The following is a 72,089-nucleotide window of genomic DNA, read 5'->3' as shown; positions in this document are numbered from 1 at the left end:
ATTATGAGATCCATAAATGATGGTGAAACATTGTGTCTTGATGACTATGCAATTTTACCTGTCATGATAACTTAGTATCTCATAATGTCTATAAACATGAAGTATATATAATATAAATACATATGAATTACTTTTTTATCGTAATTTTTAAATTTTATTCTCATATTTGTGACTTTGTATCACAATTGATTTGCTTGATATTACTTAAAAGCTTTAAAGGGGTCATGAACAGAGAAACCACAATTCTGATTCTACATCACTGGATACAACTATGAGATAAATAAGTCATAACTGAGAAAAAGAGTTGAAATTGAATTAAAAATCAAAACTATGAGATAAAAAGTCAAAATTAAAATGAGTGTCTCATAATTTCAACTTTCTATCTCATAAGTATTACTATTTATCTCATAATTTTGACCTTTTATCTCATGTTTATAACTGTCTATTATAATTATGATTGGCTAAAGTTGATTGTGTGATATTACAAAAAAAGTTAAATTGAGGTACAAAGACATAATTATAACAAAGTCAAAATGACCACAAGAGTCAAACTTATGAGATCAGAGAGATAAAAAGTTACTATTATGACGGATATAATTATAAGTCATTATTGAGATAAAGTGTTGAAACTGACTTTAAACTAAATCAAACTATGACAGTCAAAATTATCATGATATTTAAATAAAAAAGTAAACTATAATCAAACAGAACGTGTCAATTTCAACGATCATGACGACTATCTCATAACTTCATCTTTCTATCTCATAATTATGATTGGCTAAAATTGTCTGTGATATTACTAAAACATTAAATTGAAGTACAAAGTCATGATTATAACAAAGTCAAAATGATCACAAATGTCTAATTTATGAGAAATCAGAGAGATAAATAGTTACAATTATGACAGATATAATTATGATATAGTCAAAATTATGAAATGTCACAATTGAGATAAAGTGTGAAAGTGTAGATAAAAGAATGAAAGATAAAAGAAAGTGTCATAATCAGGAATTGTCAAGTCCGGCTGTCATCAAGACTATCTCATAATTTCATCTTTCTATCTGTATACCTCATAATTATGAGGGGCTAATAAGAGCGGTGTAATATGTGTCCTGAAGCCCCCTAACAACACATTTAAGAGGTTGTCCTGATCCGGTTTAGACTGAAATCCCCGAGCCAGCATTCACAGGAAAGTTAAGATCCTCAGATCTCCATTCATGTGGAGCTTTAACTGCACAGCGGGAAGCGTTTCCTCTGATTAACCCTTCCCTTTCTGTCCATGATTCTACAAACACCCGTCAGAGCTGATGATGCAGCACTCAAACAGGCACATCAGCACAGAAACAGCTTCTCTACTCTCCAGATGTGATCCTCCGCCGTCTCATCCGCTCCTACGTCACAGGATCTTTGAAAATAAATCAAACCACACCATTTGAAGGATTTAAGCTTTGGTGCAACTTCTGGTTCTCCACAGTATTGTCTTGTAAGCTGAAACATGTCACCATTATTGAGACCTTAAATTTGGGTTTATGAAATAAATCAAATGCAAACCAAATGCTCAAAATGTTAACTTCTGAACTGGTGGTGGTGGATAAACATAATCAGAAAAACTGTAAATTAAAACCCGGCCATAATTATTCATGACTGTTTGTCACATTCTCACATTGCCTTATTAAAACGACAAAACATTTGCATGCTTTCCGATTCAGTCAAGCCTCGTTTGATTTATGTAATAACTATTTGAGTATGATCATAAATTTCTAATTTAAGTATAAAAACATGATCTGATTTTAACACTCAAGCAGTCATGACTTGACTGAGTTCATGAAATGCAAAATTAAAATGAATAAATTCAGTCCCATCTGTATTGGAACTTGATAACTTGAAGCAGCTTGTGCATTTTTCTTATTTGAGGCCATAATAATGAGCATTTCAACAACTAGCAGAGACTTCTGGGTTGGAAGGAGCATCGAAGCCTTGAAAACAGCTCCATATCATCTGAAGATGGAAATCAACCTAATAAACATTACAAAGATGAAGCCGAAAGAGTTTGAAAATCCTTTGTGTTACGCCATTTTAATATGCATTTCTCAAAAACTGAGCATTTTGTGAATGAAGAGAATCAAACAGTGATCGCTCTGGATTGTTTAACAGCAAAAAAACATTATGGACATGTAAACAACAAATCTTCCGTTAAGCGTAAATAAAACAAGAACAAAACTCCTTGTAGGATTTTCATAAAAACATATTCAAGGTGTAGACGTCATGGCGTCGTGAGAAGAATGAATTTCACTGTGTTTAAACAGAACCGCTAGAAAAAAAGACAATTATATTATTGTTTCTGTCTTTTATTTCAACATTTAAACTGCTACAAGCCTGTTTAAAGGCACAGTTCTCCCAGAATTGTTTTCATCCTCAGTTCATCAGAGATCAGGATGAGTTTGTTTCTTCATCAGGTTTGTAGAAATGTAGCACTGCATCAGTGTCTCATCAATGGATGCTCTGCAGTGAATGGGTGCCGTCAGAATGAGAGTCTGATAAAAACATCACAATAATCCACAGCACTCCAGTCCATCAGTGAACATCTGGAGAAGACAAAACCTGAAACACATCCAGCATTAAGATGATTTTAACTCAAACACATAGAGTCTATAATCCAGAATAACACTTCCTCCAGTGAAGACGTGTTCTGGTCTGAATCAGGAGAGAAATCTGCACAGATCAAGCAGCGTTTTAACAGATCTGTGAGAGACAACAGCAGATGCACTTGTTCACTGGAGGAAGTGTTATTATGGATTATAGACATGATTTTCTGTCAAAGTAAAAAACCGTTTCATGATATCAGGACGACTGGAAATGTGATACAGATTTTATAAAATAGTTCAATAATCAAAAAGTTAAATTTAAGACAATATTATATGTCTTGCTCAATTTTGCAAACAAAAAAGTCCCAAGCAAAGCCACAGCAGAACAAATCTGAATCGAGTGAGTAAGTGATTCAGTGAATCATTCAGAAAGATTCAGTTCATTTCTGAATCAATCATCCGTTTGAAGGAATCGTTTGGATGTATGACTCATTTAGACAGCAATTTGTCGCCACCTGCTGGTGAGTTTAGTTTCATATTTATTGTAGAATTTAATTTTGGTAATACTTTAATTTAGAGACCAATTTTCACTAACATCATTAATAAATGAAGTGAAAATAAATATATATTTTTTTATCTTATCCTTAAATTTTTTAAATAATTGTTACTATTTTAAGGTGTGCTTGTTACATGTACTTACTGTTATAATAACATCAATACATAAATAATTACTGCATGAATACTAACCATACAGTAATACATGTACTCAGTATACAAGTGAGTTGTTTGTTGAAGGATGTTTGATATTAAGATGCCACTAATATAGAGCAGAAGCCCATCTTTATCTGGATCATCAACAAACGGCATTTCCATCGTTTCACGAGAACAGCGGATGTTTAGAGGTGCATCTCAATCATGCGACAGGACATGACTCGTCCATTATTCCTCACCTGTTTTTTGCTCAAATGTGTGTTTATGGGTCAGTCTGAGATCCTTTTTCAGCACAAGCAGAGTTCAGAGCTGTACTTGGTGCCAAAGACTTCTTGTGACTGGGTTATAGTGCGAATATATTTATATTTTTCAACTCAGAATTTCAGAATATTCACTTCTGATGGTGATCATGGGCCTCTTTATGATACGATTTGAATTTCCAGATGTTTCATGCATTTTGTTGAAAAGAACTTTACATTCTTGTGCAAATGTAATGTGCTGTAAATGTGCTCTACATATTATGCGTGAATAGTTTTGTGCATGTCATTCAGGAGACGTGCGTGCATTTAAAAGGCTACATTTACATTCTCTGCAGAAATGCAATATAACAATATATTATATTTACAACACTTTCAAGAAGAAGTGTTTTGAAGTTTGGCATCAGTAAAAAACTATATACATTTATTCTGCAGGGACACATTAAAGCAGTGTTTCCTAACCTAAGTTGCTCAGTGTTTCTCAGGGTCACCCACTTTTATTATTATTTATTTAATTTTCTTTATGAAAAGGCACTTTTTTATTTCACATCTTTTGGACTGAAGGAATGTTGATTGCAAAGACAGGGCTTAAATGATCAAAGACAGTTTTTAATATAACTGCGACTGGAGGTAATATACACACAGGATGCCCCGGGGCGAGTAAAACAGCCTCATTTACATTTTTGGGTGAATTAACCCTTTAAGGTTGACTTGGGAATTTTGCCAAAACTATTAAAACATTAATTGCATAATTTTGTTTTTCAGAAAGAAAGTGTTGTGTTTAATAACAAAGTAAAGTAAAATATCAAAAGGTTTATTATTATTATTATTATTATTTTAATCTGCCATGTCCATTTTAAAATTACAAATAAAAAAATTATTTATTTTTTTTACTATTTTTTACATTTTTTTAATTTTCTATGTAGCCTAGATATCCTTTGAGTTTTTTTGTTTTGTTTTGTTTTGACACTCGCTTTTCTTGTTGGAGATTTTTCTCTAATGCACTTACAAATTATTATTCAATTTTATTTTATTTTTTTATTGTTTTTACACAGCCATAGGTGCATTTTTTATTATTTGTGTTGATGTTTACTCTGTGTTCTGGAAGCTTGTGACAGCAAAACAAATTGCTTGTATGTGCATATTGTGCAAATATACTTGGCTTTTCCTGACTATATTTTCTTTTAATTTATTATGCAATTGTATATATATATATATATATATATATATATATATATATATATGAGAAAATAGAATACAAATAGATTAGAAAGGTAGATTTTTTTAAAGAATAGAATTATAATAGTGAGTGCTAAGGTTAGAGGGTCAAATAAAGAAACTTTAAATCGCTTTTTACTGCACTGTAAAGAAATCAACAAATAGCCTACAGCTCACGTAGAATAAAGACGTGCTAAGTATACTGAAGATCAGAGGACAAGTGGTCTACTCTTTCACGCAAACTTTCACGAGTTTTGATCGGAGTTTGAGTCTCCTCTGGGGGAGGGGCTCTGGCGCAGGGCAGTCACGTGGTCAGAGCGCGCACGCGCGGTGTGCGTCAGTAATGTGAACTCGTCGGAAACATCAGTGAGAGGAAAGGTAACGTTAGACTAGCGACAGATAACGAGCTGAGACAGTGATATACAACAAAACCAGCACGGAGGAACATAGAAAGCTCAACTACCAGTCTCGCTGATGTTGTTTTATTCTTTCAGACTGGATTTAGAAGAGTTCGGGATAAAGCTAGCCGCTGTAAGTTACCGTTAGCTCGTCGAACAAAGCCAGAACGCGATTCTCCGGCCAGATAACTTCACCCCAGACGTCCTCAGTCTGGAGGTCTGGTAAGTGTTTTCGCGGGAGTCTTCTCTTAACTGCGCGTGCTGCTGATCGATCACACAGCATGTAAGGTTAGCTCTGTGTTTAGTCACGTGACCAGATGATCAGAGACCGGGAGAGGATCTTGAAGACGTCTCGAGATGTGTCCTGTGTTTGATTGACAGTCATGGGAGGCTGCGTGGGGCGCGAGCGCGAGGAGTCACGTGGACGCGCATCGAGGAAGCGCGGAGGTGAGGCTCGTGCGTGTATTGCTGCTGTGTGGTTTTCTTCAAAACACGCAGTGTACTGACTTAACAACAGACACAACACAAACTAAAACACCAGGACATTATTTATGAACTTACACATGCTAAGCATGGAGGGGTTTAAGATATACATCAATCTAACATGAAATAATGATTGTTTTGCAGTGAGACTGTGCTTTTTATGTTTATTTTATTAGCAATTAATAAACACCGTTTTTATACAGTCTATGATAAATTCATGCATATTCCAAAACTAAGGAGTGTCATGGTTCTGCACACGCATGCACATTATTCTTTACTCTTGTACTATGGTTTTCAATGGTGAAATGTAATTGGTTGGTTACCATAGGTGCTATGTACTAAGAAAACGCTATACCACATTGCACTGCTTTAAAATGTTAGTTTTTTACAACCTTTCTCAAAAGAATGTATGCATGTAGGAGCTTGCAGTCTGTGTGATCTCAGAGCGTGTTTCTGCATGTTTACTGATGGGACTGTTCTTCTGTGTTTCATCAGCTGTAGTGTAAATGATCTGGGATAGAGACCAGCAGTGAGGTGTGTGTGTGTGTGTGTGTGTGTGTGGGGTCACCTGTGCTTCAGCAGGAGATCAGAGCTGCTGTGACCGTGCATCTCTCTCTCAGTGCTGTCTGTCTGTCTTCACAATCACATAATAGGCATTAGTTCTTATGTCAAATATCAGCCCTAAACAATGAGAAATACATCTGCTACAGTTGTGCACACATATGATAACGAAAACTGCAATATTATAAAAATTTGTTATTATTATTATTACCAGTACAAAAAATTGGAAGTTCAAAACTGTATTATTATTTAAAGTTTTTCACTTAGCTTAATAAGATGAAATGTATAAGTGTTAATCAGTCTGACCACACTATCATTATTGTAATTATTATTACCAAAGCAAAAAAACATATTATTATTATTGTTGTTGTTGTGACACAAATTTTCAAAATGTTCTTACATAAAATATTCATAATACATATATAAAAGTGTTGGCCTTTAAGTGTTTTTAACTTTTTAATCACAATGTCAAATATTGTCACTTGGTGTAAATCTGTTCATTTGTAAATCTGATAACAAGACGAAATAATTATTATATTAGTAGTGACACGGATTCTGAGAAGTTTAAATATTTACAAATATATTTTATTTTAATTATTATTGATTTAAAACGTTTGTACTTCTCAAACTTTGCGTAATGATATTCATAGTTTATATATTAGTCTGATTGGTGTGTGTCAGAATCTGATTATTATTATTATTATTATATTGGTAGTATAACTATAGTTTTTAAAATCTTTTAAAATAATTATTTAAATGTATTATCATTCCTGTGTGGTACCCAAACCTTGTTTAAGAACGATGTATAATATTCATAGCTTGTACTGAGTTGTGAGTGTTTTCTTCTGAAGTGAATCAGTTCGTAAGAGTCGTTTGTTGTGAATCGCGTCTCGTGTTCCTGTAACTCAGATCCTGTGTGAGAGGAACCAGACACTTGAATCCAGCTCAAGACCTCCAGATTATACCAGCTGTTTAAGATTATACAACGCACTCTGTCTTCGGGATTAACCCTATAAATCCTTCAGTATCATATCACACACATCCAACAAACAAACAATATTGCATCCGAAATCATCTTATAATCACAAATTAGTATTTTTTGTTTCCTCTGAATAAAACGGAGCTGTTTGTTTCTTCACGTTGTCACTGGAACAAACCCTGATGCATCACACAAGACTCAAAACACATGCAGACTTCATCTAAACTCTAGTGTTCATGTTATTTCTGGCTCCGCTGTACTGAATACTGAAGTGCTCTGGGTGGAGCGCTGTAAATCACACCTGTGTCCTGATGATGATGACTTCTTCTCACAGCTCTCTGCTATAAATAATGTGTTTGGATGAAAGCACGGAGTCATCTGTATCTCTCCATCAGTGTGGACTTCCTGTTTCTGCACAGGTTTATCACCGAGGGTCATGAGAAGTTTTAAACTGTTGTTAAATCTTCGAAGCATTACTATCAGAGATGTGTGTGTACAGGTGCAGTGACTGAACTCTAATGCCAGAGACGCTGTTGTCTTCAGTGGAGATGCTAGTTTTGATGAACTGTGAATGTATTGTGTGTGTGTGTGTGTGTGTGTCATCAACACTTGAACTGAAGGACTAGTTAACAGCCTGATGCAGACAGCGAGTGTGTGTAGTAATCTCAGTAATGTGGTGGTGATCTCTGATTGTTGACCGCAGGGTCAGGAGCTGCTGCTGATGGAGGGAGGCTGTTAGTTTTTGGGGAGGGCAGTATTTGCAGACAAACAGTCCTGAATACACAACCTTTGCTCAGTCGTGGGAATATGAGCGAGCGGAGCTCACTTCTGCTTTTATTGAGCTTGAGCTTACTGTACTATCAGAAAAACATCTTTTATATGCATACTAATAACACAGTCTTTTATCTTGTGCTTAATTTTATGAGTAGTTAGGTCCAATTAATTATATTTAATAATAATAATAAGATCAAACTACTGTATATGTAAAATTTATTGTGTGTGTGTGTGTGTGATGTTTCTTTTCTTATACTCGCTGAGGCTGTTTATTAGATTAAAAGTACAGCAAAAAAAAAATAATAATAATAATTTTTAGTACAGCTAAACCATTTAGGGCCTTATAGGTAAGTAATGATAATTTGTAACTGATACAGAACTTAATAGGTAGCCAGTGCAGAGACTGTAAAATTGGGGTAATATGATTATATTTTCTTGACCTCGTAAGGACTCTAGCTGCTGTATTTTGGACGACCTGTAGCTTGTTTATTGAAGAAGCAGGACAACCACCTAGAAGTGCATTACAATAGTCCAGTCTAGAGGTCATGAATGCATGAACTAGCTTTTCTGCATCAGAAACAGATAACATGTTTCGTAGCTTGGCAATGTTTCTAAGATGGAAGAATGCAGTTTTTGTAACATGGGAAATATGATTTTCAAAAGACAAGTTGCTGTCTAATATAACAATCTACAAGATTCTGTGTAGTGTTAATTTTTCTAAAAAATCCTGTCAAACGTGCACAAACTGACAGTCACCACCATAAGCTATTACTAAATATTGTAGAAACATAATTTTCTGTAAAGTTGCTTTGTAACGATTTGAATTGTAAAAAGCGCTATACAAATAAACTTGAATTGAATAGTGTTTTTTGGTCCAATAATTAATATCTCTGTTTTATCCTAATTTAATCTGAGAAAATTGTGTGTCATCCAATCTTTTACATTTTTAACACACTCTGTTAGCTTAGATAATTGGGAAGTTTCATCTGGTCTCGTTGAGATATATAGCTGAGTATCATCAGCATAAGAGTGGAAACTAATCCTGTATTTTCTAATAATATTACCAAGGGGCAACATGTATATTGAAAATAGAAGAGGACCTAGGACGGATCCTTGTGGCACTCCATATTTTACTGATGATGAATGAGATGACTCCCCATTTAAGTAAATAAAATGTTAGCGATCGGACAGGTAGGATCTAAACCATCTTAGAGCCTGCCCTTGAATACCTGTATAGTTTTGTAATCGATCTATGAGTATGTCATGATCTATGGTGTCGAACGCAGCACTAAGATCAAGTAAAACTAGAAATGAGTTAATAATATTGAGAAGGTAACAGCACTTTCAGTAATTTAGTGGGTACAGGATCTAATAAACATGTTGTTGGTTTAGAAGCAGAGATAACGTAATGTTAATGTGTTAATCCACACTTCGTCTGCAGGTCGTAATGAGCCGCTGAAGAAAGACAAGCCCAAGTGGAAGAGTGATTACCCCATGACAGAGGGCCAGCTCCGCAGTAAGAGAGATGAGTTCTGGGACACGGCTCCAGCGTTCGAGGGCCGGAAGGAGATCTGGGACGCCCTGAAGGCCGCCGCTGTGGCTCTGGAGTGTAACGATCATGAACTGGCTCAGGCTGTGGTGGACGGAGCCAACATCACGTTACCACACGGTGAGCGTCTCTGACCACAACCGCTCTGTGTGTCTGACTTGCCGTCTTTTGAGCAGTTGGAAAAATGGATTGAGCAAAATTTGGTCCATCTGTTGTCCAGTGCAGAATCTCATAGCACACTGATAAAATTACGGAAAATTAGGGGAGCAGCCCACAAAATAAAGGTTAAATAAAAAGCCAACATGAGACCTAATCCATATTTATATGCATACCTCTCAATTGTTACAAATCCAGTTGTATTTAATAACATGAACACAAAAGAGATGATGGCACCCACCAACCCTCTGTCTGTCGCTCTTTATTTCCCATCTCTGATGGTTGTGTGTGCTTTCAATCCCTCCAGGATCCCTGACCGAGTGTTACGACGAACTAGGAAACCGTTACCAGCTCCCGGTGTATTGTCTGGCTCCGCCGGTCAATCTGATCACCGAAAGAAGCGAAGAAGACCTGTCTGAAAACCCCGAGCCCCCTTCCACACAGAAGAAAGAGTTCCAGCTGAAAGTACGGCTCTCCACCAGCAAAGACGTGCGTCTGAACGCCAGCATGAGCGACACCATCGGCCTGCTCAAGAAACAGCTGCAAGCTCAGGAGGACATCGAGCCCATCCACCAGCGCTGGTTCTTCTCCGGGAAGCTCCTCACAGACAAGACCCGGCTGCAAGACACCAAGATCCAGAAGGACTTTGTTATCCAGGTCATCGTGAACCAGCCCACGCCGGACCACTAGGATGGACTAGACCGGGATAGAGGACCAAACCACAGCAGCTGAGAGAACATCGAGCGACTCGATCCTGCTGGAACAAATACACCAAACGCTGACTTGAGCAGAAGTGCCTGCGTGTGTTTGGTAGCGAAGCACACTGATTCGAGTCGCTCTGAAAGCCATCTCTCCCTGTTTAAGATAATCCAACCTGAGCTTCATTTTGCACACTTGAGTACCTTCGAATAGCTGTGCCTTGAAAGAAGAGTAAATGCTGGGTTTATTTCGCTTCGGTCACTTTCACTCGCTTTGTATTTCAGGACTGATGTCTTTGAGCACAACTGTACTTTCTATGCAATCCTAAAACAAACAAAAAAATACCTTTTAATGCTTCTTACACCTCTATCAGTGGCATTACGAGGCTGTTATATTTTGAGAATGCATTGCAACATATTCGTCAGATCTGTATCAGGCCGGCGAAGTCTGTTCATTTCAGTCGTTTGTTTTTCTGCTCCTGATTATATCAGCGAGTGACTCACACCGGTTAGAAACAGCTCATTAACTCAATAACAACTGCTCCTCATTACGCCGTGTTTCTAGTCTCACGCCATTCCTTCTACTTCACTCTCTTTTTTAAGCATTTTTTGTTGTTAAAAGATACGTGGAGATTTAAGGACGAGAGAAATCATATAAATTTATCATTGCAAATTGCTAGTTTCACTGGGCATGCATCTTTCTGCATTCAAGCAATATTCCAGGTTAAATACAAGTACTCTGCATTGTATAGAAAACACGCAACTCCATCATTTTAACATGTATGCACTTTCAGTATAAGTCCATGTGGTGTTTATCTCAGATATTTACAGTATGCAGTAGATTTAAGGGGTTTTTCAGCAGAAAATTAAAATACTGTCATCCTTCCCTGTGCATCACAAAATCTGAAAATGTCTTACACTTTTCTTTTATTGTCTTTACATTGTATTATTGTGGTCCGGTATTATTTAGTTTGACATAAAACGTTGAAATTATGATATAAAAAGTAATGTTAAATAAAATAAAAAAAATTGCAATCAAAATAAAAAGTTGAGATCCTAATTCTGACAATTATTTAACCTTGACAAGTCAAAAATATGACTACTGTTATGATTAATACGATCTCAAAGTCAAAAGTCACAACTTATAACTTCTCAGTTATGGCTCATACATATATAATTTTTTTGTAAGTTTGAATATTTGTCAGAATTACAATTAAGTGAAATTGAGATCTCAATTTTGAATTTTCATAAGTTGCTTTTTGTCTCATACTTTTGTCGTCTTTTCAAAGTTTTCTCATTTTTATTTCATAATAAAAGCCAGTGTGGTCCTTTCATGTACAAAGCATTTCTATAATCACACGGGTCTGGAGCATGAGGGTGAGTAAATGATGAACACTTCGAGTTTTGGGTGAACTGTCCCTTTAACCTGGAACATGCCCAGTTTGTCATCTGTTTGAATGTATGTGTGATGTGTGATTAGGTGTTTCTCGTGACATCAAGTTTCCAGATTTGAGCGAGGAAGCCGTACATGAGGATCTTTTTAGCCCCACAATGTTGGGACAATTTCAGGAGACTCGTTTTGAATTTTTTTCCTTAAAATCCCAGAATATAAGCAGCCATTTCTCTTACCTCAAGCCTGTGTTGTATGGAAGCTGTTTCTGCCACATAAGAAAAAACAGTGTTTTACTGAATCATAATTGTGACGTTATTATGAAATCATGTAAAAATTGAGATTACAAAGTAAAACGCGTAAGAGAAGTGATAACGACAGAATGTTGTAATTGTCATGATTCGTTTAGATTTAGTTTCGACTGTTCTGTTGTAATAATGTCTTTACATTTCAGAATTTTAACATTCATTAGTTTTTTGGATCATTTTGACTCTCATAATGTTTTTATCTCATTATTTACGTATTTCATAATATAGACTTTCTTATAAATTTGAATCTCAATTATTTTTGTCAAAATGTATATATCTCTTAATTATGATTTATCATTATGGTTTACCAAAGGATGATTTTTTTGTTGTTGTTCTTGCAAGGCAGAAATATTACAAACACAAAACACATGAACTTTTCATAAACCCTTTCTTCATAGATAAATATCTGTATATTATTAAGAGACCAAAATAAAATCTGCTTACGGACTATTTTAGAAAAGCTATGTACATTTACAAGGTAATTAGTTTTTTAGATATTTTAATTGTCAATTAAAATGAACAGCTGGGAAAGCAAACATGTGTTTGTCAGTAAACTGTTAATTATTTCAATATGTTCTCCGATCAGCTATTGGTCATGGCTTCCTCTTTAACGAGAAGTGTTTTGTGTGTGTAGAACAAGTTCGTCAGACCATAACTCATAAAACAAATGTTTATGTCATTTATAATGTTAAATTGACCCTTGACCTAGCGTTTATTAGGAACCATACTGTATACAGTATAGTTCTTGGAAATGCACTTTTTTTCATGTCATTATTTTTATTTACAAATATGACATCTCACAAGTTTAATATTAAATTAAATATATAAAACTTATACGCGTAAATGAAGGTCCAATATTTCCATAACTCTGATAATTGAAATAATCTATTATCAGGATAGCGCCATGTTAAAATGTTGTTTGTACTGTTATGGACAGAAGTAGTTTAATAACATTTCAATTGTTTAGCTTTCAAAACAAACCTATTTCTAAAACCGTTTCATATTTCAATAAAAACGAAGTAAATCCATCCTCTCAGCCTCGTTTTGATCCGTGTAAAATTCAAGATGGCGTCTACTATCAGGTCTATGAGTGTTGTGCTCACTATATGGTGTTAAAGGCTCCAGTAATGTGTTTGAGGGCTGCTGGAAGTCTGGAATAAACGAGGTGTTTCTGGAGTCCTGTAGAGAGCTGTCTCACCCGGTTAAATCTGCTGACTCGGGGTTTAGTCTTCCTTGTTTTGTTCCCGACTCTCGATCTGCGATCCCTGGTTGAGAAACATTCCCGCGCTTTGACCTTTTTCCCGCCAACGCGGGAAAATCTGGCGCGCTTTGAACCTCACACGTGTCTTTAGCAGCCACACGATGGCGCTATTTGCAAAGAAATACGCTTGAAATGTGCTGATTTTGTTCTGGCTTCAATGAAGTGGAATATGTTTTAAAATAACTGTACATTTCATCCGTGTATTAGTGTCACACATGTCTTCTGTTGATCTGAGCACACCTGAGTCTTGTGTGATATTGTGTTGTACAGGTAGATTACTGATATTTCCAGATGTTTTTATGATGATGATGTTTGGGATGTGATCTCAGCTGACTGAAGCCTTCAAACTTTTTTGTTTTTTCTTCTGAAATCTATTAATCATTAAATAAACAGAAAAGGTCAGGGATTTATGGTTGTTTTGAGCTAATAAACATATACTTCTATTTGTGTGGGTCATTGACTGTATGGAAAAAAATAGCTAAAAAAAACGTGTTGATTTTTATATATTTTATATATATATATATTTTTTTTTACATATAATAGCTTAATAGCAATAACTGTTTTACTTACACTTTTGTGTGAGTGTACACATCTTTAATCTTTACTTTCTAAAACGTTTAATTATTTAAAAAGTTGTTTTATTTGTTTGTTTACTTTATTTATTTTCCGTCCAATTAGTTAACTGACACATAAACTAACACTGAGCATTTAGTACAGTATTTATTCATCTTTATGTTAGTAACTGATATTTTGTTTCATATTATTTTGTTAGTTTTAGATCAGCTGGAAAAAAAAAGTTTAAATGTAAACAAATACAACTTTTGATTTTAATTATGAATATTACTAAATGTTGAAATTAACATTCATTTTAAAAGTATTTTTCTATTTAACTAACAGTAAAATGTTGGCTTTTTTATTTTATTTTTTATACTTATTATTATTATTATTTACAAATATTAATAATTAATAAATATCATAGATGTGTCCCTGCAGCACACAAGCAGTCTGAAGTCTCTGGGGTGTATTTGTAGAAATAGACAACAACACATCGTATGGGTCAAAATTACAGATTTCTCTTTTATTCCAAAAATCACTAGGATATTCAGTAAAGATCATTTTCCATGAAGATATTTAGTAAATTTCCTACCACAAATATATCAAAACATCCTTTTTGATTAGTAATATGTATTGCTAATAACCTTTGAAAGAAAATGATGGTAAAAAATAATTGACAAATTACAAATCTTTGTCACTGCTTTTTTTTTTTCATAGTTTGACCCATGCACATGTTTCTTTACCCACACAGAGTTCAGCTTCACTGGAAATAACCCTTTCATCACGGTGTGGTTCCTTACATAACTCCAGCTCTCTTTAGGATCCAAATCTGCTTTCCAGGCAGAAAAACACAACAGCTGCGGCCCAAAGAAAGTCCCTAAGATGATGGGAATGATGAGTAATGAATGCCTCAGGAAGACGAAGCGTTTATATCCGGGAGAGATGAGGAAGTGTGCTGTCTCAAACACACATTCATGGCCTGCAGGAAGCCTCCAGTGATGTGGACTCACAGCGAGCCGTGTGTTCTCCTGTCCTGCTCCTCTCTGAAGAGAGCCTTGATCTGGGTTTTATATGACGTCTGAGTGTCAGCTTATTCAGTGCTATTAAGATTTCAACTTTATGGAAATTCAGCTTTTTGATTCTGAAGGGCTTTTTTTGTTGTTGTTGTGGTTTCAGTCAGATGTTGGCTGTGATGTTGGCAGTTTTCACTTCAGTATTGTTGATTTTGCCTCACCGAAGCACATCTGTGATGAAATCATGGCAGCTGGAAGTTGCATAAAACATCAGTTCAACTTGTGCTCCCTTCTGTTCTGCACGTAGACATAAAACAATGCTAAATTCAGATAATAAAAGCATAACAGCTCAAAATTTTGCATACATTTATTTGTGCACTACATGAAATGTTCAGGAAAAAGTCTGGTAACATAATGCACTGTAAAGGTATTCATCATGAAGGTTGTGAATGCATTATGTGAAGGTTTGTTTGTCATGCATAACACTTTCTAAAGGTGTAACAATGAAAATATAAATATTATACTGTACTGGTTTCTATTATTCATGAGATCAGGTGCATTACAAGGGATAGCTATGCATCAAAACTACTTCTATAATGCATTATATTTAAAAGCTTAGTTTAAAAGTAAAGTCCTGGATAAAGCTGCCATGAAAAGAACATGTTTCTTCTTTCTCATCCTTGACACACATCAGATGAACACAGTAAGTTCAGGAGCTCGTCTTTGGCAAATGTTGAGGGAAGAGACTTGCTGAAGCTGAGCTGTTCCTCTTTGGAAACTATGAGCGTCTCCTCCCACACTCTCTAGACGCTCCACATCTGCCTGAAACACCAGCAGCAATGCAGACTCGATTTCACCATCTTAAAAGCTGTCTTCTTCCAGACAAGACTTTCTTTCACAAACGGGCGATTTCTTTCACCGAGCCCCTCCGGGGTTTCATGAATGGATCATGTGTCTGTCCAGGTCCAGTATCAGAGTGTGTTTCCAGCTGGACAGACTGGGAGACTGGACTCAGCACAGGAGGAAGGCCTTGGAGGTCACAGAACACACGAGAGACTCTCACAGGTGAACTTATCTCTCCTTGTCGAAAGATCCAACCAGAACAGAGCTGCTCAAAACCACTGCGATGTGGTTCAGTGGAAGAGAGACGAACGAGAGAAGAAGCATCAGAGAAATCATTAGTTTTCTTACTGAGATTGACACTTGACTTTGATCTTTATTCAGACAAACTGTGTTCAACTTTGATTTCTGCCATATCAAGGTCTTATGAATCATATAAGTCTTTTTTATATTTCTGAGTTTCAAAATAATTTTATGCAGATTTAAATGTATCCATGTTCCAGACCCAGATGTTGAAGGTTTAGATATGCAAATCCATTTAAAAAATGTAAAATAAAATATAATCATTTACAGAGTGAAATGAGTATCAGTTATTTATTATTATTATAACTAACAATTTGTAATTATATATATAAATATATATATATATATATATGAATGTTAATTTTAAGGCGGATACTAATTAGCATATTCATGCTTCTGCATATATAGCCGTATATATGCTAATTAGTCTCCACCTTAAAATTAAAATACATTTTACTTAAAAAAGTGTTTAAAAATTCCATGAGTGTCAATAATATCAAAAATATATTAATCCAAAGGGTGACATAAGTATAATTTATTTCAGTTTCTATTATAATCAATTACCACGCAATTCATTAAATGGTTGTATTATATACTGTATAATATATATTTAATTTTATATGTAATTAAATAATTTACATCTATAATTAAATATAATATTATATTTGTATTAATATATTTATTAAAAAAATAATTATATATGACTTGACCTGACTAAATAATGATTGCTTTCAAACAGGTTTCCTGACCACACCCCCTGTCAGCCATTGGTCAGTGTAACTGTTTTGGCTTGGTCAGGATGCTTAAAGAAACAGTGCAGAGTTTTATACTGCTGTAGAGAGTCGGTGTTCACACTTAATGTCATGTAAAATCAACCAACAAATGATTTACTTCTGGTAGTAAAAAAAAACAATAGACACATTCTAACTGTAAATTTGATAACGCTAACAAACGTGGCTGCTGTGATGTGCCACACAGACTGTGACACACATTTTGTCCCGGATCAGGCTTAGCAGGCGTGTGGGTACAGGACATTGGATGTGTTTAATCTGGATTAGAGAGGTTTGTAAAGCAGACACAAATCTCAAAAGAACATCTGAACCCCTGCACACTGCCAAACACTGATCTCTGACATTTCCTAATGTCTTAAAAGGACTTGAATGTAACCCTGCACCCTCACCTCCTTTAGTATAGGCGGAGCCATTAATATGTTAATTAGTCTCCGCCTCCACCTGATCGCACCAGCTCAGAGCTGCACTTTCACTCAGTTAAAACTAGGGTAGATTATATAGACCACTTTAATTCTTTAATTATTGTTTGCTATTGCATTGCTATTGAAGGCCGTGTAATAACAAGATATCTTACCTGTGTGTTCTTAACAAGAAACAATGAGAGATTCCCCTTTATTCACTCATTAAATATGGTAAAACACCATGACTTCTCTTTATCATACGTGTTTTTAGGAGAAACAGCTAGTGAGTAATATTTTGTAGTTTTTTTTTGTATGATATGATAATTTTGTTCATTTATAAAAGAAAGTATATTAAAGGTAGGGTAGGTGATTTCATCTTTAAAAGCATAAGGTGTGTTCGACATCGGCTGCGGCTGGATGCTACCGATCGGCGAGAGTAGCCGCGTGCAGGTGGGGAGGAGCTGCAAGCGGAGATATGAAGCCGGACACGTTGTGGCTCCCGTAGTTTGCTGCAATTACGTCAGTCATGGCAGATCACGTGGCGATTGCTTACTTGATCGCGTTTAAATGTGTGTATAAGTGGTGTTTTTAAAAAAAAAAAAAAAAAAAAAAAAAGTGGTGTTTTGGAAGGGTGCCTTCCAAAACAAGATACCATATTGGATATATACTTTATCAGTATGACATGGGTGTTTCTGCTTATACAAAATGATAAAAGTAACCTATAAAAAAATTCCCTGGTGGGTATGTGTTTTTCAAGAAGGTTTCAGCAACAAGATTTACAGTGCCCTCCTGCTGAGCTTTTTAACATTTTAAACATAACACCACTGATTTTCATATACAGAAAAGCACAATTCTGTTGGATTTATATTGTGATTTAGACCAACTATTTGAAAGTGAACAGAATGTTGTCAAGTTGTTAAGTTGAAGTTACAGCAAGTTGTTAGCAGTTTGCTAACCACATGCAGGTGAAGTATAAACACAGCAAAATAAACTAGAGAATATGAAGAAACCAAACAAATGGAGGAACATAATGTATTATGTATCATTTGTATAGGAGCATTTATGACCACATTAGATTGTATGCTTTTTAGATTAACATTTTAGTTCTTAAAAATGCTCATTTGAATAGGTTATGCTGCTGAATACTGTAAAAGGTCTGTATAAAAAAGAAAGTCATGCAAAATAAACATACACAAACTTTATATTAACAATAAAGTAAATACAGTAAAACAATATTTAATAAATATGATTTATAAGATGAAGACGACATAAAAACGTATTGAACTGTTTTTAAAGTCCATATGAGAATTTCTGAAACTGAAGCCGACTCGCAATAAACTTGAAACGCACGTCATCGGTGTCATCAGTGAATCCAGCCAATCGTGGATCAGTTGTGTCGTCATCAGAACCTGTGCAGCCGCTCTTCAGAAGCTGCGCGGGCTGAGTTCTCCGGCTACTCTCGAATCGCTCTCGTGGTACTTTGATGGCACACGTCACAGTCACGTGGCGTCAGCGCTGTATCAAGTCGGACAAAATTTCTAACCGGCATGCACTGCTTCAAGTCAGCCGACGATCGGTTTGCGCAAAACTGCATGAAGTCGAACAAGCCTATAATTAGTCTCTAAAGCCACGCCTCCTCCAAACACATCATCGTACACAGACAGAGTTGTTATAGACAACAATAACCAGATTTGAATGCAATGAAGACACAACTATAATTAAGAATCTACCATGTAAAGAGAATCTAAATCTGACTAAAGTCATACTCAAAGTAACCACAAATTGAATCAAGACGTGGAGTATTCTTTTTATTCTAGATTTATTTTATTGTGATGGTCCAGTCTGGTAATGAGTGGGTTTGCCATCCACCAATAAATAAATAAGAAGCAGAAGAAGTGCACGTCTTGTGAAAATACACAGAGACATAAGACACAAGGTCAATGTAAAAGTAAATCAATTACCAGTTGTTTTTTTTTTTTAACATAATGGAGGAATTTGATGGAGTGGTCCTTGGCTTCTTGGCTTTAATTATTTTAAGTTTAAGAGGCCAAACCAGCAGTAATTGTGTTGTAAAGCGCTAATTATTAATCCCAGACTCCTCTCTGTGCAGACACTGGAATGAGATGATTAGAGATAAACCCTAAACACAGAACCACTAGGTCTTTATGTGAGTTTAGATGATTTATTATTAAATGCAGCAACACTCTTCATGTGACTGACACCTCCTTCAATCTTTATATTACTAAAAAACATCCTCTGTTCGGCATTAAAGCCTATTTTCATTCTCTCCAAATAAATCTGCTCACATACTGAAATGCACATGGCTGTATAACATGAACATTATATCTTCACTCTAAACAGCATTGCTCTGAAAATAAATATGAGTTATTCTTGTATACTTATTCTGTATGATTTGTGTGGCATATAAAAGAAGCTATTTAGCAGAATGTCAAGGCTGCCATTTCTCATGATGAAATTTAATTGTGAGTTCATCTATATATAGTGACAATATGTGACAATTATAATAGTTAAACTGTTCAAATATTGAAAATAATTATGTATATACAATATAATATATACATTTATGAAAATATTGCAATACATTACATTATTAGTCATTACATTTAAACCTGCAATGAAAAATAAATATTTAAGTATTTGCAAGTATTTCCCACACATATGAAACCAGAGCTTTTTATAATAATTTTACCTTTTTACCTTTCTATATTAATAAATTTTATATGTATATATATATATATATATATATATATGTGTGTGTGTGTGTGTGTGTGTGTGTGTGTGTGTGTGTGTCAGTGTGCGTATAAACTTTTATGAACATATTAAAATGTGTACACATTTGATGGTTGCACCAAATGACATTTTCACCTTCATTAAATTTTCATGATAAAACAGGAAATGACATCATACAGATGACCCATTTTGACAAGGTTTTATCAGATAATTTGCCCTTTTAATGACAAGCCAACATAATTTGAGAAAATGTCATGTGGTGCAACTTTTTTATGAATTCATAATTCATGATAAACCAGATTTGTCCTTTTCTTTATCTTTATTTTTTTTCTTTACTACTTTTTTCGCTGTTATTAAGCAGGAGTCATTATTCACAGGAAACAGCTGAGACTTGTGTCCAAGTATTTTCATATGTAGACCCCAGACCAGCCAGACATTATGCAAATGTGATAATGAAAGCATTCCTGGTAAAGGCTGTGTGCTGGGTTCATGTCTTGATTACAGTGTTTTCGTATAGTCAGACTGCTCTCCCTGTACTTGTCTTCTGACCGAGACACATCTGTGTCTGTGTGTTTCCATGCAGTCCACGGAGGAACGCAGGAGTTCACATGGGGTTGCAATGTGAGAAGGACTCCGAAAAGCCTGACAATCAGCACATTCTCTTGGTTTGTGAGCAGAGAAGAATGAGTGAGTGTCGGTGGACGTATAAACAGAGCTGAGGGGGTTTACAGCTCGGCCTGCTGCACATGACACAGACGGAGGAAAAATAACAGCCTCTGACATTTGAGATGCTAAATTACAAGAAGCTTTCATCGTTTGTAATTAGTGTCCCTGCAGCACAGAAGCAGTTTGTTTTTTTATATGTAATAAAAATTATATAAATTACAGCTTCACTACGCTGAATAAACAGCTTGTTAGAGGAAACAGCTCATCATTTAATGAATCGACAGACTATCTGCTAATCTTCAACATGTCCCACATTAAACAATACTTTCGGATTCAACTATTTTTTAGAGTTTACCATGAAAAAAAAAAAAAAATGCTGTTTTATAAGAGAAGCTGGGACAGCTGGGATTGAGTTTACAGCAAACTCTGACTGAAGTTCAATGACGTCAGTGCTGTAATGTGATTGGGTTATTAAGGCACACAAGGTCAAAGGTGACCGATACACTTTCTCCAACAGTAAGTGATGCAGACCTCTCATCTCTACATATAATTAGCTGAGGTATAGTATGCGTATTTGGCGTACTGTCTGGGGAATGGCTCCGAGCTTAGGAATGGCCCGAACCTAGAGTACCCCCCCTTCCCCGTCTATTTTTAAAGTGAACTCGAAGTGAGGATATGGGGTGGAGGAGGGATACTGATAAATGTCAATGGATAGAGGTAACTCAGTGATATTTATACTATGGGATTGATTACTTGATTATCTGTATCTGACACGCTCCTCCCGAATCTTGTTAACGAGAACATCATTTCACTAGTTCACGCCTACATATAATTAGCTGAGGTATGGTATGCCTACTGGCTGATAGCCCCTGCTATTCAGTGGGTGAAGGGCCTAATGCTGACCGAGAGGGCCCATGAAGCCTCCGACAGGAGATTGAGACTCAGAATGACGGACGTCTGGGTCCTCTCGGTTTGGCAGATAAAAAGCTTTGGGCTGGCCGACAAGGAGGACTCTGGCGATATCCGAAGGGAGATCCCGACTCACGGCATCGGATGGATGAGACTCGCTTGTGGCCGCCAAGCATAGGCCTGACCGGGAGAACTCTCGCCAGACGTCTGAAGGGAGCGCACGCATCAGACGGGTAAGCCTCGCCAGACAGGGAGAGTGGAAAGGAAAACCAGACTGGGAGGACTCTCGCCGCATCTGATGGGGCATTAAACTCAGAACATCGAATGGGTAAGCTTCGCCAGGTGGGGTTAAAAGATGTGAGGATAGCTGAGAAGGTTTTTTTTTTTTTTTTGAAGGATTTGACGAGAGGTCGAGACTCGTGGCGTCGGACGGTTAAGCCTCGCCTACCGTCAAATGGAAAGGTAAGTTGCGTGGCCGAGAGACTCTTACCGAACGGGTTAAGTCTCGCCGACCGTAGAGTGGAAAGGTAAAGGTTGTCTGTCCAGGAGGCTCTCGCTGGCGTCCGAAGGGAGCACACGCATTGAACGGATAAGCCTCGCTGACCATAGAAAAGGAAAAGGTAAGGTTGTCTCCTGGGAGGCTCTTGCCGGCGTCCGAAGGGAGCACGTGCATCAAACAGGTAAGCCTCTCCGGATATGTGACAGTAAAGATAACATTAAGTGGCCAGGAGGCTCTCGCCAGCATCCAACGGGGACTTCCTGTTCCTGGAAGCAACTGGGTAAGCCTTGCAGGCCATAGGATGGAAAAGGTAAGTTTGTGTGGCCGTGAGGCTCTTGTCGACGTCGAATGGGAGTTCGCTACTCACGGCTCTGAGCACGGAAGTTATCAGTCTAAATGTTCTGCAAAATCAGTCAATGGTGCAAAAAACAATAGCAGATTTAATTTAAAGTCCGATTTAACCCTAATATGGACGTAAACCAACGCCTTAAATATAAGGTATCTAAAAACAGGTAAGTTCATATATTTGTTTTCGGGTATGGTATGAAAAGCCATGAAAGTTTCTGAATGACAGAACCTAATGATGCCATGTAGACAGAAGACAAGTGGTCCAAGAACCGAGCCCTGAGGCACCCCAGTAGTTAGATGTTGAGACTTGGACACCTCACCTCTCCAAGATACTTTGAAGGACCTATCTGATAGGTAAGACTCAAACCACTGAAGTGTTGTTCCTGAGATGCCTTTCGCCAGTAGCATTGATAGGAGGATCTAGTGGTTAACCATGTCAAAAGCAGCGCACAGATCAAGCAGGATAAGTACTGAAGATTTGGATTCTGCTCTTGCCAGTCTTAGAGCTTCAACAACTGAGAACAAGGCCGTCTCAGCTGAATGTCCACTTCTGAAGCCAGATTGGTTGCTGTCAAGGAGATTGTTGTGTGTGAGAAATGTAGAGACTTGGTAGAACACAGCTCGTTCAAGTGTTTTTGCAATGAAAGGAAGAAGGGAAACTGGTCTGTATTTCTCTAAAAGAGATGGGTTAAGGTTGGGTTTCTTAAGTAGTGGAGTTATACGTGCCTGTCTAAATGATGAGGGAAAAACACCAGTGTGGAGGGAAGTGTTGATGATGTGAGTGAGTGCAGGTACAACTGAAGAGAAATGGCTTGAAGGAGATGAGATGGAATTGGATCAAGCGAGCAAGTTGTAGGGTGATTAGAAGGATGAGTTTTGACACTTCTGCCTCAGAGAGTGAAGAGAAGGATGTGAATGAGTGTAAGTTTGCTGGTGATATGAGCTTGACTGATTGTGGTGTGGAAAACTGTGCACTAATGTGTTTAATTTTATTAATGAAAAATGTTGCAAAGTCGTCAGCTATTATGATGAAGCAGGAGGAGGAGGAGGAGGACAAAGGAGCGAGAAAAATGTTTATGGAGCATCGAGAGCTAGATGAACTGTTAATTTTGTTATGGTAGTATGTCCTTTTAACAGTGGAGACATTAGCAGAGAAGGAAGATAGGAGTGACTGATACACATTAAGGTCAGTAGTATTTTTGGACTTGCACCACACCCTTTCAGAAGCTCTAAGCTTAGAACAGTGTTCGCGTAGAACATCAGATAACCAAGGGGCAGAAGGGGTGTTACGGTCTGGCCTGGAAGATAAGGGGCAAACAGTGTCTAAACAAGATGTAAGAGTGGAGCAGAAAGTATCAGTAGCACTGTTAGCATCCAAAGATGCAAACAGTTTAAGGAAAGGAAGTGAAGATGAAACCATTGCAGATAGCCGGGAGGGTGAAAGTGAGCGTAGGTGAAAGATGACGTGGAGGCAGAGTGTGAAAATCAGCATACAGAGGTTTATCATATATTATAAAATAAAACTTTTAATAAAACTTTTATTTGAACCATATTTGTGACCCATTTAGATTTTTGAATTCTCTGACTAACCTTTTTTTGTTAGTTTTTAGTGTGATTTTCAGTAATTGTATTGATTTCCATAAATTTTACGCTCGCCATAAGAAACTAAACAACATTTATATATATATATCGTATCATATAACCAACTCCATATCCTCATTTTTCCTTCATATCCAGTGTTTCAATTTCTTCCATTTAAGAAAAAAAAAAAAAAAAAACCTTGGTTTATCAACATCTTCCCCTTAACCCACTTTTAATTCCCATGGATTATTGTCTAAAAGAACAAGATGGAGACAGGGTTTGTCTTGGAAGGATCCAGAGCTAGATTTAGTGGACTGTGAAGCTGCTCCGAGGGTCAGTGAGAATTTATTGTGTTCATTCACATGCATTGTCTTGCAGTACAAGACCTAAACGATTACCAAACGCCACAAAATCAGCTTTAGGTGCTCAATTCAATCTTAACAACTTAGTCTTGTGAGCTTCTTGACACACAGGTGTTCCAGTAACCAGACAAACACAGTTAAAGCTTTAGAGTCGAGCTTTATTAATACTGTGAAGTCAACTTTATGAGCCTTTCATTAGATGCACCAGTATTGTTGTTAATACACTTACTACATCATAACACAATATAATTGTGATTTATAATTCTGGTATCATCTTTTTTTGTGGAATAGTACAGATCACAATGTTTCAAATGATTTGACAAGCAAATAAAATGACAAAAAATTTAAACAAAAGCACAGACCTATGCATCACACTGCAGCTCTCGCGTCTACGGCTTTGGTTTGGTCCACATTACACCTCCTTTAATAACTGAACACAGTTTATACTTGTTGACTTTCATGACAGAATGGGGAGAACAGGGAAAACTAAATTCATGCACCAATCTTTCTTTAATACAACAAAGTATAAGCAGTGCTACTGTATCATACTTTAATGACATAAGAAAAAAAAAAAAGATCGAAGGCACTGGCTTTATCTAAGGGCAAGTTATTTATTTCTTTCTTTCTTTTTTTATGTTTTATGTTTTTGTTGTTGTTGTTTCATGCACAGTGTCGTGTTTGTAACAGAGGACACCTTGTCATATTCAAGTACCTTCCTTTAGACGTGGGGATAATAAATTAAATGCTGTGAACTGCCCTGCAGTTGCAATATGTTTGATGATGAAACGCAAAGGAAACAAGATGAATATCAACATAAGTACAGTACAGCTGCGGAATACAGAAAACATGACGAGAACTGACCTGACTTTGCATTTAGAGGCTCAACCTTTACAACAAACAAACCTGATCTCATGAAAATAAAAAATACAAAAATTACTCAGAGAAAAGAATTATATAGTTCAGACATTTGCCGTTTAGGAAGCTCCACTTATTCTCATTACTGTAATGCAAAAAATATATATTTGAATGTTATAATAGTCATTTAAAATTATAATTTAGTATTTATACTTCATGGTGATATTTGAATTATATATTAATGAAAGCTTGTTTCTGCCAAGAGTTAAACTTTTTTCATCTTCAATTCGGATTTATACATTATACATTCACTTAAAATATTGTGTTACGATAATGATAATCTAAAAAAACACACTACTGAGAATAACAGTAATAACCAAACATTATTCTTGATGCAATACAGCAATGAGAATTTTGGGCTTAAATGCTCTTAATTGACATGAAAATAATGTCATAATTAAAAATTTTGGTGTGAAATGTGACCTGGATATATTTTGATGACATTCACCCGATCTGTAAAAAGCGGTAACCAGAAATTGTTACCAGAAAAAGTTTAACCCTATGAATTTTTTTTTTTTTTTTTTTTTTGCATAAATGCATGTATTTAGGTTGATTCAGTAATGCTAAACACTATTTTGTGATTTGAACAAAACCATTAAATTTCACTTTTTCAGGTTACCTTTTTTTTTAGTTTCAGTGCTGATAAAAGATCCGGAATAAAATCGAAACCGTTCTTGAATCCCACTTTTGCACCTTCGAGAATCTGTCAGAATTCCAGCAACTGCATGATTAAAGACAAACCCTGCACATCCGCCGTGCCTAATCCAAAAACCATCAATCTAGAGTAAAGACACGGTCCGACCCTGCCTTTACGAGTTAATCACTTGCATTCCTCTCACATTTTGACATGCCATTATATTCCCTCTGTACAGGTTCAGAGCCTCACCTGAGAGAACCTGTGACTCGACGACTGTACAATCTGAACACTCCAGAGGCACTAACAATATAACATAGCATGTAATACTGGTTATTTGAGACATTTTGGCATGATATCAGAAGCTCATAGGATTCATATGTGCTTTAAAACACTGTACATGAACGATTTGTCCAGCCTGATGAAGCTGAAAACACACTCTTAATCTGCGTACGGAAAACTCAGTAGTTGAATTTTTGTCACGACAGTTATTTCTTTTTGCTTTTCTTACAATGTTTTGCTGTCCAGCAACAAATGACACAGCACATCCCAATCGAAGCTGAGCGATAAATAGCGTGTGGCTTTTTTGGTTTCCCAAGTTAAAAAAAAGTACACTTCCATAATGTGCTCTGTGTCCGTGCACTAACTTTGTACTTAATATACTAAAAAATATTCTTTAGTGCTTCTTAAAATAAACTTACGGTGTGTACTCAACTGTGCTATTTTGGGACACCATGAATATGAACCAACATGTGCTTTTAAGATACTATCTTTGCATTAAAAAACATTACACTGCTTATAGTACACTTAACTGCAATAGTGTGTGAAAGATGGTGACTAAATACGGTTTTTAAATACAGAGATAGTATGTTAAAAGTGCATTTTAGTTCATATTTATAGTGCCCATAAATAGAACACTTAGATGGTCTTAAGTTTAAGTACTAAAGATTTTTTTTTTTGTATAAGTTCAAAATGAGTGCGCGAACACTTTAAGCAGGTTATGGAAGTGCAGGTGCTGGTAGGATGGACTGCACTGAGAGCTGGTGCTTCTCTCAGGGTCTCGGCGGGGCTCGGGTCGGCGGGGGACAGGGAGGGATGCGGGCGGGCGGAGGTCCGGGTGGAGGTGCGCTGGGGACGAGCTGGTAGTCTGGAGGAGGTGGAGCTGGGCTCTGAGCTCGAGGAGGAGCTTTGGCAGCCGCTGCTTCCTCTTTGACTCGTTGGAAGTTGATGCATCGACCCTGAGGAGAGAAGAAGAAGCACGTCACATCACTGAACTCATCTGCTGCACGCTCTCCAGCACAGACATCATTCACTCCTTTTTCCTGAATGACCAGCCATGACGCCCAAATCTGAGCTGAACACACATACAGAAGCACACACACACACACACACACACACACACACACTCTCTCTCTCTCTCTCTCTCTCTCTCTCTCTCTTTCTCTCTCACACACACACACACACACACACACACAGATGATCTGTCTGGAGCTCTGTAAAACCACAGATGAAATCACTCAGACTGTAAATGATGCATCATGGAAAGACTCTGAAAGTCCTCTATAACCCCAAACCCTGCTCAAAAATCTCCTGGACACCTTTAAACCAGGGTTTAACATTCACTAAAATGAAACCCATTATTTACTTATTTGTTACTTTAAATAAATGAAATATTAAATATATATTATAGGTGATATTAACTACTATCTTATTGCATTTAAATGTCATTTGGTACAATGCACTTATTAAGTACATACATATTTTTCCATTGTACTTATTTTATGATTATTACTATTATTATTTAATGTAAGTACATATTAGATAACGCCACCTAATATATATTGTGACCAAAAATAAAAGTTTGACTCGATGCAGTTATATTATTGTTATATTTATTATTCTTTTATTATTATATTACACATGAATGGAATATTGAATATAAATGTTTGTATTATTCATATATATATATATATATATATATATATATATATATATATATATATATATATATATATATATATATATATATATATATATATATATATATATATATAAAATGTGACAAATTGTTATATATACATTATGTTACGTATGGAAAGAATACTAAATGTGCAATTAGTTGGATTTTGTGTTAAAAAAGCTGAAAATGTACCTAAATATATAGACACTTAATTATATTAAAAATAAAATCATTGCATTCAAAGATGAAATCAAAACTATTTATCTTCTTATTTTTTTTTTATAATTTTTTGGTATTATTCTGATGCTTAAATATAGTTCAATATGTTATTTTCAAATGAAATACAATGAAATCTAAACTATTTTATCTAAACTAAAAGAGAAAAACATCTCTAGGTTACGTATGTAACCCTAGTTCCTCGAGGGAATAAGACGCTGCATCGAACAATGCTTTGGGGAACGCGCTTAGCGTGAGCGACTCTGAATATCGTGTGTAATCAGTCCAATGGAAGACTCATAGGAAGCGTTGATAGCCTCGACTATCCAACAACTAATAGTCTGCTTAAAGGCAGGAAAACCCCTCTTGGGGGGACCGTAGCATACAAGCAATTGGTCTGTTTTTCTCCACAGGGCAGCTCTGTGGACGTATGAGTCCAGCGCTCATACTGGACACATATAATTTAGCTTCGCTTGGTCGGGCTTCCGAAAGGAAGAAAGACAAAAGGCCTGCAGCACTATAGGTTGTGGTGTGATAGAGGGCACCATAGGAACATATCCCGCTCGAGGGTATATGAACGCTTTGGTCATGCTAGGTGCAAAATCAAGATAAGTAGGGGCCACTTAGCAGGCTTGTAAATCTCCTACTCTCCTCAGAGAGGTAATAGCCAACAGAAAGGCGGTTTTAAGCGTCAGATGTCTGTCTGAAATTTCTTGAATATGTTTAACCTTCAACGTGGAGTAGGTCAACCCTGCAGAGAGCCTAGCCTATAGAAACTCCAGAACTGTACCAACTGGGCAGTTTGCTGGGTCTATCTGGCGGTCTCTGCACTATGAGGTAAAAGGTTTCACCTCAAGGTGTACAGTTTCCTCATTGAGGGAGCTCTGGATTGGAGAAGGGTCTCTCAAAAACCTCGGTTGAGAGACCGGCTGCTAACAGTTGTGTCCCCTCAGGGGCCACACCCACAGCTTCCACAGCTCCGGGCGAGGGTGAATTATCGTACCCTGCGCCTGTGAGAGTAGGTCTGTCCTGATCGGTATCTCCCATGGAGAGCCGTCGAGGAGCGAGACCAGGTCTGCGAACCATACTCGGCCCGACCAGAACGGGGCTACTAATAACAGACGTACCCCGTCCCGGCGTACTCTCGCCAGAACTCCCGGGAGCAGAGCAATAGGGGGAAAGGCGTACAGACGAAGCCTCGGCCAGGTCTGTACCATAGCGTCCAGTCCCAGAGGAGCTGGATGAACTAGAGAGAACCAAATGGGACATTGTGATGTCTCAAGAGTCGCAAAAAGGTCTACTTGAGCTCTGCCAAAAACTCTCCATATCTGCTTCACCACCTCGGCGTGAAGCCTCCATTCCCTGTGCCCCGGCCCCTGCCTCGACAGTATGTCTGCTTCCATATTTAGTTTCCCGGGAATATACACTGCTCTGAGCGAGAGGAGTTTGCTCTGGGACCGCACAGGGATCTGGTGCACCAGCTTGTACAAGGGGCGCGAACGCAGACCTCCCTGGTGGTTGATGTAAGAGACCACCGATGTGTTGTTGGTGTGCACCAACACATGTTGACCCCTTAGGTCTGGGAGGAAATTCTTTAGTGCACGATAAACTGCTAGCATTTCTAGACAATTGATATGCCATGTCAGATGGCGACCGCTCCACAGACCAAGGGCAGGGTGGCCACTCATGACCGCACCCCAATCAGTGAGGAATGCATCCAACGCTAGTGTTACACGGCGACAAGGAGCTCCCAGCACCGGGCCCTGATTCAAGAACCAAGGTTTCTTCCGAATGTCCAAGGCACGTTACCTTGATAGTTCAAAGTGGATTGTCCCTCTGGGAAAATCCCTTGGTCTTGAGCCACCACTCTAGGGGTCTCATGTACAGCAGGCCAAGAGGTATAACGTTGGATGCAGCTGCCATCAGACCCAACAATCTTTGAAATTGTTTGACAGTGAGTGACTGGCCTTCTCTGAATCTCTGATATGACTGATATGAGGATCGACTCGATACGAGCAGGGGACCATCTTGTCTGCATCGCGTTCAAATCCCATACTACGCCTAGATAGGTGGTTCTCTGAACTGGAGAAAGTACACTCTTCTTGGCGTTCAGTCTCAAACCCAGCTCCCCCATGTGCAAGAATGACATCTCGATGCCAAATCTCATAACTGAACGATTTAAGACCCGCAGGTCTATAATCGGATGCAACCCCCCCATCATTCATGGAACTAAATAAATAAAAAAAAACGCTATACAAATAAAAAAAAAACTTGAACTATGAAATACCGGCTGTAAAACCTGGACTCCCTGTCTTGAGGAGGGACCACCTCAATGGCCTCCTTCTCTAATAGGGTTTCACTTCCTGTTCCATAACCAGACCCTGCCTGGGGCCGACTATCTTCAGAATGACCCCGTTGAATATCGGAGGTGCAGAGCCGAACTGAATACGGTAGCCTTTTTCTACTGTGTGCAGGACCCATTGAGATACATTTGGCAGTAGTTTCCACGCCGCTAAATAATCTACTAAGGGAATCAGTTTCTCGAGACTGACCTCTGGTGTAAGAGGCCCTCGCAGGGGCGGCGAGCGTCTCAGCCCCAATACGCGCATGGGTGGAAGAAACTGAGAATGATGCTCGCTGGGGACCACTGCGCCCTGGAACACTGGCAGGGTTGGCAGGTCGGCCCCCAGAGGGCGCTGAGGTGAGACGGGCCTCGTGTAAACTCTACCCCAGCAGAGGCTGCCCTCTGAAACCCTGAGCTTCTGGCATCAGGGCTTCTTGGCCGAGGACTTCTTAGCTTCAATAACTGCCATTAGATCTTGCTTGGGCTTAGAAGATCTCGGCCGAGAGCGTTGCTGGGACTCTGCTTTTGGGCCTCGCGGTACGATGAGCTAGGGTGCGGCTGGGGCATCTCCCGCCCAGATGCCCGAAGAGAGCGATGAGGGAGGAGCTTATGGAATGCCGCCGCTTGTTTGCGGGCCTCCTGAAACCTGCTGACGACAGAACTGACTGCGTCACCGAACCGACCCGAAGGCTGAATTGGGGCGTCCATGAGGCAGACCCTGTCCCGCTCTTTCATCTCAGACAGGGTCAACCATAAGTGCCTCTCCGCAGCCACCATCGCTGCCATGGACCGTCTAATCGCTCGGGCGGTCTCCTTGGTGGCGTGGAGGGAGAGATCAGCAGTCCTTCTTAATTCTAAAATATCGTGTGACTTGATCTCCTCTCCCTCATCTAGCTCTTTCAGCAGGTCGGCTTGGTAAGCCTGTAACACCACCATGGTGTGCAGACATGCACCAGTCTGACCTGCAGCCGCATACCCTTTGCCCACCAAAGCCGATGTTGTTCTGAGTGGCATGGAGGGCAATGCCGGGGCCTTCAGAGACGATGCAGCACCGGGGGACAGATAGTTCGCAAGCGTCTGTTCCACCCGGGGCATCGCTCTATAGCCGTGCTCTCCCATCCCCACTATGTTGCTGTAGTAATCAGACAAGGGGATTTAGAGGCAGGGTGAAAACGGGCGTTTCAACGCCCTGGCGATCTCTTCATGCAGGTCGAGAAAGAAGGGAAGGCCCGGCTAGGAGGTGGTTGACTCGTTCCCAGGAAGCGTTAATCAAGCTTGCTTCGCTGCCGTTCAGTTGTTTTCTCGGCGGGCCAATCAATGCTTAATTTGGCTTCCAAAGATTGGGCGCGGATCTGGCGGAAGTGGAAGGAGATAGGGACTCGCCCGTCTCCATTCCCTCCGCCAAATCCACTTGCGAACCCCATGAGTGCAGCTGCCGTTCTGCCTCAGCAGAAGCAGGACCAACACCGCGGGAAACTGTGCACCGTCATTCTCTCACAGTGCGGACATTCTCTCACAGTGTGGACATTCTCTCGAAGGCCGACTCAGCGTGCTTTGACATGACTTGGAGCTCTACTGGACAGACAACAGTAAATAAGACTCACAAGACAAATAAATGACATTCACACACAGATCGCTTGCTGAAGAAATATATGTCCTCTTTATGCAATTTTACACAGTTAATGTTTATTTTATTTCATGAAACAATGTTTTTTGGGGGGGTTTTAGTTTTGTCTAATAACCCTGTTTATTATATTATTGTTTATATTGTGTTTTTGATCAAATAAATTCAGTTTTGTTGAGCATAAAACATAACAAAATATGTTTAAAGAGTAGTGCGAATATAATGCATTATTAAATAAACAGAAACTGATGACATTTATTTCTTATTTCACAGTGAAAGCAGCGAGGCATCAGTTTTGTTCTCTTAAAGGTCCCCTTCCTCGTGATCCCATGTTTTAAACTTTAGTTAGTGTGTAATGTGGTTGTTAGAGTATAAATAATATCTGTAAAATTCTAAAGCTCAAAGTTCAATGCCAAGCGAGATATTTGATTTAACAGAATTCGCCTACAAAAAACGACCCGTTTGGACTACATCCCTCTAGTTCCTGCAATAATAACATCACTAAAACAGTTTTTTGACTAACCACCGCCCACATGAATTCACAAAAAGGGGGGCGTGGCCTTGTTACGCTCCAACTGAGAAGAAGGAAGAGCTTTTTGTTTTTGTCACCATGTCGTTGAAACGCTGTTATTTTCATCTCTGAGTCCAATCACCTTTGCTTGGGCTTCCCAGGGACACTGTACTAAGAGATTAATGGTTGCAATTTATGTTTAACTCGGTCCCCGAAAATTATAATCCACATGTAAAACTATGTGCAGCACATTTTGCTGAGGACAGCTTCCTCAGTCTCAATCGGTTTAATGCTGGATTCGCAGAAAGATTATTCATGAAAGACGGAGCAGTCCCCTCTTTGTCTGGAGAAGGCATTGTTTATGGACCACAACTGGTAAGTGTATTTTATTATTTAAGTTGCTGTAACTTTATTTATTTATTTAATTATTTAAGTCTGTAACTTATTACACAAAGGGCAACGCTGTTTAGTTTTGTTAACTAGATGTTAGGGCTGTGCAAAAAAATGAACGTGATTTTCATGCGCATCTCGTCAGTAAAAACGCTCCTGTGATTAGAAGTACATCTCCAGCACATGCTCCTGCTCACTTGCTTCTCAGAACTAGTCCAAAACTAGCATTTGCAGGAGGTCAGCGCGCGCTCAGCTGGTGTCGAATCACAACACAGGAACCGCTGGCCCAATCAGAACTCGTTAAGTATTTTGTACAAGGAACAAAGAAGTCATCAGCCCGTTTTTGTGACAGTGGAAACAGCAGTATACAGATAGGTGAATTGTGTGAAAAATACTGTTTTTTTACATGTGAAACATGAACACATGTTATATTGCACACTGTAAACACAATCAATGCTTCAAAAAAGCACGTAAAACGGGACCTTTAATATAGTTTTATTCAATAAATTAATGTTATTTCATTTATTTTCCAAATATTCAAATAGTAAACACTTGTCAAAATATTTCACAATCATGAAGATCATTGTGATACAATTATAGTATTTTATTTTACAAATATTTGTATTATAAATATTGGTTTTTATGTATATTCTGCTTTTTATTATTTGTATATTTTAAAGTTTTAGTAATTTTGTCGTTTGTTTTGTAATGTTTATTAGTTATTTGTTTTAAAATAAGTCTACATAGTTTATATAAATCTTTATTTCAGTTTAAGTTTGAGTTAAATTAGATAAAAATAAGAAATGTTGCTTTTGCAGCTAACTGAAATATATTATAATACATATTATATTATATCTAAATATTTAGAATTAGTTTTAATTGTTTTATTTTCTGCTTCAGTTTTAATTTTAAAGTTTTATACATTTTTATTATGTGTGTGTGTTTTAGTTTTAATAAGTTAGCGTTAGGTTTTATATATATATATATATATATATATATATATATATATATATATATATATATATATATATATATATATATATATATATAGTGTTTTTTAATATAGTGTTTGTTGTTTTATGTTGCTTTGGCAAGTTTTTATATTAATTATATTACATATTAATTTGTAAATGGTTCTTGTTAACTATTATAACCCTTGTCACAATACTACAATTTTTATTGAATTTTTTTATCAAATTAATGCAGCCTTCATGCACACAAGTGAGTTCTTTCAGAAACATTATAAAATGTTAATTATTCCAAACTTTTGGAGTGCGGCACTGCATATATAATTATTTATTCATTAATACTATGAATATTTATCTAGTATAACCTGACAGATTTTTCTTCCAATAACTACACTTTCTTCAGTAAATCTTTAGAGATTCTTGTAAAAGCATTGGCATGACCTTGTTTTCAACTTTCGCCGATGCTGCGAGTTCTTCTTCCACAGCAGAAGCACTGCTGGATTTAGTTTATGTCCTCTTAATGCAATTTTAGACAGGAAATGATGCCTGTTTCATTTGTTTTCCATGCTCAGAAAGAACGAGAGCAAGAGAAAAGAGTCAGTCTGGGCATTTTTCAGGCGTCTCGTCACAAACCACAGAGCAGCGGAGAGGCATTACAGAACCATTCCTCCGCGGAGAAACTTTGCGTCATGCAACCTTTAGCTCGAGGAAATTAAAACCAGCCGGCTCAAAAACTCGACGCGAACCATTGTTTGCATTGATCATGAATGGCTTTACGACACCTTTGTTGCTAAATTTGGTAGATGCTCTTAAACAAATGTTAAAGACTTTTTGTTAGATACATATTAAATGGTTTAACTCACACCTGGTTAGTTTGATAAACTGCGATTTGACATTGAGAAGTCAAACCACGTGGCTGCTATGCATATGTAAGAGTCAGACTGTCTGGAAAGCATCAACATTTGTTTTATTTCAGTTTCATGGCTACAGATTTGACGCAGGTGGTGAGCTGTGCCTAACAAATGAAGGTTAGGAAACGTCTGGCTGAGACGAAGAAGAATGAGTCAAAAAGTCCATAGGACGTTGATTTAAGAGGTTAGGGTCAGACTGTTTGTTGTTGGAGGAGTTAGTTTGACTTCATACGTCTGGATGAAAGATAATGCTAAGCCAGTAAGACTTTGATCATCTAGACACTCACATGATCTCCCGGCTGTGGCCTCATAAGTGAAACTTGATCATATCCACGTCTGAAAAGAGCCAGGATCGCGTCGAGTTTACCCTGAACAGGAGACAATAACACTTACAGTGTGCTTTGAACACCAGCAGCTTCAGCAAACAATAATGACAGTGACAAAGCTTCTTTACCCTAATGGGAGAATACCACTTCCTGTCTTGAGCTCGCTTCCTGTTGTCTTGTTTCTTGGGCTTGGGTTCAAAGGGTTCGAACTCCTGCTCAGGCATCTTTACGACAGCGTTTTTGGGTTTTTCCAGCTTGGCTCCCTCCTCCGTAGAGCCCTTGCCTCCCCAACGAACCTGGACCAGAGGCAACACATCAGACCAGATCTTATCTTCTGAAACCTTGTACAGATCTTCAGCAAATGCAAAAAGCATGCCTTTCAGTTTTCAGTTTCCTTCTAAGATCTTTTAATATTTCACTTCTCAGAAACTTCTAGCAACTTAAAATGACTTTTTTAAAAATTATAAATTAGAGTGAAATCTGGCTGTGTGTGTGTGTGTTTATGTATATGTACAGTATGTATTTTTTTAAATAAAAAATATGCAAACACTGCAGCAAAACATTTTAATATTAATAAGAAGAACCATTATTAATAATTAAGCACCAATAATAATTAATAATAACTTAGAACTGAGATTTCTAAAGGATCATGTGACACTGAAGACTGGAGGAATGATGCTGAAAATACAGATTTGACCACAGAAATAAATTACACTTTAACACAGATTCACACAGAAAACTGCTATTTGAAATTGTAATAATATTACACAATTTTACTGCTTTTTTGATCAAATAAATCCAGCCTTAGATCCAGCAGAATAGACTTCTTGTATATAATCACTAAAAGACAATTATTCTTCCAACAGTTACATCTTATCTAGTGAAGTTCAGAGAGTGTTTTGAATTATTTCAATAATAATCACACGACACATTTTTCTAGGATTGCATCTCTTCTTTCGAGGAGTCCCACCTCCATTCGTTTAATTCCTCCCACTCCTCGACCGCCGTAATACGAGGCGTCCACCGTGGGCCATTTTTTCTTTGGCATCCCGTCCTCATCATCTGACTCCTGAAGACCAAAAACATCTTACATCATTTGCAGAAGCACGAGAGGCATGAAACATCTGCAAGCGCTTCTTTGACATGTTGATGTTGTTACTCAAAATCATCTGATGGTTTTCATTAAAGTCTCTTAATGAATCTCACACTAAGAAAATTCTGTTCTTTCTAAATCTGCTGTGGTTTAGATGTTGACATGGGCTTTGTTATTGAATACAGACGACGAGATATCTGATCTGATCTGAAACTGTACCTTTTCGAGCAACATGCTTCACATTATTTATTGTAGTTAAACTACAATCACACTTGTAAGTTACTAACTAAAATAACATGCCTGACCCCACTAAGTAGTGTACTTACTACTGAACTAGGGAGATGATTGAGACACAGAAAGACTGACTTATTAAAACAAATACATCACACTTCTTATCTCTCTTTTTTAACTCGTATCCTTCCTAAAATAAAAAGCAGCTATGTGTTTTTATAAAATAAATATATGATCTAACAGAGTTTTTAAAATGTCATTATTCTCATCACATGATGAAATGATAATTAAGTGTAATTTAACATTTTTATATATTTTTTTATCATGAAAAGCAAAATAGAGTAAATTGAATGTCTCGGTTACATATGGTAGACCTCGTTCCCTGAAGGAGGGAATGGAGATGTCACGTCAGTGACCAATGAATTGGGATATCGCTTAGATAGACCAATATACTTCAAGTGTAAACTAAATGAGCCAATGCACATTGGCATGTAATTATTGCATCCAGCTGCAGCTGATCACAGCGAGTGTATAAGAAGGCAGCAGGTGCACCGCATATTCAGGTTTTCAGTGACCAGGAGGCTCAGCGGTGGTACAGGAGCTCTGGAGACGGGGCGTGATGTCTCCTTCAGGTAACGAGGGTTACCATATGTAACCGAGATATTCCCTTTCAGTTGGCCACTCTCAACATCATGTTGGAAGACCAAGGAATTGGGATTCCCTACCCAGTGGTCTTCCCAGGCCACAGCGACTGACCCTTTCCAGTGTCCTGTGAAAGCCACCTGCACCTCTTTGTTCTGACGCAGGCCAGGGCTCAGCACGAGAAGACCAGCTACCACTACTATGGCACTACCTACTCAGTAAGACTGGATAACACTGGGAAAAAATACCCGCTCCACCTGGAACAAGGATGCTGCGGAAGCTTCCAGAGGAGGTTTCCGAAGCAATTACACATATGAACGATCGTTAGGTGCATATGGAAGATTGGAGGTGAATGTAAGCCTCTTAGAATTGGCTTCCACTGCCGTGGAAACACAGGCTCTGAGGTTATACCGTGGACTTTATACATATGGTATCCACTTAGGTCTCTACATATGGAACCTCGCCCTCGACTGGTTCTCCACCATGTCTGGCTGCCAAAGGGAAGGAGGAACTCAACAAGGTCTACTGTATGGACTCTCTGGAGCAGTTATAGCAAGCCAATCTGAAGCCGGGGCTACTAAGTGCTTCTATCCGTCTGAAGGGAGAACACACGAGGATACCGGCTCCACACGAACATGAACTAGTGAACATGTTAGGGGTCGCCCAGCCCACAGCTCTACAGATATCTGCTAGCGAGGCGCCGCGAGCCAGTGCCCAGGATGATGAAACACTTCTAGTTGAGTGAGCTACCACCCTGAAAGGGCAGGGCACACCCTGTGCCTGAAGAGCCAGGTGATGTTTTCCACAATCCAGTGGGCCATCCTTTGCTTGGAGATGGCATTCCCCTTCTGCCGGCCTCCGTGACAGACAAAGAGCTGGTCTGAGGTCCTGAAGCTTTGTGTACGGTGTCCGGGACAGAGCAAAGCTAGGGCTGGGTCTGCCTCCTCTGGGGCCAGTGCTTGCAGGCTCACCACCTGATCCCTGAAGGGAGTAGTGGGAAACTTGGGCACTTGGCTGGGGCCTTAGGGTTACTTGGGTGACCGCAGGCACCAACTCTAGGCATGAATCCTCGACCAAAAATGCGTGCAGGTCCCCTATCCTATTGATGGAGGCCAGCAGAAGCAAGAGCAGAGTTTTTATTGACAGAAACTTCAGCTCAACTGCCTGCAAAAACTCAAATGGGCCCTGAGTCAAGTCCAAAGAGATAGAGGGGGGCTCTGGAGGATTTAGCCTTCAGCGACTTTCCTTCTACAGGGTCGTGGTTAGAAGTGATTGCAGTGACATAGACTTTGAAGGTGGAGGAAGACAGACTTCACTCCAACCCTTGTTGCAAAAAGGACAGCATGATCAGGCATCTCCGGGGGTATTCTCGTTGAGAAGAAGGAATCGGCCAAGAAGTGGCTGTCACAAGGAGCATTAGTTTCGGGAACCAGGTCTGGGCGGGTCAGTAGGGCGCCACTAACAGGACCTGCTCCTCTTCCTCCCTGTCCTAGCACGGTGTCTGTGCAAGAACGCTCACTGGGGGAAATGCATATTTGTGAGTGTGCTCTGTGATCTCAGCTCAGTCAATCTCTCTCACCACTGCTATGGTCTACTAGAGACCCATAAATATTTATCAACGTGCTCTGTCAGTGATATTCAATGCTTTAGTAGCAGATAGAGCTGTAACTTACTGGCTCTGGAGGTGGAGGAGGTGGAGGTTCTTTGATCACCTGTGGAAAGATGTGTCAAATAATCACATAACCACATACACAAGTCACATTATACAGATAAAACAGAACAGCATGTTTAATCATGACCTCGCTTGAGACAAATTGACCAATTTTCCATCTTAAATCACTCAACTTTAGTCTTTACCGCAAATCTAAAGGCCTTTGGCTCCCAGATTAACACAGTACTGGAAGATGTGTTGTGAGAACATAGGAAGACTAATGTTTATGGTAAATGAGGCGATGACTTACTACAGTGCAGCAAAGCGGCCAGAACCACCACATAAACAGCAGAGCCAGCAATAGAAATAGCACCAGCAGGGTGATCAGGAGGATGGTGCCGTCGAACTGCAGAGAAAAACCAAGGGAAGCAGAGAAGTCTCTGTTTTATATGATCCACGGATAAAAGTACTGCCATATTGTAATATGACCTTCAGTTTAATTTAACTAACTATTTAACTTTCAATATATTGACAATAGCGAATATGAGATTACAAATATGCATTTATGAATAATAATTAAATTATTTTAATTTATAACATGGAAGAAAAATATAACCATGCAATATAGTTATATTTCTTGTTTATGTTAATACATTTATTTGGTTGACATACTGTATGTTATGTAATATGTTTTTTTTTTATATTTAACAAATCATTACTTTCAGTAAAATGTCAAATTAATGAATATGACATGATGATGATGTCAAATATTGTGAGAAATTATGTAATTTTTGTCAGTAAAACTTAAAATGGTATAAAACCAATGAATATAAAATATGTTTAAATATTATAGAATAACTAATATTTGTCTGTAAAATGCTGTAAATAGCTCACTATGACATCAAACAATGTTTAAATATTAAAATATTATGCCAGTTTTTACAATAAAATAAAAAAATACAACATCTAAATCTAAATTCTAAAGTGAACAAAAAGGACCTGTCAAAATAATGTTTAAAATTATTTACAAAAATTTTTTGTCTTTAAAAAGTAAAATGGTGTGAAATGAATGAATTGGTCATTTTCATCCAAAGACAAGCTATGACCACAAAAAACTGTGTGACCTCATTGTTAGAAAGTAAGTCATGGGAAAAGAACGGGAAGCACACAGTGCATTTGTAAAGTATTTGGAGAAGAAATGCTTCATAAAAGTGGCTCTGTGGTCGTGGCCTGAAGCCAGAGATGGGATCATTCAGGGGCTTTGTCTGTGGTTTGGCCCTTGATGTGTGTGTGTGTGTGTGTGTTTCTGGGGGGAAGGGGTTCGTGAAGAGAAAATTATGATAGGGGATGAGCTGAACGTGAGGAGAGGAGAATGCAAAGAATAAAAGGCGTTACGAACTAAAGACCACACACAAACTTTCCAATCATTTTTAATGTAATAACACACACACACACACACACACACACTTTTATATATATATATATTAGTGCTGGGCAATGTTTATTATTACTCTTTATTTTCGTGATTAATCGCATTATTGTCTGCAATGAATCGCATTGCTATGCAAAAAATGAATAACTCAACTTGTAACATTAATGTAATTAAATTAAATATAAAACAAGCTATTTGTCACTGCCAGGACATTAACGATTTTATAGAAAATATTTCATAGTTTGTTATAGTCCAGAGTCCAGAGCCTTGATCATAACATTATAACAGGCATCTTCATATTACAGACCTGTACAGTCGCGCGACCCATCGCAACAGAATGTGGCGCAGGACAACACTTGATGTGTGGGTAAAGATTAGTGTGTGCGGGATGCAGGAGAATAATTAGGGTATGCTCACACCAGGCAATCTGAACCGTGCCAGAGTGCGTTTGACCCCCAGAGTCTGGCTCGTTTGACTAGTGAGATTCCATTTAGCAGTCCTGGCTGGGTTGGAAGAGGTGGGCAAGAGCACGGTTCAGTTATATATAGATCAGTGAGTGTGAGCGCTAACCGCACCAGAGTGTAGATCTTCTGATGCATGCTGCATGATTGCGTGAATATTTCTGTGCGGCAAAAGTGATAGATGTGTTACTCCGTCCCACACGACTCAAAATAATAAACCACAAAGTTAACAAAACAATGCACTCCATTGTGCCGAGAAAACACTTCTCTGCTGTCTTCACCTGCTATTGGAGATTTTATATTTCCAACTTATAAAGTAATGATTATGAAATCATTGCATTCTTTTCTGTTATAGTTAATCAATAACACAAAATAAGTATAATTTTAAAGCTTAGAATCTCAACTTTTTAAAGAATGTAATTATTTTGATAATATCAACCATTTAATTATCTCCTGTGCCCCCCCCCCACACCTCCTCCTACCACTTCTACAACAGCTGATGATTTCACCACATTCTTCACAGACAAAACCAGAACAATCAGTCACTTCTCAGTCATGGAAGCCCTGCGGATTGCAAAAGCTGATTCCAAATCATCAGTCCTTATTCTGCTGGATCTATCTGCTGCTCCACTCCAACTCTACAGCATGATTTCACCATCTAGCTAGGTTCTTCTACAATTACCCCATCAACTTCGGTCAGAAATCTTTGTGTAACCTTTGATGACCAGCTGACCTTCAAAGACCACATTGCAAAGACTGCTCGATCTTTCAGGTTTGCGCTGCACAACATCAGAAAGATCAGACCTTTTCTAACGGAGCATGCTGCACAACTTCTTGTCCAGGCCCTTGTCATTTCTAGTCTGGACTACCGCAATGCTCTTCTGGCTGTATACTTCCATCAGTCACAATCAAACCTCTACAAATGAAACATCTCCTTTCATTGGCTTCCGGTAGCAGCTCGCATCAAGTTCAAGACATTGATGCTCGTATACAGAACAGCCACAGACTCAGCAGCTCTCTACTTCCATCACTTTTACAAATCTACATCCCCTCCAGAAGTCTGTGATCCGCTAGTGAGCGACCCCTCGTGGTACCGTTACAGAGAGGCTCAAAATCACTTTCCAGAACATTCTCCTTCACTGTTCCTGGCTGGTGAAATTATATTCCATCCCGATCCGGAATGCTGAATCCCTAGCAATTTTCAAGCGACAGCTGAAAGCTCACCTCTTTCGATGCTACCTGACTTCATCATTAAAAAAATAAAAAATCTTTATTTATTTATTCCTTCTCTTTCTAGATTGTACTTATTTGAACAATGTCTAAAACTTGGTATTATGAACACTTCCTGTGTCTGTTTGCCTCTTTAAAAAGAATCGCTTTATAAATCCCCCAATTGTGAGTCGCTTCTGATAAAAGCATCTGCAAAATGACTAAATGTAAATGTAAATATTAAGATTTTTTTTCAGGAAGTAAAATGAATTCTCAAATCTCAAAATGAAGGATCATTAAATATGTTGTAGCTGTGCTGGAAGTGATGCAGTGTTTGTATTCAGACTTACACACTCCGTTGTAGTGATGTGAACGGAGCTGGTGATGAACGACAGACCCTCGTTCATGCTGACTTGCAGGTACACCACCCTAAAGTGCAAAGAACAAACATCAGTTTTCATACCCGCTACATTTCTCTTATATTTTTTACACAAAGAAGTTTAGCAGACCATAACTCGTAGCATCACAGAGCTCTGCAGGGAGCTGGTTAACTTATGTTGAAGTCAGCTGTCTAGTGTCTAAAACATTTGATAAAAACAGCTTTCCAAATGTTAAGCGTTCCTGCCGAGGTTCATCTCATACACACAGAGGCCAAGTCTGCGTTTCTGACAGATAAGACCACTTTCTCTGATGGAGAGCATCTACTTCAGATTAGCTTCACATTCCTCTGTGCAAAAACATAATGATGTTTCGCCACACAATCATTTCTGGGAGGAAAAGTCAAGTTTGTGGTGTTTTTTTGCCTCTGTTCATGGACATGGTGAGTACATCTGAACAAACACTGGTGGACTCAGTCTGCACCGAAAGCTAAAAATAAATGTTTTTATTAGAACAAAAAAAGGGTTCTAAATTCTGATCGGAAGAATTGTTTTTTATGATTATTATTAAAATGTTGAACTACGAATTAAACCATTTTTCTTAAAAATACTTTATAAGAAACAGTTCTGCATTTAATTTGGTTAATCACTGTTGAATGGAAAGCAGAAGCGGGGGCGAAAATATGGATCCTTGAGAGTTTATGGGTGCAGTAAAGGGAAAGAATGAAATAATGGATAGGGAACAAAGAAAGAGTGGGTGTGATGAACACAATGATGTCTGAAGAACTATCTGCTTTTAATGGCTCCTCAGAGCCGCTGACATCATGTAAAGCTTTGATTCTTCAGCTTTGACAGGAAAAAGAAAAGAAAGCCATGAACCTCCTGGACCGAGAGCATGACCTGCACAGGAAGTGGAATGTGACCTTTGACAGGAATCATAAACACAGCCTAATGCATGGCAGACCTCACACTTACTTTCCAACTTCATCTATAACCGGCGCGGGGCACAGCAAGAACGTGTCTTCCACGCTCGCAGGCTTCTCGTCTGTAAACAGAAGAATATCATCTAGTGCTGTCAAATGATTAATCGCGATTAATCGCATCCAAAATTAAAGATTTGTTTACAACATCTGTGTGCACTTACGTATATATAAACTCACATACATCCAGCATGTGTTTTGAAAATATTTACATGCATTTATATATACTGTATATTTCTATTCATAAAATGATATAGGTAGTTCTCAAACTTTATACCAAGTACTTGACTTGACGTCAGAAAATATTGTACTGTATATAAAAAGTTTTAAGTCTAGTCCTAGACTAAAATGTAAGGATATACATGCATGTGTGTGTGTTTATATATACATAATAAATATCATAGTACACACACATACACTACATAAACAAATACTTGTGTTTGGATGTGATTAATCACGATTAATCGATTAATGAAATGAGTTCTGAATGCTGTTTTTTCCTCTGACAGCCACTCACTCAGCGTGACTGTGTCGTTGATTTTGAAGCTGCACAGGACCTGGTCGATGTTTCTGGCGTGTCGAAACCCGTTCCCTCTCACCACCACTTGAAACGACTCTGAAACACAGATTCCAACAGACGTTGATACATGACGTCATCTCCCTCAGAAACATCCACTCTATTTTCAGCACATGGGTCAATGTCTTCCTGCTCAAATCATCAGAGCTCTAGGAATGCTGGGTAATATTAAACCACAAAGATATAAGTGTCCTCTCGGGGGAATTCGTCTCACAGACTCTCGTGTTCAACAAAGGAATTTTCCCTATGTTTATTTTAGGTTAATTTCCTTATGTCTATTTGAGTAATTATATATCTGATGATGTGCGATGCTATGGTTTCAATATAAATCTAGTCCAAAAGATTGACGTATTGGAAATGGAAGTTAAATGAATCATTAAGTGTTACATACTTACTGAGTTAAAAAGATTTATGGCACATACATAATCCACAGAGAGACATATATATGAACAAAAATACATATTTCCTACAGCAGAACTTCATAATTAGGGTTTATGTACAAAAAGGTGAATGACCATAGCTTATATATATATATATATATATATATATATATATATATATATATATATATATATATACTAGTCAGCTTTTAAAGTGGATCAAATCAACCAACCAAAATGAGTTTTTTGATAAATTGTTGCCTACTATGTATATATGTGTGTGTGTGTGTGTGTGTGTGTGTAATATATTAATTTTCATACCTCCTGCACAAACACTGGATGGCTCTGCTGCTAAGATCTCGATGCAGGATTTTTTGATTATCTAAAAACAGAAAATATTGAATTCATATATTTTATTCAAATTCAAACTACACTGCAAAACATTTTTTAGGATTTACCAGTTTTCACTCAGAAATTGCTAGTAAATTTCACAAATAATTACAAAGACTATTATTTAACACTATTATTTAAATGTTACATTAGTAAGCAGATAACATGAAATAGTTTTTTTTTCTTTCTTTGAAATGTAGATTTTTTTTTCTTTTTTTTTTTTACCAAATCTATTTATTTATGTAAATGTATACTCATAAACTATTATTAAAGCCAAAGTGTATCCTTTCTGCTTGGTGCAAATGGTTTAAAAACTTTTTTTTAATAAAATAATTCATATGAATTCATTTTACAATGACTTTATGACCAGTTTGGATCTTCAGTTTTCAGTAAAGGGATAGAAACCAACCTCCCGTTAAAATGATCTAAATTTGTGTATTAAAGGTTAACCAAAGTCAATATGAGGGTGTGTAAACGATGAAAGAATTTCATTTTCCTACCACTGAAAAAATCCCACACTTCAGCTTAAAGCAAGGAACATGCATCTTAGAAAAAGCATTTTTAATGAATCTTCCATAGAGCCGTATGCTTCAGTTTACCGAGTCAATCATTCCTCTCAGCGCCTGGAATCCTCCCAAGACAGGAAACACATGCTTACTGGTGTCCGCTATGGTAGCCAGCTAGAACAGGACAAACTGATGTTTATTCACAGCTCATCTGAGCATCTGATCTGTTTCCAGTCCATTCTCTGGATGAGTGCACACTTGTCTTCAGTACCTGTGTTTCATTGAAGTCCTTAACGCCGACACAATACACGATTGCCCCCAGTGTCCGAGCTCGAGCTGCCTGAGGAGACATCATGCAAACGCAATTAAAAACTCTATGTTTTTATATTTCTAAATGTCTGTAATCTAAATGCTGGACATCATGTTACCTCCTGTTGAGCTGCTATCAGCTGATGTTCTTGAAGCTCACCGTCTGTCAGGGCAATTATAACACTTGCAGTTCCTACAAAGTGGAGTCAAGATCGCCAGACAATCACTAATTATAGTAAAGTTTAACCGAATCAGCATTTAACTGGATAATAATGACACTAGTGTCCTCTGTAGAGCTAGTTTAATCAATAATGAACTCACTTAAAGGGACAGTTCACCAATAATGTGAAGATTCTGTCATCATTTAATCAAGTTGTTCCTAAACTATATTATGTTAAACACAAAATGAGGCTTGATAATGATAATGTAAACCTACCAAAATTTTCCTGGTGTATTTGCTCATTTGCCTGTGAATAAATGTAGATAATATTGTTAAAAGCCATTAAAATAAGTATTTGAATGCTAAACATTTCATTTAAATATTTTACCCTTTGTAGACCAAGATGCATGAATGTATCTCCGCCTGGGATCTCTCGTCGGAGAGCATTAAGGCCTTTTCTTATGATCTCCCTTTGAAAAATGGCAACAAAAATGAGTAGAATGAAATAAAGAACACAAATGTGCAGCACTGGATGAGCACCTGTTCTCCGTGAGTCTCATGATGGTGGTTCCTCTGCTTGAGAACACGATGAAGGACATTCGCAGCATTGGGCTGAGAGACGATGAGAAACACACCAGAAATTTAAAAGTTGAAGAAATGTATAATTATTATATATTTTTTAATCACTCATTACCTACTTTGGAAATATTACGCAAATGGAAAATGTCAACAAAACAAGGCATTTCACTGTGTTGGCTTGTGTGCTTTACTTAAGAGATGCTTTAGTACCTGGTGAATTTCTCAGCCAAATGTTCGACAAAATTGTAGATTTCGTGCCAGTGGTGTTTGACACTTCCTGACCTGAGAGGAAAGAGGTGAAGCAATCAGTAAATGGGATGTTTCTTCTTTTAATGCATCAGATCAATACAACCGAGAATTATCAATGCTTTCAACTTAGCAAAGCCATCTAATTTTCTAATGTCCCCTATTGTTTCCTCCCTGAGGCGCAGCTGTAAACGCTTTAAGACAGCTGGTCATTTCCTCTGCTAACTCTTTATTGCTGGATGACAAATGGGAAATGACCTAATTAAGTCTACTGGTCTGTGCTCGAGTCAGTTTGACTAATTGATGAAACATGCTGCAGAAAAAGGTTCTGCGTTGTGTTAATCACATTCCCTGGAGATTTGGTCTGGAAGCCTGATATAACGACAACAGACTCGTTCTATGAAACAGTGCCACTGACAGTCTGATAAAGAGATTTTAAAGTACATTTATGTACGATTTCGTTGCATTGTGTCATACAGTTGATGGTAACAAGATAATTTTTTTTTAAATGGTAAAATGTAATTTATGAGCCTTGTGCTCAAGATTGTATGTAATGTTTACAAAGTCATGGTAATAGGGTTGACACTACAATCATCCTCTACTGAAAAACATGAAAATATAAGATACAATTATGATATGGGTGTTTTATTTTAACTTTTCCTTGGAGATAATTCCTGAAATATTAAAAAAGAAGGTAATATGAAGGTAATAGAGGTGCAATACAATTTAAAGAGTGTTTTGACAAATCATTACATGAGTAGTTAAAATCTAAAAATACATAGAAATAATTTAATTTTTTTTAAATAGTAAAAGGTTTTTGAATTTGTAGATCAAATGTCCATTGTCTCTTATACAAAAATAAGTGTTAGTGATGGGGACAGATGAGAATTACATTTTCATGAACACAAAGTGGAGAGAACTAAATTAAAGTAGATTTTTGCTGGAATGTAAAAAAAAAAAAAAAAAAAATCTGTGCAACACGTATTGGGAATAATTGCGATTTCTAAATGATTCTGAAAGAACTCTCTACCGTGCACTAAGGCTGAATTTATTTGACTAAAAACACAGTAAAAACTGTAACATTGTGACTATATAAAATACATGCTAACTATTTTAATATATTAGAAAATGTAATTTATATCTGTATTGGCAAAGCTGTATTTTCAGCATCATTACTGCAGTTTTCATTGTCAATTTTTACAGAAATCAAATTAAATTAAATGAAGGAAAACAGTTTCACAATATTACTGTTCACACTATATTTTTGATCAAATAAATGCAGCTTTGGTGAGTTGATAAGATGTATCTTTCAATGCAACTTTTACCCTTCAAAAACATAAAACAATTTAATTATTCCAATATTTTGAAACTGTTGCACATATCTATTTGACTCAACTCTCCCTGTAAGACAAGAAAAACGCATCTCAAATGAACTGATTTTTATTGTTTTTAATAAAATATTCCTTCTTAAAAAGCTGTTTGTGTTCCTTCAGAGAAACGCTAAGCTGCTGAATCCTGAAGGAGGGTGATGAATGCTCTCGGAGCGCTCTTTCTGGAACGGAGTGGGTGGAAGATGTTTTTATAACACCGTCAACAAGAGACGGGGCCAGCTCATAGCCAGCACACTCTGAAACTGCAAAACAGAGGTGAACGCTGGAGAGAACATGCAGGTCATGCGAAGGACTTCAGGTTTCTGAACATCACAATAGACGTTGTTTGTGTTGGAAGCAGGACTTTCTTGAGGTAACAGCGATCATGGGATTGGTGCCTAGCTTGCAGATTTCTCACCTGTGCAAACAGTGTTAGCAAAGGAAGTGGTGTATTCTCAAGTGAGATCCTTGATGAGAAATGTTGCGGTGCCCTCCTTTGATCTCATTTTAATGATGGGTTATGCTAAACCATAAAGAGCCAGCGGGATTTCAACTCTGAAGATGATCCTAGTTCACAAAGAGATCTGCAAACAGCGACGTCATCTTTTAAATGACCCCCAAAACTCTTGTTTTGCTACAGTTACACAACTCTTCGTATATAATTGCACATATGTTAAGACACGTGAAAGTCATTGCGATTTGACTTAACAAGAGCCAAGACAGGAAGACTCGGTGGAGTAATATTTGGAGGAGGGATAATTAGAAAAGTGTGTTGCTCTCACAGTTCCCATCTGCTCTGAGATCAGCCTTCCCTCGAGATCCAATCCTAAACTTCTTAGACTTCTCCTATCTGCGTTTCTGCCAGAACCAGAAACCAAAACACAGCTCATAGAAAGCTGTCAAGTGCAGTTACCTGCTGGCGTTTCAGATTAAAGGGCTTTGTGAAGCACTAATAATAATGTTTACAGAGGAGACCAGCAAACGCGACTCGGTTTAGCTTTCTGTAGAGTCAGCATTAGCTCCCCTTCTTCCTGCTTTGTAATAAAGGCATGGTAAGAATATTATGGTGATGTTTTAATGGCTCCTCTGGGTCTTCAAACATCTTCTAGGCCTAGAGCAGTTTAACAGAACAAGTCTGGAGGATCTCTCAGTGTTTATAAACTGACTAAAAAAACATTTTGTAATAGTACATATCACATATTTAAATAAGTAGAGTGCGGTGAGGTTTTTGTGACACTCCTAGACTCCTAGACTCGGTAAACAACAAATAAATCACAATTCAGATCTTTATTATCACTTAGTACTTGCTTCCTGTGAGTCGTTTTGTCAGCTGACATCTGGACAACATTGGCTCACATTGGGAAGACTTACCTATACATACAGTTTCCAGCTAAAAATGATCACTAGTGGCAGTCCAGGTCCTTATATTTGGCTTTTCTTACGTGGTAAACTTGCTCAGTAGCGCACCCGGTACATCATTATTCTAGTGATGTGAATCTCTCTCGTACAACACAAGTCATGATAAAAGAGCTCAAAGACTTGTAGAAGCATAATAAAAAGATGTGTGTTTTACTGTCAGACAAAGTAAAGACAAAATACTACCTTTGCATCTATGTGTAGGTATAGAGTATGTGTATTTGTGAAAAAAAGCAGAAAACATCACTGCATGGGGTAAATCAAGATAGCAATGATGAAATCATTCTCTACTCATACATGTTTGCAGACTTTGGGTTGTCTGACATGATTTGGGAAAGAGGAGGTGTAGTTGAAAGAATGGGAGTGGGTCTAATTCCCTGGCCAAGTAGTTAGCAAACAGCTGGGTTTGGTTGTTGGAGTGGTATTCAGAATCCAAAGCTTCTTCTAGTTTTTTTTTTTTGTTGTTTTTTACAATAAATCTGGATTAGAAGCTCTGGAAATGGTAATGTGTTAAGAAAAACAAAAACTCAGAAATGATTGCAATTGTACAATCTGGTTAATGCATCCCATTCTGTGATGATGACTCCAGCTTAATCGAAAAAACATTTTAGTTTCTAAACTTTTTTTATTTTTTATTATCTGTGCTGGGAATTTGAGTGTACGATTCAGAATTTCTCGATTTAGTCTTGCAATTTTCAGTGGTCTGAGAACACAAGTTTTCTGCATATCCGAATACTTTTTATGCCCTCGGTAAACTTCACAGCAGTTTCTGGTCTGCATCCAGACAGGAGATTTCTGGTGTGTGATAACATTTAACTAGGAATGCATGTCTCCTAAAACTGTTCCAGGAGCTTTCCCCGGTAGGTAGAGCTGAATTTGGGTGTATTAGTTGGGAAACTTGACATGGCTGTCAGAGAATCCTTGGCACACGACAGCTGTTATTCTGGCTGTTTTAAAACAGATGACTCAACTCCTGGATCATCTCAAACTAAACAACAGTTAAGAGGAACCAAAACTATGATTTATACAGTGATGTTTCAAAACTATCATAAAGATGAAGTAAATCAGACCGCAATATATGTCCAGACATTGTTTATGGACAAAGACTGTATTCAACAATTACCAATACCAAGAGTCATGTGATCAGAGGGATAAAGAGAGACAGCTTAAAATGCATTGGCCAGAAACTCAAACGACAAGCTCTTTGACAAGGACAATTTGACATGGTCTTCAATGGGATCCAATGCTATGTTATTTTGCTCTTTATTGCCTTCCCTTTATTTAAGTATTTGGCAGATGCCCTAATCTCAAGTGGCTTACATTGCATTTCAAGTGTGGATCCGATTCAATTCAATAATTCAATGGGAATCAAATCCATGACCTTGGAGTTGTTAATGCAATACTCTACTGTTTGAGCTACACAAATGCATAATATGGACAAAAACCTTTACAAAACATCGTTTGTGTTTCACAGAAGAAAGCAAGTCAGGTTTGGAATGACATGAGGGTGAGTAAATGATGAGCAAACCTTCATTTTTAGACAAGTTCTCTTTTTAAATGGCACCGGCAAACAACTGTACTGTGCAAATTGCAGACTTAGCATTCCCACGGACAGTTTCTTTGTTTTATTCCACTTGTTAAACAGCAGGCCATGATCTGGTGGACTGGTTCTGAATCATTACTCAAGGCTGAGACTTCCCAGAAAGCTTTTGGGCCACATGAAAGCAGAAGTGGAAGCAATGATGCCAGGCTTGAAGAACAATCGTGAAGTCAATTTACGTAATCATTTCTATGAATCTGGCCCTTTTTAGCCCCACATTATCTTTTTATATAACCAATATTCCACTGATTTGCTGGGACTTTCCACAATGATATGCAGCAAATTTACTTTTAGGAAAGAGGATATTTAACTTTAATTATCTGGTCAGTCTGTCTGTGTTGGTCAGTGGTAATTGTTTTAGATTTTTAAAGGCTAAAGATGTCAGACTTTAGAGTTAGGGTTAGGTACCTGATTAAAAAAAAAAATCATTGTGAGGTTGTCATGAGATTAATTATTTTCGACAGATAAACATTCAAATTCCTCGAAAACATATCTAGGATTGCCTTTTCTCAGAATAAGTGCACCTGAAGCCAAACACTCTTGTGCAATACAGCTGTTGTTTGTGATGCTTCAACTTCAACTTATTTGGTGATAAAACAGTTACAGAAAAAATGAGCCTCTGTCCTCTATGCACGCAGTGATTAAAAATACTGAATAATGCATGCAGGAAATTACTTAAATTGTTGAAGCTGAAGGCTTGTAATGTTCTGAAAGGGCTGCAGATGTTTCACTAAATGTCAGTTTTTCCAAAGTCTGGAAAGTGAAAAAGGGGGGTGCTTGGGTTGGCTGGGTCTTTTGCCATTACATTATGAGAAAAACTGGGTGGAAGAGGACCCTGCATGAATTACACAGTTTTACTCAGCTGATCAGTTCCAGAACATGTTGCATGACACATGAGAATCCAATGACAGAAAGCACACAGGATTTATAGTGCATCTGATGGTTTCTAATGTTTTCACTGCTCATTTTATCCACTATGACCTCAAACATGTCTTCTCTTTATGACAGCTGCACATGCTAAACTTCTGACACATGATCAAACTACATCACTATGCTTTCATCAAAGTGCCTTGAACAATAAGGTACTATTAAAACAATCTAACCCATCTAAACAAATAAATATGAGACACCTTTTCTCATGAGACCAGTACTGTTTCAGACACCACACAAAACCATAACAGCATATGTGATAGTAAAGACAAACTAGGTTTTGCTCAACTCACAATTTCCACCAATTACGACTTCGATCCTAATGAACTTACGTTCTACATCGAAATATTGTGACTTGATTACATACTGACTTACTGACCATATCATTCTGCAATGCATTCAGAAAGGTGTTTTACACAAATAAACGTGTAATAAGACTAAGCATCCTGTAAAGAATCTTCCCAGACAAACTGTGGGAAAGGATGTTGCTTTTCCGGGTCTGTTTAACAATGGAAAAGGATTAGAGGCAGGAAAAGAGAAGCACAGAGGAATGAAATTGTGCTTATTCAGCAGACTTCACATCTTTACACATAACAACAAGTCGACACAATCAAAATAAACCGGATGACTTCTGTTAAACACTCATTGGTAGTGTATGCATTGTCATTGTCTCTCGCTCTTCCTTGAACTCTGACTGAACCCAGCCAAGTGATACCAATGCACATCTGGTGAATATCTGTTTTGGTGATGCAGAAGGTGACAAATTTGGGGAAAAGATGGAGGATGTGAATGGAAATGTACTGGCCTACTTTATCCAGGCAGAATCTCTCAGTGTGGAAAACAGAAGAACCACAGCCCACAAAACATCTACACTTCATACAGATGTGATTGACAGGTTTATGATGCATACCAGCTGTTAGAGCAAAGAGATTTAGAGATAGAACTTACAGACTGACTTTCTTTTACGTTTAGACAGAGAGAGAGAGAGAGAGAGAGAGAGAGAGAGAGAGAGAGACTGGATTCTTTGTTCAAAAAACAGTGTGCAAGTCGATTGAATTGTAAGAGTTACTTACTTGTCAAGGACAAAATACAAGTCGAAGGCGCCCTGACAGGATCTCTCCTCCTCCACATCTTCTTGTGCTCTCGCAGACGGAAGCGCGAGCAACAAAAGTCCAAAGAAAAGTAGACCAAGAGACGCTTTCAGTGCTGAACTCGCCATCGTTTCTTACTGCAAACACATCAATCCTCAAGACAGCCGACGGCCATTCACATTATCCCCAATGCTGAGGATGCACACACAAAAGAAGAGGAGTTTCGCGGATGTTGACTCAGTCCTCACTCACATCAGTCTGAAACCTGTAACTCCACGCTGGAGAACAGCTGCTTCCAAAGTGTACTGCACAGAAAGCCGACGTCCAGGGAAAACACCACGAAAACACTTCCAGAGTGTCTGTTTAGTTGTCTTTATATAGAATACTGGGCGGTTTGTTGTTCGGGGGGTTTGGAGAACTGTTGCTGCACTGATGCACGTGTTTAAAGCCCCGATGTGTTGTGATGTTTGATGTTATGTGCAGAGCAAAGACGCAGTCGTCTGAGAGAAGAGTCCCGGCTCAGAGCTGAGGAGGAGGACATGGTGTCATATTTCTACCCTTGGAGAAAAAAAAAATGAAAATGGGTCAGTTTCTTCTCTGCTCCTTGAAGGTTTCCTCCCTTCCTTTGGAAAAGCAAAATATACGGGTTAGGCAATGTTTTTGCGCTTTTCTCCTAATGTTGAGGAAGTACATTAATAAACTAGAATAGATTTATCCAAAGCGATTTACAGAAGCAATCAAAACCAACACAAGACAAATAAACTGCATGTGCTATCACAAGAAATATATATGAACTGTATAGCCTACAGTATACACACACACACACAAACACACATACAAAGAAAACAAGTCGAATAGAAAAATAATATAGAAAGCTAACGTTATAGAGTTTTTTATTTATTTAAGAAAAACAATTAATGTATTATTGTTTCTATTTTATTTATTTTATAGGTGTTTTATGTGTATTATTTAATTTAGGTCATTTGAGCAGTTTACATCGTTTACACCAGTAGTTTGTGTTAGGGTGGATTAGGGTAATGTGGGACACTTTTAGCTATTTTGACTTTATTTGCCAAAATCAACATTGTTATATCATTATGAAATCCCCAAGATCTTCCCTATCTAAATCAGAAGAAAATTTTGAGAAATTGCAATTAAAGGGGAAATGGCACATTAGTGCTCCTTGTGCTAAAAGTTTAGGAATTTGTGGATTTTCTAATGTGGGACGGCTCATGATCAGATCTGGGACACTATGTTTTGGCTTATAGTCAATTTTTTTTATTTTTTTACAAAGTCAACTTCAGATTTAACACTCGTGGTTAAATGTGCAAACCCGTTTGCTTCATTCATTTAGTAGTCCTGCAGTGTGTTTGTTCTCTTCATAAGTCTAAAAAAAGTAACCTATATGTTCATTTATGGAATGTTGAATACAATTTTATAACATAAATCTTATATTATTTAAAACAATTTATTATTTTATTATTTACAACAATAATTATAGCCATATAATGAAGCCAAAAATGTAAAATTGAACTTAATAAAGATAACAAAATAATTGAATAAACAATTTTTGTTAAGATGTCAAATTTGCAACATGGAATGACTTTAAAATGGTGATTAAACTTCAATAAACTTCTAATATTAAATGTCTTTTTTTTTTTTTTTTTTTTTGTTATGTTAAAAGCACTTCATAACAGAAATAATCAGTCCTGGGCAGATCCCATTGTCCTTTTATTGCTAAATTGTGAATCTGGATCTTATATCAAATAATATTGCTCTGTTATAAGCCCCAAATTGGACACAATTACTTGTGTGGCATTTAACTTTTTTTAATTCACATTTGATCAGTTGAATAACATGGTATATTTTACTTTCCCACATTAGTCAAAACATGCTGTGCCACTTTTGAAGCATCCTTTTCTAAAGTGGGACAACAGAGATTTCTTTAAATAGAAATTATTCTTTACACATTTTAAGAATATTATTGCAAAATTTTATGTATAAATTCCTCACAAATATTATTTGATAACAATTTAAAACCAAAAATCATGGAAGTCGACCAAAACTAGCTAATCAAATCCCAATTGGAATGCAAATATTCAATAAAAAACATGCCCAGTAAAGACAGTGATACAGTCAGGATGCTCCAGATTTCCTTTAAAGGTCCCCTGAAGTGCCTTGAAACACATAGTAACATAATTTAAACTTGAACAGGAAGAGAGGGCAGGACATACACACACACACACACACACACACACACACACACACACACACACACACACACACACACACACACACACACACACATATATATATATATATATATATATATATATATATATATATATATATATATATATTTATATATATATATATATATATATATATATATATATATATATATATATATATATATTTATATATATATATATATATATATATATATATATATATATATAAGCCCCGCCCCCTTTCAAAAATAGCCAATCTGCTCGGGCCAATAATATTTAAATATTGACTCCTAATTTGAGTACATTACAACAAAAACAATACCTCTGTAACAATACCAAGTTTTTGCAATCAAATTTTTTTTTTTTTTTTTTTTTTTTTTTTATCAGTGAAATTTTAAGTTGAAGGATCCAGTAAACGAATGATTTCAAACTAAGTTCAAAACAGCTACAGAGGAAACCTGACCGACTTCATTAGAGATTGATCAGAGTTACACCAGAATTATTATTTTCAGCTTGCATTTGGCTTAAAAGCAGGAGTGTTTTACAATGGACGCTGCTGAAGCCTGAAGGTGATTTTAGATTCTGAATGGATCTGTACAGAAGCTTGTAGAGTCAGGTCAAGGCAGTAGTTTAGTCATCTTTTGGCATCTCCTTGTGGTCCTGTTTGATATCGCAGCTTGTCTAGTGCTTAACTCCAATAAAAATACTTTTATACAAACAATTTTATATGTTGCACTATATAGTATATAAATAAACTGTAAAAGGTATTGGGGAAGTAGGGGCTTATACGTACGTAAGTAAATATATAAAAGGACGAGGCGATTCAAGCTAAGGATTCGTTCATCAAAAGGGGCGTGTTTCTTCAGAAGTCAGTTCACGGCCAGCCCCCAAATTACATCCGCTCCTGCTGCAGTTTGGCGCCACGCGCGTTTATAACGGAGAAATAAATTAATTTGCTTAAAAGATTTGTTAATAAAACACGAACAAAACAACACACCACCACCTGCTGAAGCCAATATAAAACCGAAATGCAAGGTAATACTGTGGTAATACTAATAGAAAAAAGTGATAGATAATAGCTATTTTGTACGGAACCATGTTTAGTCTACATCTGTAAAATATTACAGCTGAATTCTCAAATGACTAAATAACTTAAATGTCATAATGTTTTGAAGAAAAGTGTTTAGACGGGTGATTGGCAATTTTTTTTTTTTTTTTTTAATTTAGCAGATTTGATGCTGGCTAAGCTATTACTGATATTGTTATGCTGAATATTAGATGGTATATCGTCTTGGCCAGTTGCTCTTATGGAAATTAACCATATTTTTAAAAAAAAATATTCGTAGTAAAACGATGGTAATAGCATCCAAACATGGTTACTACACTTTTACTATAATTAAACCATGCGTAATTTTCCTAAGGGAGAGCAGTGTATGAAAGACTGATCAAAACCAGCATGACTGTGCTCAACACATACCTAAACCTAACTGGTTGTTCATTATGAAGGAACACAAAGCTTATATTGCAGTCCATTTTTATTGTTGAATTGTATGGAGGATAATATTTATCATCCAGTAAATCCTGTTTTCAACAGGTGCTGCACAATTGTAATTTTAATATGATAGTGGATGATCTTTGGCCAACTGATAAAGAAGATGTGCTGCCATCATCTGAATCTTTGCTGATAACTTCTGAAAGAAAAGGTTTAGTAAACACGTGTATAAAAATAGTGTGTAATGATGACCTCAAGTAAGCAAAAAGTGGATTTTGACTTACCAAATATGAACATTGTTTTTGTTGTGTGGGTGAGCGGATAAACAGAGGTAAATAATCTGATCAAGATAATCTGGAAAAATCTTTCAGAAACACAAGTATGTCTGCAATTGGTTTATGTTTGTTAAACCCGTTTTACCTCAGTTGTAAGGAATTTTTGATTTAATCTTTAAAACACATTACAATTAGAACAGTTTCCATGTGGTTTTTATTACATTTTATCATTTGGTTTCAATATAACGCAATTTTCTCCAGTTATACTGAAAACGATTCAAGTTGCTTTTGAAACAAGACGTTTACAACGCAAGCATAAACAAATTTAATCTGCACAAAGGAAACTAGTTCACAAAGAACCAGACACGTATATTCATAAATTCAGAACAGGCCTAATCTGAATATTACTTTGATAACATTGACTTCATTATTCTCCACCACGTATGCTTAAGAGAATGCATGCTTTGGGTTAGAAATAATTCAGAAAAAAAGAGAAGGGATAGAAAAATGCGCTTTCTAAACATTACCTTAAATATCTACAGTACTGTACACAGATTATGACAGTATCTTCACTACATGTCATCCTTCTAAATGACTAATTTTCAGTATCATTCGACTTCCATACCAGGCCATGAAGAACAACTTATTTTTGGCCAGAAAAATGCTTATTGAGGATGCTCTTCGCTGTGTCGAGGGCGGCATCAGCGGGCACTGGAATGTGAGGAGCAATGCCAGCACCCTCCCAGGAAGGGCCCTGAGCAGTGTCTGAATGGCTGATTGGGATAGATAGAAAGATGTCGCTTTCACCAACACTGAAGGGCTCTGGGGGGTGGCAGCCTCCATGGGTTGTCTCTCCAATAATCATTGCACGTCCCAGCCTCTTCATGATAAAAACAAACTCCTCGGCGGCACCAGCGGTCACACCACTGGTGAGGACTAACACACTCTTTTTGCTGCCGAATCTCCTGCCTATAGAGAGTAGAAATGCACAGTTAATTTTGCAGTATTATGCAGTGGTGGCCAAAATTATGACAACACTAGTGTTTTCACCAGCTAAACAATGGTTTTAAATCAGTTTACGTTTCCAAACATTAATTTGGACATTAATTGTAATAATCCAGTGAGTTTTCATCATCAGTCAGTCTGAAGTGATATGAAGAAACAGAACAAACTGAGACAGACTCAATCCTGAAGAACTGTGTCTCCAAGACACTTTTTTGTTGACCCCAGATTGGGGTCACATTCTTTTCAGAAACAGAATCCACTTTGTCTTCAGCAGCTCAATTTTTGGGAGCAAATGACGACTGCTATGTTCATTATTACATCCAACAACAGAACACCTCAGTGGCTCAGGAGTCACTCTTGTCTACTTCTGCAGGAAGAGCTTTGCAGGAAGGTTTCTTGAAGCATCTTGGAGACACAGTTCTTCTGGATTGAGTTTCTCTCAGTTTGTTCTGTTTCTTTATGTAACTCAAGACAAAAGATGATGATGATCAGATCTATGAGTGGAGCACAAAAATCTCACTGGATTATTATAAACAAATGGAAAATGTATGTTTGAAAAAGTAAACCGATATTTCCTACTGACACACTACAGCAAAATATATAAATAACTGACATAAAACCATTCTTTAGCTGGTTAAAATACTAGTGTTCTAACCATTTTGGCCACCAAATATATGACATATTGGACACGGCACTTTTTGTATATAGATCAAACAATCTAAAGTAAAATGAAAAACATGTAAGGAATAATAGTGACAAAAAAAATCAAAACTTGTCAGTTTAGTAATGTACCAGTGAGTTGTGTAAGGGTCAGAAGATCTCTTGTGGTATTGGAGGGTCTGTCGTACACGTGGTCGAGCACAATCTGCTTGTCTTCGTCAAAGAAGTATGAGCAGAAGCCAGCAATGGAGGAGGTGGACCCACCAAGATTGTTCCTTAAAATATGGATGGTCATATCACATTATGGACTAACACTTCTGAAATTTGTACATATTCGGGCGACATACACATATCCAAGAGAATAATCACCTCAAATCAATGATCAGTGCGTCAGTATCGACCACTTTATTCCAGACGTGCTCCGCAATGATCTTAGCAACATGTTCAAAGTCTCCAAACATGTCAAAGCGAAGGTAACCAATGTTGTTTTCAAACACATCAGTGTGGAACGACACTTTGATGAGCTCAAGGAACATCTCAGGCGTGAGATTCTGGAATTTAAAAGACAGTTTAATTCATAATTTTGCCTCAACAACCAATGTATTGTTATATCTGATATTTTATGCCTAAGACTTACCTTTGGAGAAAGTGCGGGGATATTGCTGGTGGCCTTCAGACACTTGTCTCCTGACAGTTTTAGGAGGTCAGCAGAGAGCTTTGCTTCCAGTTCTTTCTTTGTGGGGATCAGGTTGTATTCCCCACTAGCTGCAACAGCTCTCAGCTTCTCAGCAACAAAGTCCCCGATGCTCGGAAATGCATAGTTGTCTGCAACCAGTTCGGCTGCCGCTTGAACCAACCCTGGGATTTCAGCACGGAGTTTAATGATTGCAATTGCAGCATCAAGGGCATCTTCTGCAGCAACTTCAACATCTGGTGCAACTCCATTGACCTCCCAGCTCTTGCCAGTGATGGGGTTAATAGACTTAGCAACAGGCACAGTCACATAGAAGTCCGTGTCACCCACCTTGATTTTGTTGATTTTTATACTTCCCCCAGCTGTGTTCTCCCCAACGATGGTGGCCCTTTTCAGGTTTTTAAGGCAGTATGCAACATCTTCTGCAATCCCAAGAGTATTCTTGCTTGTCAGAATGATCAAGGGTTTGGAGGTGCCATATCTTTTCCCCAATAGGGTTGGCATGGACCAAAGCTCTATGGTGACATCGGAGGTGCGATCGTACACAGAGTCAATGTGGATAAGAGGCTCAGGATCGGTGTAGTAGGACACGATGTATGGGATTCCAGACAGCTCACCGGTGATTGCACTGCGGAAGTCAAGAATCATGGCGGATGATGGGAGGATTTTATCCCAGATGTACTCCAGCAAAACAGGCCCAACTTTCTGAGCCATCTCCTCTCCAATGATGTGTTGGATCTTCAAGTAACCAATGTTACCATCCAGGACCTCAGCTTTGACAGTGCCTTTGATCATTTCGGCCAGTTGTTCTGGTGGGATGTCAGGCATAGCTGGGGGTTTTACAGGTTTGTAATCTGGCTCATATGTGACTTGCACTCTGGAATCAAAAATAGTTTGTTTAACCCCATCAGTCAGAACACTGGCAAGGGAGGCAGGATCTGAAATGCTGAGGATCTCCGTGTTATCACTTGCAGCGTCAATTGCCTCTTCCATGCCAGCAAGTTTTTCTGGTGAGCAGTAGTTGTCCATTAGAATTTTTGCCATATCCGAAATAAGTGTTGGAGAGAAATCACAGTGAGCCACATTGCTGGAGAACAGCAGCGATGCTAGTAGAAGTAAAGCTTGAGACATTTTGCTCTGATTTGGATTGATGCTAATATGGCGCAGCTGAACTGTCCTTCTGCAAGGAGGTTTGTTAACTGAGTCTGCTAACACCGTCAGGTTTCTGTTAACGCACGCATAAGAAGCTTTTCCTCACAATAAATCCTTAATCTCATTAGCAAGAGTTCTTCAGTTAGACAATAACAAGCTAAATATGGATGTTGCATAAACTACCAGTCCAAAAGTTTTTAAACAGTAAGATTTTTAATTTCCTAAATAAATCTCTTCTGCTCACCAAGTCGCACGTCCTGATTTTGCCAAGTTCGATGTGTTCCTAGGTCAACATATTTTGTTGACCCTGCAACAACATTTTACTCCAAAAATATATTATTAACCATATCCCTACACCTAAACCTAACCTTAACCATGAGTAATCCCTAAAATCAGAGGAAATGATAGATGAATGACACTGATGTACAAGCACCAAACACTGATTTTAAGCGTAAACTTCACAAAATCTATAAACTGGTTCTTCAAATCTGATTGGTTAATCACAATGTTATTCCAGGGTCAACAACGATGTTGTCCCAGGAACATGTCTCACTTGGTAAAATCAGGTTCTGCCACCAAGTCTGCATTTTTTGTATATATATATATATTGTATATTTAGAAAATAAATATTTTAGCTTTTTTAAATAAACGTTTTTTATGTGAATGTATTTTAAAATTGTATATTACTGTGATTTCAAAGCTGATTTTTTAGCATCATCAGTCACCGATCCTACAGAAATCATTCTATTATAACTATTATTAGGGGTTCAAGCACGCAGTGCTGAAACCCTATTGTATTTGTTAGGATTTTTATTAGGGGTTCAAGCACGCAGTGCTGAAACCCTATTGTAATTGTTAGGATTTTTATTATTATTAGGGGTTCAAGCACGCAGTGCTGAAACCCTCTTGTAATTGTTAGGATTTTTATTATTATTATTATTCTTCTGCCCTAGAACTGAACGTGCAGCCCAAACCGTAAGGCCTAGAGAGCTGAAATTTGGACAGATCGTAGAGCTCATTTTGGGGAGAACTTATCAAAGTCTCAGCCCAATCGGCCTAACGGGGGCGCTACAGCGCAAAAAACTAAAATTTTGGACATTTTTGGCCACAGATCGTAAACCGTTAGCCGTAGACTCAAAAACAAGGCATCGTTGCAATCCTTGGGTTAGCCCGAACAAAAGTGCACAGCTGCATTTTTTGCTCTACAACGCACCGTTTTCTCGCAAAATCGAGCTATATCCGAAACCTACTTTTGCGAACTAGTCCTAGGATTTTTAACCAATCGGAATCAAACCACTTCAGAAATATTCCCTGGACACTCAATATCAATAATTATCAAAAAAAAGTTGAAATTTCAATTCTTACGCGAAACAGTACACCAAAAAGCGTCTATGCTAACGTTAGCCAAATGCTATTTTGACTATAACTTTTGAACGGAATGAGATATCTTCACCAAACTTGGTACACATATGTATGAGCTCAATCTTTGGTCATACAAAAAAAATTGCGCATCTCTGCCACTTGGGGGCGCTATAAGATTGAAAAAACACATAAATGGCTATAACTAGGCAACCGTTGGCTCGATCGACTTGAAAATTGGTATGCAGTGTCTTGGTCTGAAGGGGCACAAGTACCTATGAGGACATTTGCATATCTCAAAAAAACATGGCCGCCATTGGCCAAACAATTTTAAGCACCTATTTGAAAGGGTTAATGGATGTTGATCGGAACAAAACTCGCTGGGTACGTTCAACTCATGAACCTTAAGGTCTGTAAGAATTTTGAAAGAAATCGGCCACTAGTTGGCGCTAACGAGTTTTATGGCTCTGTAATCACGTGGTGTTTCACATATCAACGAAATATGCATATCATTTGATAGATCTCCTCATAATGCACAACTTTGCCTCAAGAACCATTGCTGTCAATCAAATAGTTCAAATGTTATTCACAAATATGTTAAAAACCTACTTTTACGAACTAGTCCTAGGTTTTTTGTCCGATCGGAACCAAACCACTGCAGTAATATTCTGTGGACTCTCTAGATCAATAATTATCAAAAAAATGTTGAATTTTGTCCTTTGGTTAGCTGTAAAGGGGTAATTTAGTAAAAGGGGTGTGGCCAAACATACCCCAAAGCCTATAAAACCTAAACGAAAACTCAAAACTTTATGAAACTTCGTGGAATCATGTATCAGGTGACTCTTAACAAGCATGCAAAGTTTCATGGAGATCGGATCATAGGTGGCGCTATGACAGTTGAAAAAGCCTCAAAAACAAACATTTTCAATAGAAAATGATCACAATTTGTAGGACATGTTCATACATTCACACAAACACTAGATCTTCATATCATATGATAGATCTCCTCTTTGTGAACAACTTTGCCTCAAGGAGCGAAGATGTCAATCAAATCGTTCAATTGTTATTCACAAATATGTTAAAAACTTACTTTTGCGAACTAGTCCCAGATTTTTTACCCGATCGAAACCAAACCACTGCAGTAATTTTCTCTGGACTCTCTAGATCAATAATTATCAAAAAAAATGTTGAATTTTGTCCTTTGGTTAGCTTTAACTGGCTAAATTATAAAAGGGGCGTGACCAAAATACCCAAAAGCATATAAAACCTAAACGAAAACTCAAAACTTTATGAAACTTGGTGAAAACATGTAACAGGTGACTCTTAACAAGCATGCAAATTTTCATGGAGATCGGACCACAGGTGGCGCTATGACAGTAGAAAAGGTCTCAAAACATAAGATTGATATGGTAAATGGCCTCAAATTGTCTGAAAATGCTCATATATTCACATAAACACTAGATCTTCATATCATATGATAGATCTCCTCATTCTGAACAACTTTTGGGACCAATGTTGTCAATAAAGCTGTTAATTAAATATTGAAGATTATTTAAAAAAGTTACTTTGGCAAAGTAGTCCAAGGCTTTAAGCTGAAAATCAATAAAACCACTGAAGTACAATTCTCTAGACTCTGAAGGTCAATAATAATGAAAAACATGTTGAAAAATTGCATTTGGACAACTATAAACCAGTGATTGTATAATATGTTCTTTTCACAGTGTACACAAAGGCCTATTTATACAAACAGAAAGCCCACAAACTATCAAAACTGTGTAAAATAAAGCCTAATTTCATTCTAAACAAGCATGCAAAATTTAAGAGAGATTGGGCAAAAAACTTTACACTATAACAGTTATGTTTAAAAACAGTGTTGTTTGAGTAAATGCAACCACTAGATGGCAGCGGAAGACCACTAATGGGCTCATTCAGCAAATTGAAACAGTACTTTTGAGAAGATTTATGAATTCATGCCTAAACAATAAAAAAAAAAACACTGTTACAACATTTTAAATCTCACTGAGTTAAAGTTTTCCATTTTGTTCATACAGACTTACCAGTTTTTAAAATTTTGCCACATTATGATTACAGTGAAACCTGAAAATGACATCCAAACTCTTAAAACTAGTTTAATCATTTAATTTCAGTGCGTGTGTCTGTCTGTCAGCCTATTCTCCGTTTTGGATGTGTTTAACTGTCATCCGTACATCCAGGTTGGCTCAGACCACCTCAGAGGCCTTAATGTGCTTGAACCCCGTAAATGCTGCTTGCAGCTTTAATTAGGGGTTCAAGCACGCAGTGCTGAAACCCTCTTGTAATTGTTAGGATTTTTATTATTATTATTATTCTTCTGCCCTAGAACTGAACGTGCAGCCCAAACCGTAAGGCCTAGAGAGCTGAAATTTGGACAGATCGTAGAGCTCATTTTGGGGAGAACTTATCAAAGTCTCAGCCCAATCGGCCTAACGGGGGCGCTACAGCGCAAAAAACTAAAATTTTGGACATTTTTGGCCGCAGATCGTAAACCGTTAGCCGTAGACTCAAAAACAAGGCATCGTTGCAATCCTTGGGTTAGCCCGAACAAAAGTGCACAGCTGCATTTTTTGCTCTACGACGCACCGTTTTCTCGCAAAATCGAGCTATATCCGAAACCTACTTTTGCGAACTAGTCCTAGGATTTTTAACCAATCGGAATCAAACCACTTCAGAAATATTCCCTGGACACTCAATATCAATAATTATCAAAAAAAAGTTGAAATTTCAATTCTTACGCGAAACAGTACACCAAAAAGCGTCTATCCTAACGTTAGCCAAATGCTATTTTGACTATAACTCTTGAACGGAATGAGATATCTTCACCAAACTCGGTACACATATGTATAAGCTCAATCTTTGGTCAAATAAAAAAAATTGCGCAGCTCTGCCACTTGGGGGCGCAATAAGATTTAAAAAACACATAAATGGCTATAACTAGGCAACCGTTCGCTCGATCGACTTGAAAATTGGTATGCAGTGTCTTGGTCTGAAGGGGCACAAGTACCTATGAGGACATTTGCATATCTCAAAAAACATGGCCGCCATTGGCCAAACAATTTTAAGCACCTATTTGAAAGGGTTAACGGATGTTGATCGGAACGAAACTCACTGGGTACGTTCGACTCATGAACCTTAAGGTCTGTAAGAATTTTGAAAGAAATCGGCCACTAGTTGGCGCTAACGAGTTTTATGGCTCTGTAATCACGTGGTGTTTCACATATCAACACAATATGCATATCATTTGATAGATCTCCTCATAATGCACAACTTTGCCTCAAGAACCATTGCTGTCAATCAAATCGTTCAATTGTTATTCACAAATATGTTAAAAACCTGCTTTTGCGAACTAGTCCTAGGTTTTTTGTCCGATCGGAACCAAACCACTGCAGTAATATTCTGTGGACTCTATAGATCAATAATTATTAAAAAAATGTTGAATTTTGTCCTTTGGTTAGCTGTAAAGAGGTAATTTAGAAAAAGGGGTGTGGCCAAACATACCCCAAAGCCTATAAAACCTAAACGAAAACTCAAAACTTTATGAGCCTTGGTGAAATCATGTAACAGATGACTCTTAACAAGCACGCAAAGTTTCATGGAGATCAGACCATAGGTGGCGCTATAACACTAGAAAAGGTCTCAAAACACAAGATTTATATGGTAAATGGCCTCAAATTGTTTGAAAATGCTCATATATTCACTCAAAAACACTAAATCTTCATATCATATGATAGATCTCCTCATTCTGAACAACTTTGCCTCTGGGACCAATGTTGTCAATAAAGTTCTTAATTAAATATTCAAGATTATTTTAAAAAGTTACTTTGGCATACTTGTGATACGGTTTAAGCTGAAAATCAATAAAACTACTGAAGTACAATTCTCTAGACTCTGAAGGTCAATAATTATCAAAAACATGTTGAACAATTGCATTTGGGCAACTATAAACCAGTCATTTTATAATATGTTCTTTTCATAGTGCACACAAAGGCCTATTAATACAATCAGAAAGCCCACAAATTATCAAAACTGTATAAAAAAATGCATAATTTCATTCTAAACAAGCATGCAAAATTTAAGAGAGATTGGGCAAAAAAAAATAACACTATAACAGTTATGTTTAAAAACACAGTGTTGTTGGAGTAAATGCAATTTATAACCACTAGATGGCAGCGGAAGACCACTAATTGGCTCATTCAGTAAAGTTGAACAGTACTGTTGAAAGGATTCATGAATTCATGCCAAAACATTAAAAAATGAACTGTTATAACATTTTAAATCTCATTGAGTCAATGTTTTCCATTTTGTTCATACAGATGTATCAGTTTTTACAATTTTGCCACATTATGATTACAGTTTAACCTGAAAATGACATCTAAACTCTGAAAAAGAGAAGACTTGCAATAATTTTGTCACCTATCACTTATTTTAAATACCTATATCTGCAACAAAATGTTTGTGCATGTATATGTGTGTCTTTGTGTGTGTGTGTGTGCATATGCTTATAGAGTATACATATATTAGTCTAATCATTTACTTTCAGTGTGTGTGTCTGTCTGAAAGTGAAAGTGAAAGTGAAAGTGAAAGTGACATTCAGCCAAGTATGGTGACCCATACTCAGAATTTGTGCTCTGCATTTAACCCATCCGAAATGCACACACACAGAGCAGTGAACACAAACACACACACTGTGAGCACACACCCGGAGCAGTGGGCAGCCATTTATGCTGCGGCGCCCGGGGAGCAGTTGGGGGTTCGATGCCTTGCTCAAGGGCACCTAAGTCGTGGTATTGAAGGTGGAGAGAAAGCTGTTCATGCACTCCCCCCACCCACAATTCCGTCCGGCCCGAGACTAGAACTCACAACCCTTTGATTGGGAGTCCAACCCTCTAACCATTAGGCCACGACTTCCCCACAGGTCTGTTAGCCTGTTCTCCATTTTGGATGTGTTTAAATGTCATCCAAACATCCAGGTTGGCTCTGACCACCTCAGATGCCTTAAATGCTTGAACCCCGGTAAAATGCTGCTTGCAGCTTTAATTATTATTATTCTTCTGCCCTAGAACTGAACGTGCAGCCAAAACCGTAAGGCCTAGAGAGCTGAAATTTGGACAGATCGTAGAGCTCATTTTGGGGAGAACTTATCAAAGTCTCAGCCCAATCGGCCTAACGGGGGCGCTACAGCGCAAAAAACTAAAATTTTGGACATTTTTGGCCGCAGATCGTAAACCGTTAGCCGTAGACTCAAAAACAAGGCATCATTGCAATCCTTGGGTTAGCCCGAACAAAAGTGCACAGCTGCATTTTTTGCTCTACGACGCACCGTTTTCTCGCAAAATCGAGCTATATCCGAAACCTACTTTTGCGAACTAGTCCTAGGATTTTTAACCAATCGGAATCAAACCACTTCAGAAATATTCCCTGGACACTCAATATCAATAATTATCAAAAAAAAGTTGAAATTTCAATTCTTACGCGAAACAGTACACCAAAAAGCGTCTATGCTAACGTTAGCCAAATGCTATTTTGACTATAACTCTTGAACGGAATGAGATATCTTCACCAAACTCGGTACACATATGTATAAGCTCAATCTTTGGTCAAATAAAAAAAATTGCGCAGCTCTGCCACTTGGGGGCGCAATAAGATTTAAAAAACACATAAATGGCTATAACTAGGCAACCGTTCGCTCGATCGACTTGAAAATTGGTATGCAGTGTCTTGGTCTGAAGGGGCACAAGTACCTATGAGGACATTTGCATATCTCAAAAAACATGGCCGCCATTGGCCAAACAATTTTAAGCACCTATTTGAAAGGGTTAACGGATGTTGATCGGAACGAAACTCACTGGGTACGTTCAACTCATGAACCTTAAGGTCTGTAAGAATTTTGAAAGAAATCGGCCACTAGTTGGCGCTAAGGAGTTTTATGGCTCTGTAATCACGTGGTGTTTCACATATCAACACAATATGCATATCATTTGATAGATCTCCTCATAATGCACAACTTTGCCTCAAGAACTATTGCTGTCAATCAAATCGTTCAATTGTTATTCACAAATATGTTAAAAACATACTTTTGCGAACTAGTCCTAGATTTTTTGCCCGATCGGAACCAAACCACTGCAGTAATATTCTGTGGACTCTCTAGATCAATAATTATTAAAAAAATGTTGAATTTTGTCCTTTGGTTAGCTTTAAATGGGTAATTTAGAAAAGGGGTGTGGCCAAACATACCCCAAAGCCTATAAAACCTAATCGAAAACTCAAAACTTTATGAAACTCGGTGAAAACATGTAACACGTGACTCTTAACAAGCATGCAAAGTGTCATGGAGATCGGATCATAGGTGGCGCTATAACAGTTGAAAAAGCCTCAAAAACACACATTTTCAATAGAAAATGATTACAATTTGTAGGACATGTTCATACATTCACACAAACACTAGATATTCATATCATATAATAGATCTCCTCTTTGTGAGCAACTTTGCCTCAAGGAGCGAAGATGTCAATCAAATCGTTCAATTGTTATTCACAAATATGTTAAAAACGTACTTTTGCGAACTAGTCCCAGGTTTTTTACCCGATCGAAACCAAACTACTGCAGTAATTTTCTCTGGACTCTCTAGATCAATAATTATCAAAAAAAATGTTGAATTTTGTCCTTTGGTTAGCTATAACTGGCTAAATTGGAAAGGGAGCGTGACCAAACTACCCAAAAGCATATAAAACCTAAACGAAAACTCAAAACTTTATGAATCTTGGTGAAAACATGTAACAGGTGACTCTTAACAAGCATGCAAATTTTTATGGAGATCGGACCATAGGTGGCGCAATAACAGTAGAAAAGGTCTCAAAACATAAGATTTACATGGTAAATGGCCTCAAATTGTCTGAAAATGCTCATATATTCACATAAACACTAGATCTTCATATCATATGATAGATCTCCTCATTCTGAACAACTTTTGGGACCAATGTTGTCAATAAAGCTGTTAATTAAATATTCAAGATTATTTTAAAAAGTTACTTTGGTAAAGTAGTCCAAGGCTTTAAGCTGAAAATCAATAAAACCACTGAAGTACAATTCTCTAGACTCTGAAGGTCAATAATTATCCAAAACATGTTGAACAATTGCATTTGGACAACTATAAACCAGTGATTGTATAATATGTTCTTTTCACAGTGTACACAAAGGCCTATTAATACAAACAGAAAGCCCACAAATTATAAAAAATGTGTAAAATAATGCCTAATTTCATTCTAAATAAGCATGCAAAATTTAAGAGAGATTGGGCAAAAAACATTACACTATAACAGTTATGTTTAAAAACAGTGTTGTTTGAGTAAATGCAACCACTAGATGGCAGCGGAAGACCACTAATGGGCTCATTCAGCAAATTGAAACAGTACTTTTGAGAAGATTTATGAATTCATGCCTAAACAATAAAAAAAAAAAAACACTGTTACAACATTTTAAATCTCACTGAGTTAAAAGTTTTCCATTTTGTTCATACAGACTTATCAGTTTTTAAAATTTTGCCACATTATGATTACAGTGAAACCTGAAAATGACATCCAAACTCTTAAAACTAGTTTAATCATTTAATTTCAGTGCGTGTGTGTCTGTCTGTCAGCCTATTCTCCGTTTTGGATGTGTTTAACTGTCTTCCATACATCCAGGTTGGCTCAGACCACCTCAGAGGCCTTAATGTGCTTGAACCCCGTAAATGCTGCTTGCAGCTTTAATTATTATTATTATTCTTCTGCCCTAGAACTGAACGTGCAGCCCAAACCGTAAGGCCTAGAGAGCTGAAATTTGGACAGATCGTAGAGCTCAATTTGGGGAGAACTTATCAAAGTCTCAGCCCAATCGGCCTAACGGGGGCGCTACAGCGCAAAAAGCAAAAATTTTGGACATTTTTGGCCGTAAATCGTATACCGTTAGCCGTAGACTCAAAAACATGGCATTGTTGCAATCCTTGGGTTAGCCCGAACAAAAGTGCACGGCGCCTTTTTGGGGTCTACGACGCACCGTTTTCTCGCAAAATCGAGCTATATCCGAAACCTACTTTTGCGAACTAGTCCTAGGATTTTCAACCAATCAGAACCAAACCACTTCATAAATATTCCCTGGACACTCAATATCAATAATTATTAAAAAAAAGTTGAAATTTCAATTCTTACGCGAAACAGTACGCCAAAAAGCGTCTATGCTAACGTTAGCCAAATGCTATTTTGACTATAACTCTTGAACGGAATGAGATATCTTCACCAAACTCGGTACACATATGAATGAGCTCAATCTTTGGTCAAATCAAAAAAATTGCGCATCTCTGCCACTTGGGGGCGCTATAAGATAGAAAAAACACATAAATGGCTATAACTAGGCAACCGTTGGCTCGATCGACTTGAAAATCGGTATGCAGTGTCTTGTTCTGAAGGGGCACAAGTACCTATGAGGACATTTGCATATCTCAAAAAACATGGCCGCCATTGGCCAAACAATTTTAAGCACCTATTTGAAAGGGTTAACGGATGTTGATCGTAACGAAACTCGCAGGGTGCGTTCGACTCATGAACCTTAAGGTCTGTAAGAATTTTGAAAGAAATCGGCTACTAGTTGGCGCTAACGAGTTTATTGGCTCTGTAATCACGTGGTGTTTCACTTATCAACACAATATGCATATCATTTGATATATCTCCTCATAATGCACAACTTTGCCTCAAGAACCATTGCTGTCAATCAAATCGTTCAAATGTTATTCACAAATATGTTAAAAACCTACTTTTACGAACTAGTCCTAGGTTTTTTGTCCGATCGGAACCAAACCACTGCAGTAATATTCTGTGGACTCTCTAAATCAATAATTATCAAAAAAATGTTGAATTTTGTCCTTTGGTTAGCTGTAAAGGGGTAATTTAGTAAAAGGGGTGTGGCCAAACATACCCCAAAGCCTATAAAACCTAAACGAAAACTCAAAACTTTATGAAACTTCGTGGAATCATGTAACAGGTGACTCTTAACAAGCATGCAAAGTTTCATGGAGATCGGATCATAGGTGGCGCTATAACAGTTGAAAAAGCCTCAAAAACACACATTTTCAATAGAAAATGATCACAATTTGTAGGACATGTTCATACATTCACACAAACACTAGATCTTTATATCATATGATAGATCTCCTCTTTGTGAACAACTTTGCCTCAAGGAGCGAAGATGTCAATCAAATCGTTCAATTGTTATTCACAAATATGTTAAAAACTTACTTTTGCGAACTAGTCCCAGATTTTTTACCCGATCGAAACCAAACCACGGCGGTAATTTTCTCTGGACTCTCTAGATCAATAATTATCAAAAAAATGTTGAATTTTGTCCTTTGGTTAGCTTTAACTGGCTAAATTAGAAAAGGGGCGTGACCAAAATACCCAAAAGCATATAAAACCTAAACGAAAACTCAAAACTTTATGAAACTTGGTGAAAACATGTAACAGGTGACTCTTAACAAGCATGCACATTTTCATGGAGATCGGACCACAGGTGGCGCTATGACAGTAGAAAAGGATTTTAAAACATAAGATTGATATGGTAAATGGCCTCAAATTGTCTGAAAATGCTCATATATTCACATAAACACTAGATCTTCATATCATATGATAGATCTCCTCATTCTGAACAACTTTTGGGACCAATGTTGTCAATAAAGCTGTTAATTAAATATTCAAGATTATTTAAAAAAGTTACTTTGGCAAAGTAGTCCAAGGCTTTAAGATGAAAATCAATGAAACCACTGAAGTACAATTCTCTAGACTCTGAAGGTCAATAATAATCAAAAACATGTTGAAAAATTGCATTTGGACAACTATAAACCAGTGATTGTATAATATGTTCTTTTCACAGTGTACACAAAGGCCTATTTATACAAACAGAAAGCCCACAAACTATCAAAACTGTGTAAAATAAAGCCTAATTTCATTCTAAACAAGCATGCAAAATTTAAGAGAAATTGGGCAAAAAACATTACACTATAACAGTTATGTTTAAAAACAGTGTTGTTTGAGTAAATGCAACCACTAGATGGCAGCGGAAGACCACTAATGGGCTCATTCAGCAAATTGAAACAGTACTTTTGAGAAGATTTATGAATTCATGCCTAAACAATAAAAAAAAAAACACTGTTACAACATTTTAAATCTCACTGAGTTAAAGTTTTCCATTTTGTTCATACAGACTTACCAGTTTTTAAAATTTTGCCACATTATGATTACAGTGAAACCTGAAAATTACATCCAAACTCTTAAAACTAGTTTAATCATTTAATTTCAGTGCATGTGTCTGTCTGTCAGCCTATTCTCCGTTTTGGATGTGTTTAACTGTCATCCGTACATCCAGGTTGGCTCAGACCACCT

General features: G+C 37.5%; 4 protein-coding genes across 4 annotated transcripts in view; 2 read left to right on the top strand and 2 right to left on the bottom strand.

Moving 5' to 3' along the window:
- LOC127968714 (pseudokinase FAM20A-like) overlaps positions 1-1,708 on the top strand; it is a 12,948-nt gene extending 11,240 nt beyond the window's left edge. The window contains exon 11 of the mRNA XM_052570055.1: positions 1-1,708. This exon is cut by the window's left edge and continues 535 nt beyond it. The gene's annotated coding sequence lies outside the window, so the exon portion shown is untranslated.
- A 3,378-nt stretch (positions 1,709-5,086) lies between these two features.
- Positions 5,087-13,771, top strand: LOC127969355 (ubiquitin domain-containing protein 1). Its single transcript, XM_052571237.1, has 3 exons — positions 5,087-5,616; positions 9,408-9,635; positions 9,979-13,771. The coding sequence occupies exons 1-3, from the start codon at positions 5,553-5,555 to the stop codon at positions 10,359-10,361; spliced, it is 675 nt and encodes a 224-aa protein (XP_052427197.1). The 5' UTR covers positions 5,087-5,552; the 3' UTR covers positions 10,362-13,771.
- A 10,713-nt stretch (positions 13,772-24,484) lies between these two features.
- LOC127969223 (anthrax toxin receptor 1-like) lies at positions 24,485-53,319 on the bottom strand. Its single transcript, XM_052571044.1, has 18 exons — positions 52,759-53,319; positions 46,334-46,405; positions 46,085-46,156; positions 45,933-46,014; positions 45,821-45,851; positions 45,504-45,577; positions 45,347-45,415; positions 45,169-45,249; positions 44,501-44,561; positions 43,740-43,838; positions 43,218-43,287; positions 42,216-42,294; positions 39,074-39,169; positions 38,786-38,824; positions 36,117-36,215; positions 35,275-35,442; positions 35,108-35,188; positions 24,485-27,134 (listed from the first exon to the last, which is right to left on the bottom strand). The coding sequence occupies exons 1-18, from the start codon at positions 52,902-52,904 to the stop codon at positions 26,949-26,951; spliced, it is 1,605 nt and encodes a 534-aa protein (XP_052427004.1). The 5' UTR covers positions 52,905-53,319; the 3' UTR covers positions 24,485-26,948.
- A 3,651-nt stretch (positions 53,320-56,970) lies between these two features.
- On the bottom strand, positions 56,971-60,492 carry rbp3 (retinol binding protein 3). The gene is made up of 4 exons (XM_052571043.1): positions 59,077-60,492; positions 58,809-58,990; positions 58,572-58,714; positions 56,971-57,743 (listed from the first exon to the last, which is right to left on the bottom strand). Exons 1-4 carry the CDS (start codon positions 60,262-60,264, stop codon positions 57,418-57,420), a joined length of 1,839 nt encoding a protein of 612 aa, XP_052427003.1. The 5' UTR covers positions 60,265-60,492; the 3' UTR covers positions 56,971-57,417.
- Between the last annotated feature and the right edge of the window lie 11,597 nt (positions 60,493-72,089).

Source organism: Carassius gibelio, chromosome B12 (assembly GCF_023724105.1).
Source record: "Carassius gibelio isolate Cgi1373 ecotype wild population from Czech Republic chromosome B12, carGib1.2-hapl.c, whole genome shotgun sequence".
In the NCBI taxonomy this organism is placed as follows: domain Eukaryota; kingdom Metazoa; phylum Chordata; class Actinopteri; order Cypriniformes; family Cyprinidae; genus Carassius; species Carassius gibelio.
The sequence above is the reverse complement of the archived record's forward strand: the minus strand, read 5'-3'. Positions and strand labels throughout refer to the sequence as shown.

Bases quoted from the DNA above. Each gene is read 5' to 3' on its own strand.
- LOC127969355 (XM_052571237.1), top strand. From the start codon at position 5,553: ATGGGAGGCTGCGTGGGGCGCGAGCGCGAGGAGTCACGTGGACGCGCA. The intron at 5,617-9,407 runs GTGAGGCTCGTG...CTTCGTCTGCAG, and splicing joins CGCATCGAGGAAGCGCGGAG to GTCGTAATGAGCCGCTGAAG. The intron at 9,636-9,978 runs GTGAGCGTCTCT...CAATCCCTCCAG, and splicing joins CAACATCACGTTACCACACG to GATCCCTGACCGAGTGTTAC.
- LOC127969223 (XM_052571044.1), bottom strand. From the start codon at position 52,904: ATGGCGAGTTCAGCACTGAAAGCGTCTCTTGGTCTACTTTTCTTTGGA. The intron at 46,157-46,333 runs GTACTAAAGCAT...ATCGTCTCTCAG, and splicing joins TTGGCTGAGAAATTCACCAG to CCCAATGCTGCGAATGTCCT. The intron at 43,839-44,500 runs GTATGAAAATTA...TCTGTGTTTCAG, and splicing joins ATCCAGTGTTTGTGCAGGAG to AGTCGTTTCAAGTGGTGGTG.
- rbp3 (XM_052571043.1), bottom strand. From the start codon at position 60,264: ATGTCTCAAGCTTTACTTCTACTAGCATCGCTGCTGTTCTCCAGCAAT. The intron at 58,715-58,808 runs GTGATTATTCTC...CCATATTTTAAG, and splicing joins GCACTGATCATTGATTTGAG to GAACAATCTTGGTGGGTCCA. The intron at 57,744-58,571 runs GTACATTACTAA...TACTCTCTATAG, and splicing joins GACCCTTACACAACTCACTG to GCAGGAGATTCGGCAGCAAA.